This window comes from Coffea arabica, chromosome 2e, assembly GCF_036785885.1.
Source record: "Coffea arabica cultivar ET-39 chromosome 2e, Coffea Arabica ET-39 HiFi, whole genome shotgun sequence".
Classification (NCBI taxonomy): domain Eukaryota; kingdom Viridiplantae; phylum Streptophyta; class Magnoliopsida; order Gentianales; family Rubiaceae; genus Coffea; species Coffea arabica.
Window position 1 is genome coordinate 65,328,702 of NC_092313.1, and position 72,089 is coordinate 65,400,790.

The 72,089-nt window shown below is 36.0% G+C and overlaps 4 protein-coding genes and 1 long non-coding RNA gene across 5 annotated transcripts; 1 reads left to right on the forward strand and 4 right to left on the reverse strand.

Annotated features, from left to right (window-relative positions):
• Positions 1 to 18,170: 18,170 nt before the first annotated feature.
• LOC140036409 (probable (S)-N-methylcoclaurine 3'-hydroxylase isozyme 2) lies at positions 18,171 to 21,342 on the reverse strand. Its single transcript, XM_072077803.1, has 3 exons — positions 21,006 to 21,342; positions 20,759 to 20,763; positions 18,171 to 18,341 (listed from the first exon to the last, which is right to left on the reverse strand). The coding sequence occupies exons 1-3, from the start codon at positions 21,340 to 21,342 to the stop codon at positions 18,171 to 18,173; spliced, it is 513 nt and encodes a 170-aa protein (XP_071933904.1).
• A 5,375-nt stretch (positions 21,343 to 26,717) lies between these two features.
• LOC140037339 (uncharacterized) lies at positions 26,718 to 28,622 on the forward strand. Its single transcript, XR_011841265.1, has 3 exons — positions 26,718 to 26,967; positions 27,636 to 27,701; positions 28,366 to 28,622. It is a non-coding gene; the product is annotated as an uncharacterized lncRNA (long non-coding RNA).
• A 1,255-nt stretch (positions 28,623 to 29,877) lies between these two features.
• LOC113729304 (probable (S)-N-methylcoclaurine 3'-hydroxylase isozyme 2) lies at positions 29,878 to 32,200 on the reverse strand. Its single transcript, XM_027253615.1, has 2 exons — positions 31,544 to 32,200; positions 29,878 to 30,297 (listed from the first exon to the last, which is right to left on the reverse strand). The coding sequence occupies exons 1-2, from the start codon at positions 32,198 to 32,200 to the stop codon at positions 29,878 to 29,880; spliced, it is 1,077 nt and encodes a 358-aa protein (XP_027109416.1).
• Positions 32,201 to 35,707: 3,507 nt separating this feature from the next.
• Positions 35,708 to 38,456, reverse strand: LOC140036410 (uncharacterized). The gene is made up of 2 exons (XM_072077804.1): positions 38,391 to 38,456; positions 35,708 to 36,175 (listed from the first exon to the last, which is right to left on the reverse strand). Exons 1-2 carry the CDS (start codon positions 38,454 to 38,456, stop codon positions 35,708 to 35,710), a joined length of 534 nt encoding a protein of 177 aa, XP_071933905.1.
• Positions 38,457 to 47,990: 9,534 nt separating this feature from the next.
• On the reverse strand, positions 47,991 to 50,785 carry LOC113732667 (probable (S)-N-methylcoclaurine 3'-hydroxylase isozyme 2). The gene is made up of 2 exons (XM_027258589.2): positions 49,944 to 50,785; positions 47,991 to 48,915 (listed from the first exon to the last, which is right to left on the reverse strand). Exons 1-2 carry the CDS (start codon positions 50,763 to 50,765, stop codon positions 48,295 to 48,297), a joined length of 1,443 nt encoding a protein of 480 aa, XP_027114390.2. The 5' UTR covers positions 50,766 to 50,785; the 3' UTR covers positions 47,991 to 48,294.
• Positions 50,786 to 72,089: the final 21,304 nt, after the last annotated feature.

A 72,089-nucleotide genomic window follows, 5' to 3' on the forward strand; every position in this document is an offset into this window, starting at 1 on the left:
GGGTTTCTTGGTTTTATTTGGTTAAAGTACTTCATGCTTTTGGATTTGGGGAGAGGTGGATAGATATGTTTCGGAGGGTTGTTTCAAACTGCTGGTTCAGATTTGATAAATGGTTCGCTGAGGGGCTTCTTCAAGTCATCAAGGGGTCTTCATCAAGGAGACCCTTTGTCCCCTACTTTGTTTGTTGGCTTACTAGATCTTTGAAGTTGTTATTAGAAAGGCGAGGCTTCATACCATTCAAATTTTCAAGGGGATGTCCTGTGATTACGCATCTTGCTTACGCAAATGACATAGTCATTTTTTCTAGTGCATCCCGTCGATCTTTGGAATTAATAATGGACACTCTTTCGAATTACATGAATATTTTTGGCTAGTTGGTAAATGTCCAAAAGAGTTGCTTCCTTTGTCACACTCAAATGTCACCTGCTAGGAGGAATATTACATCACAAGTTATGGGTTTTACTTCCAAATCATTCCCTGTGCATTATTTGGGTAGCACTCTTTATGCTGGCAAGTGTAAAAAGTGTTATTATGCAGACCTTGTTAATTGCATCTCTATGCCAGTTCTGTCTTGGAAAAATCGATTACTATGGCTGGGGGGTTAGGAGGATATTACTTATTAAACATGTTTTGGCATCAATACCAAATCATATTTTAGCTGCTACAACTTTGCCTAAAGGAATCTCGGAGTTCATTGAGAAAATCTTTGCTCACTTCTTATGGGCCTCTTCGAATGAAGATTTTATGTATCATTGGATCAAATGAAAGGACTTGTGTGTGCCAGTAGAGGAAGGTAGGATTGGGATCCTTTCATTGCAAGATGTGTTTGCAACTTGTTCCAACAAACTATGGTCAAATTTTCAGTGTAAGAAGTCTCTCTGGGTTGATTTCCTTCATGGTAAATATTGTAAGGGATTTCATCCTTGCGTCGTTACGGCCTCTCCAATTTCTTCATTGACTTGGAAGCGCATGTTACATGCTTGGGATGTAGCAGAGGAAGAATGCATTGCTTGGCATCTTAGAAATGGAAGTGCAAAATTAGCTGCTGATTGGATCTCTATATAAGAAGGTTAAGGTGGTTGGTTCTCGTAAAGTCAATAATTTTGTTGCTAATGCAGTCTAGAATATAGATATGCTTCATTTATGGTTACCTGGGCATGTTGTGCATAAGATTTTCCAGGTTTCATGCCCCAATTTGCAAGATAACGACTCACTTTTCTGGACCTTAGAGTCTTCAGGATTTTTTCAGTTTCTTTAGCTTATCATTTGGTTTGACCATCTCGTGCTTCTTCATTTTTGTTTGACAGGCTTTGGGATGGATGGTTTCCTGTTAAGCGGTCATTCTTCACGTTACATCTCCTATACAGACGATTACAAATTGCCGATGATGTATTTTGTCGTTTTGGAGTTCATGGTCCTTTATGGTGTGGGTGCTGTAATTTTCCAACTGTGAAGTTATTAGATCATTTATTCTCGACTGGTGAACTTGTAGCTCAGATTGGAGTTTCTTTGGGTCTCCTTTGGGTATTTTTTCAAATGAGAGTGCGTTGACGATTACATTGATGTGTTGGTGGTTGTTTCCTGCAAAATTTGATTTAGCATTATGTCTTTTGAAAGTTACTCCAATTTGAATATGCTGGAATTTATGGAAAGCTAGGAACTCCTTTTGTTATGAGGGTAAAAGGTTACCTTGGGAGGTTGTTGCAAGCCTAACTTGGGATGATGTGAAGGATATACTTAATTGTAAGTTTGGTTCATTACTGCAGTCTACTCATTCTTGTCAGGAGTTTTCTTCTTCTATTCTGCATTTTCATAAGCCGATTAAAGTTAAGATGGTTCGTTGGATTCCACCTATAGCTTCCTTTAAATTTGAATATAGATAGGTGCTCTAAGGGTAATCCCGGGGCCTCTGCTGGAGGAGAGGTGCTACAAAATTAGCAATTTATTTTGGCTTTTTCCTATAACTTTGGGGTGTGCACGAGTTTACAGTCAGAAGCTAAGGTGCTTCTTTTTGGCATCCATCTTTGCATTACTAGAGGGTTCTCTGACTTTCATATAGAAGTAGATTCACAAGTGCTAGTGAACATACTTCAAGGAAAATTTGCATGTCCATGGCAGGTTCAGAAGGAAATAGCTACATTAAAAATTTTGATTGCTTCTTGTTCATCAATTCAGCAGTGCTATAGGGAAGCAAATAGGACTGCTGATATTTTGTCTAACTTTGGGTCTACTATTAACTCGGATAAGATTTTTATAAAGTATGCATCATTGCATAAAGCAGCATGGGGTGAGCTTAAGCTTGAAAGGGTTGGTCTTCTAGTCTTTAGATATTCATAATATTGTTGTGATGAAGGTTGGAACAGGACATATCTTCAGCTTTCGGTTCTTTCTCTCTTTGCTCAAAGGATTTTTAGATTAGACAAACTAGGCTCTTCATCGATTAGAAAATGTATGAGCATATCATGTAAAGGGAGTGGTACTCCTTGTTTCTTTTTCGGAGGTTGATTTTTGCTTTTGTACTATTTGAAGGTAAGGTTTATGTCCCACTCTTGTTTTTCTAATTTATTTAATAAAATTTAGGAGTGACATTCCTCCTCCATGTATGGGGTTTGTCATTAAAATAAAAAAAAACTACAAATCCAACAGATTCCAGCACCAGCAACATTTCTCACAGTTTAAACAAGTACTATGTGAAACAGCGCTTGATTCCTTGCCATCTGACTCTAATAAACATGGAGTATCAGAGAAGACCTCTCTGACCGTCGAAGCTCTGGACTCCTAATTCCCTTGTATGCAATACATATGTGGTGCTGAATTGAACATTCTGATCACTTGCCTTTTCAACAATGATGTGCACTTCTCTTTAAATATTATATGGATAAATAGGATTTTCATTCTTTTTCTAGCCATCTACTGAAATTTCAATTAAAACTACTCGGTTAAACTTGACATATAATTCTCATCTTCTTATGAAGATCTATATTCACAACTCTTTCTCGACTTAAATTGCAAATCAAATTAATTTAGATATTCAACTCGAATAAAAAATTGAAATAGTACGATTGTGGAACGTGAGCAAGAACATGCTCATCGTCTTTGTTTGACAGATCTTGGGTTTTTTTGTAGGTAGTAGTACTTCCTAACCAATGACGGAAAACTCAGAACAGAACAGCAAACTCAATTAGACTCCTTAAAAATTTCTTAAACTCATACAGATTATCCTTAAGCTCAATAATATCTTTGGAGATTATAGTATTTGTCATGATATTGGCAATTGTAGCATATACTATGCCCACAATTGCCACAGCCTCACCAGTACCACCAATTGAACCCAAAAAGTCTTATCATTTCTTGGACCTTCTCAGCTCTCAACTTCGAATGTGATTCTAATGCTCGACTTGAGAAAAGCTCCATATGAGAAAAATTCCATCTTTCATTACATTCATTTGATAGTGTGATTACTGAACTCTTTGTGCTTGGAATCAAATTGGAGAGATATAACGCAAGCCTCCTGGATAAATCCTGGTCGTGTGTCTTCAAAATTTCTCTGGTAGTTGCTGAGGAAGATGCGACTACTTTGAACATTTGGCCTAATCTTAGAGAAAGGAGGGGGCCGTAATCTTTGGAAAGGTTAACCTTAAATCAATGAATGAAAGTAAACATTAAATAATGAATGAAAGTAAAGACAAAACCAAGATTGTTCACTCATGGTTTCTAGCAATGTCATTGCCTTGTGAAACCGAAGCAACTCACTTTACATTTGTTGAAAAGCTACAAAATTTCTTCCATCCTAAACTATACTTAAAGGTATTACATTTCTCTACAATATATTATTCTGTGTTAGCTACAAACCACCAAAAAAATAGCATGTAACTCAAGACATCTGTTCGCACATGTGCAGAGGTCAATTTTTAGTCCAATTTGCAGATTTACTGGTACTAATAGAAAAATAATCAAAGCATGATTTTTATTCATATAAAAGGCCATTGGATATAGTTTCATACACAACAAATGGAAACATTTTGGACATTTTCACACCGATTTATGAACAAAATTATAAAGGGGTGCATAGCTGATTGTTAGCTAGTAGATTAGTTTATCTCTTGCAAGTGCCTAGTGAAATTGATGTTACTCACCATACATTCGTCAAAATACAATAAAATTTGTACCATCCTAAATTACACTCAGGGTACTGCCTTTTTATAAAATGCATCATTTGGTGATTTTAACTACAAGCCACCTTAAATTCGCATATAATTTAGGACATCTATGCTTCTCAGATGTGCCCAGTTTAATTTTCTGTCCAATTCACAGATTTATTGGTATAAATAGAAAAAGAATCAAAGCATGATTCTTATACCATTTGAAAGGTCATTGAATCAGCTTTCATGTGCAACAAATGGCATCCAATTTGGACATTTCTACACCAATTTATGACTAGAATAATAAAGGCATGCATCGTTGACTGTTGGCTAATAGATTATATAGCTCTTGCTAGTGCCCAGTGAAATTGATGTTAGTTGCCATACATTTGTTGAAAAAATATAAAATTTGTACCATCCTAAACCACACTTAGGATACTATTTTTTTATAAATGCATCATTTGGTGAATTTAACTACGAGCCACCTTAAATTCACTTGCAAGTTAGGACATCTACCGTCCTCAAATGTGAATAGTTCAATTAGCAGTCCAATTTACAGATTTACTAGTATTAATAGAAAAGGAATAAAGGCGTGACTCTTATATCATTTGAAAACTCATTAAATCTGGTTTCATGTGTAATAAAAAGCATGCAATTTGGAAATTTCTACATCAGTTTATGACTAGAATTATAAAAGCATGCAAGATTAACTGGTTTCATTTGCATAGCTGACTGTTATCTACAAGATTAGTTTAGTTCCTAATTCTCACAAGAAGCTCCCACATAGTTTATGTCTATCTGGTATTGCAAGTTTACCAACTAGATAACAACATCAACATACAAAGAATGAAAAACCATGATCCAAATAAAACTTTTGCAATTAACTTGTGCTCATTTTTTTCCCTTCCCATCATCACATAAACCGCCTTACTAGCGAACAATAATGGAATTAGATTTTTTGTTCTTTTTTAAAAGTGGCAAGACTTATCAACCAAAAGAAAAAGCAAAGTAACAAAGCAAAATCATACCTTTCAATTTGCAAGTGATTTGTGTCTGATTCTTCAAATCTCCCTCAAAGTCTTGTCCAAAAAATAGTAACTACCTCACTTATTGATTCGACCACAACAAAACTAGCCCAAATTGCATACCTTTGTACAGGTCTAGTTTAATACAAAAAAATACAAATCAATAAAAAAAACATACTCTTTACACTATCCCAAATTGCATACTCTTTACATGTCTAGATTAATACAAAAAAATACCAATTAATAAAAGAATGAAAACCAACCAAATTTTCATATAAAGTCCGGTAATTGACAGATGTTTCATACATAAAAGTGAATAAATGGAACTCAACTACCGCAACGTTAAATAGATTGATTAACCATAACTAGTTTTAACTTAGGGCCAATTTTGAAGCTTAATCATCTTAATTCAACACAATAGAGCAATTAAAAGTCCAGAAATAGGAACCATTGTTGATACAACTCATAAATGGCTTCAAAGATAGAAAAAATATCTATATAACCACAAAAAAAAAATCAATAGTGGTAGGTGTGTTCAGTGTGTAAGTAGTGAATAATTCATATAACTTTAACATGCAATTACTCAAAAAAAAAAAAAAGCTTTAACATGCAAATACATACCTGCAATGAACGAACAAAGAGAGCAATGGCTGCAATGTGATTCAACCAAAAAAAAACTCAAAAGAAAGGATCGATTGAGAGATATAAAGAGCTAGAGAAAGAGATAGAGAGGTTCTGATAAGAGATTTGAAGAGATATCAAACAAGGTTCTAATAAGAGAGAGAGAGAGAAGTTTTGGTGAGAGAGAGAAGAAGTTCTGATCGATAAGAGAGCAGAGGGAGAGATCGAGATAGTGAAACAAAACACACGAAAGAAATTTTGAGAATTGGCAAAGTTTTAGGCACCTAAAAATTGTGCTAATTGGGAACGACATCATTTTTTGTTTTCTTTTTTTATCCTTTGAGATATCTCACATAGAATCAATTGTCACAATAGGTATTCTAAAGGGACACACTATTTTTAAATTAAATTAAATAAAAAAATAGTTAAAGTATGTGTTATTAAATTGATACTGAGTATCATGATAGAAGTGCTATAAGAACATATATAAACAAGTTTCCTTATAGGTATGTCCGGAAAGGTCTTTTTTGTTGTAGTGGTTGGTCAGTCACATGTGCATTTTTCCTCCATCTATGTCGAGTAGGTTGCCTATGATTGGCCATGGATGAGGGCGAGGTGGTGGTTGTAAACTGTTTCTAGCTTTGATCCTGTCAAGAATGTAAAAAAGATGGACAGAATAGAGAAGATAATTGTTGCTATTCATGATTGTAATACTATTGTTTCCATATCTATTGTCAAATACTAAATGTTGATGGTGCTTTTGTACGTGGCTCTTCTTTCGGCAAGTTATATAGATGTTGCATTAGAAAAGATGAGAGGTACAAGAAGTAATTATACCCCTCGTACAACCTGCATGCTTTTATTTTTTTCTTAGGTCACAATTGTGAACTTCGAATTTTAATGAGGCATAAGATCACATAGGTACCTCACATAAAGTATATCATCTATAATTTCAAGAAGCTCCCTTCACATTACAAAAGTTATACTTACCTCCATTGGTGACCAAAATTATCATAGTTTTGATCAATTAAAAATCTTGAGTCGCTAAAAGCAAAGAGTGGGGAAAGGGGGGAGGGGCGGGGGAGGCATTGCTAGCAGTCACAAATCAAGAGAAAGAGAAAAAATTGAAAAACAAAATCAACCTAATGGATAGAGGGTTTGGGGTTGGAGGATGAAGAGGTGTTTTCCGATTAGGTAGCCGAGCTGACCCAACTCAGTTCCTTCTTGCGAGAAGTAAAAGTTGAAAATAGGTTCGATGGTCCGAAGCGAAAGGGGAGGCTTTGTCCCCTGGGATCACTCCGACGATCAAGTCAGTTTAGTAAGAGAAAATAAAGGGTAATGAACAGTACAAACGTAACAGTAACCTCTTTTGTGTGGAGAGAGTGAAGAAGTATTTATAGGGTGAGACTGGAGGGAAGGACAGCGGGTTTGAACCACTGGGTCTCACCTCCTGAGCATCACGGCTCTGTTCTGCACCTGCGGACTTTGTCCTTGACATGCGGCAGGGGCTCAAATCTTTTGCCAGGCGGCCCTGTGTGTTCCCGATAAAGGGTCCCCGTGGCCTCAGTTAAAGTAGTGGTTCTTAATGACATGTCAGGCTGGTTGACATCATCCGCGTGCAACCGAGATAGAACGCCTACTTGGGGGGTATAAGAGTCGAGGTCAACGGAATTGCCGTGATGAGATATTGCCGGGGTCAACGGAAGAACCATGGTCATGCGCCATCACTTTGGGTAGGTCGAGCCGGAGTGACCACCCTTAATAAGCTCCCCAAGCCTCGGGAATGCAGATCTTTGTCAGGTTCCGAGATTTCTCTATGCCGAGGCCATTGAGATCTTGGGACAATTATAACGAGTCATCATAGATCGTGCTAAGTAGTTATGACGTACCATGTAGCATGTTAATCTGAAAGGACGTGGGGTGTCCGAACGGGTACGGGTGAGTAAAGCGACGTGAGATAGTGGACGGACATGCGGGGAGTGTGTCAGTGAAGAGGCAGCCATTAATAAGGAGAGAGAGGCACATCTTTTTTGAAATTAAATGTTGGCGCCTTTTCGTATTCTTGTCGCCTTCTCGCATTCCCTCCAACCTCTATAAATAGGGGTCTTTTTCACCGCACTATTTTTTACCATTTCTTATTTTACAGTCAACTATTACAAATTTTCGAGCCGGTGCCGAGATCCATCCTCCCAATCGAGAGCAGCAGTTAGACAGCCGAGACCTCCTTCTTATCTGACCCCAACTCACATTAGCAAACAGTAAGTACCTTTTTTCTTCATCTCGTCTTTGTATACATGGCTAAAATAGATAGAACACATAAAAAAACGGTGAAACCGAGCTACCAACCTGAAGAGGGTCCCGACCCATTAGAAGAGGAAACTTCGTATAGCTCTGGGAGGGGTCTACGTCCAGTCTCGGGGAGGAATCCGCCGAGGCCTCCCAAACAGAGGGATCTTTCGAGATGAGCGAGGGGAATTCCGAGGTCCTATTCAATGATGATCTCGGAATAGAAATCTCCCGCGATGAGGGAGTGTTGGAGCCCGTCGCCCTAAGAGATCTCTCCACCATAGATTTCGGCCAAATGCCATCTTTCAGGAGTCGGGTCAGCATGGCCTAGGCAAGTAGGATAGTGCGAAAGTACCCGTTCAGAGTGGGGTATGGCATCGGTACACCTGGACCGAACCACTCAGCCGAGAAGCCCCCAATGAGCACCGTGGCTATCTATGTTTAACAATTAGAAGCTGGACTGAGGATGCCTACTACAAGATTTTTCGAAGATGTCCTTTAGTATTTTGGAGTCCAGATCACTCAGCTCGTCCCGAATGCGGTTCGAATCTTGGTGAGGTTCGAAATGTTGTGCCGAAACCAAGAGGTGATCCCAACAGTCAACCTCTTCCGCCTATACTACACTCTCAAGGCTCACGGGACAGACAAGGGGTGGTTCGACATTTGCAATCGGAACAACACCATTTCGAAACTCGTGGTTGATGCTTCCACTTCTATAAAGAATTGGAAGGAAAACTTCGTTTTCATCCCAACCGGGGACTTCCCATGGGGTTTCTGGTGGAGGCCCACTAAGGCGAAACCTGACCCCTCTCTAGGGGATCTGGGTGAGGAGGGCTTCTAGACGTTGATGGGATTGGGCCTCCGAATCAACAGTTGGAATTATCTCGAGGCGGTGTTGGTCAATGAGGGGATTAGCCGAGCTGTTGTCGACCCCGAGAAGCCCCATTCTTATCCACTAGACTTAAGAACCCTTGTAAATTTTCTTTCATAGCTCTAGTCTTTGCTTCGGCTTTTCTAAATAATAATGCTTGATTTTTGTGCAGTGATTAAAGTATCCGACATCATCACCTTGGGATCGGCCGTCGTGGCCAAGAGGCCGAAGAGGAAGGCTGGGGGGAAACTTGTGCACCAAAGAAGAAGGCCACTCAAGGTCCGGTTGTGAAGACTTCGGTGGCTAAGAGCACCTCGACGGCTACCGCGACGAAATCCACCTCGTCCGTGCCAGAAAGAGTGGCTACCCAAGGAGTCACCGTTGCTGCACTTCCACATGGCCGGGGCAAGCAACATTAGTCCTCGGTTGCGCCGGTCATAGGGTCATCCTTGTGGAACCGCTTCCACATAGCACCTTGATTTATTGAGGACGACAAAAAGCACCCTGGAGGTCATTGGTGTCCGGATTGGTAGCTCTCGGTCAACGATCGGTGCACAAGTCCACGCGCGGCCCACGAGCTGATAACGTACTCCACATTGCCGAGGGATGTGGAGTTCACAAAGAAGTTGACTCCTCCTGAACTGGTCCAGAGCTTGATGGTGTCTTCGGCTTCTTCTTCGGCCTTCATGGCCGAGATGTTGAAGAGGTACTCCGACCTGCTTAAACAGCAGGACTCCCGCAAGTTACAAAACAAGATCTTTAAGTTGGAAAAGAAATTGGCCGTGGCCGAGTCCGAGACGAGACAGCTTCAGGCGGAACGTGATCGGATGGCGATCGAGAAGGAGGAGGACCGAGCCACCATCAACTCGCTCCAGTCGGCCCTGTAGGAGGAGCAGAAGAGATTCGAGGAAGAGAAGAAGTCGAATCAGCAATCGCTTGAGGGTGCCGGGGCCTCGGCTGTGGAAGCATTCAGGAAATCCGAGACCTTCACCAAGGATCTCGGCGAGCTGACCTTGCTGAGTTTCATGTTCGGCTACACCTCGAAGGTGAATGAGATCGCCTCACTCTTGACCCTCGAAGACTTGGAGTCTTTCAAGAGCAAAGATAATTATAACGAAGATGTCAAGAAATTATGTGATCGGATAGTCGAATGCATCCAAACTGGTAAGAACTTATCCGAAATTCGGGATGAGTTCAACCAGTGGTTGTCTGAACTCGACCAGGAGCTTGAGCGAGAAGAGGGCGCCGATGAGGGTAAGGTCGGCAAAGGTGATGCTGCTGGTAAGGGTGGGGTCGGTGAAGGGGATGCTGCTGGTGGGGATGCTGCCGAGAAGGAAATAGGTGCCAGTGATGCCGAAGTGGGAAATGCTTAGGAGCATTCTTGGCTTCGGTTCATTTTATAAATCAGTTTCCTTGTAATGTTTACCTTTTAATGGGAATTGTCTTTTTACTTCATCCACTTCTGTCCTCCTTATTTTTTAATGGCAAGATTTTAAAAAATAACCAAGTGATCGAATAATTATTAAAATTCTCAAGAATGATACATTTTTAGGTTCTCGGCATGCCAGGTCCTTGGCACGAGAGAACCGTCTCGGTAGATTAACTTACAATACTCACTTAGACTAGATTCAACAACCTGGTAGGGACCTTCCCATTTTGGGGCTAATTTTCCTTGCGGTTCGGCTCGGCTGATCAAGTTTTTCCGGAGGACCAGGTCTCCTGGTTGGAATCGGTGATATTTAATACGGGCATTGTAGTAGTGGGTTAAGGTGTTCTTGTACGAAACTACCCAGGCCGAGGCGACGTCTCTTTTTTCTTCGACAAGGTATAGATCCGTCTGCCTTTCTTCTTCATTTACCTCGACCGCGTAGGCTGCCATTCGGGGACTAGGTGTAAGATCTCAGCTGGAATGATCACTTCGAATCCATAGGTCAGGGAGAAGGGAGTCTCTTGCATGGCCGACCTCGGCGTGGTTCGGTAAGACCACAAGACACTAGATAGTTTCCCCACCCATGATGATCCTGTTTGGTATAGCCGGGTCTTTAGGCCGTGCAAGAGAATTCGATTAAAATTCTCTGCTTGCCCATTGGTTTGAGAGTAACCTACTGAAGTGAAATGCTGTTTAATGCTAAGGTTCTCGCACCAACTTTTAAAAGGATTGTCAGCGAACTGCTTCCTGTTATCCGAGATGATCACCCGAGATATGCCGAAGCGGCACATTATGTATTTTTAGAAGAATTTTTGGACAGCTAGTCTAGTGATGGTCCTCAGAGGCTTGGCCTCGACCCATTTGAAAAAATAGTCCACAGCTGTCACGAGAAAAGTATAACCTCCAATTGCTTTGGGGAAGGGCCCGATGATATCCGTCCCCCATTGCTCGAACGGCCAGGACGAGGTGACAGGAACCACGAAATTTGTGGGTTGATGGTGTTCTGGGGCATGGAATTGACAGGAAGGGCAGCTAAGGACAAGATCCTGAGTATCCTGTTGGACAGTAGGCCAAAAATACCCGAGGAGTAAGGTCTTTTTATCCAACATCCTTTGGCCAATGTGGACTCCACACAAGCCCTCGTGTATTTCTTTGTAAATACAGTGCCCTTCATCGATGAAAATGCACCGCAGCTATGGACCTAGGTAGGATCGCTTATACAGCTCGCCTTCCCAAAGTGCATACCAAGCAGCCTTTCTCTGGACTCTTCTTGCTTCAGCTCGGTCATCGGGAAGGACTCCTTGGCTCAAATATAGGATAAGTGAGTTCATCCACGTGTCCCCTAAGTGCACATGGTAGGCCATCTTCTCCCTGTATCCTGACTCGGCTAGCACCTCTATTAGGACCGTCTTGTTGAGAGTTGAGAATGAAGTAGATGCCAATCGAGATAAAGCGTCAGCTCGTCTATTCTGCAACCGGGGTATTTTTTGAATTGCGAAAGAGTCGAAATATGCAGTGAGTTGGTGAACTTTAGAGAGATACCGTTGCATGGTCTCCTCATTGGCCTCATATTCACCAAGTATCTGACATACTACAAGTTGGGAGTCAGTACGGGTTTGGATCTGCCGAGCATCGAGTTTGCGGGTTAGTCGAAGACCCACAATTAAGGTCTCGTACTCGACTTCATTATTCGTTGCAGCAAAATTAAACCGGAAGGCGTATGACCACGCCTCTCCTTGGGGATTTTCAAGGAGTAGTTCTGCTCCACTGCTACCATTATTAGAAGACTCATCCCCATACAACGTCTATGGTTATTGTTCGTACAAGTCCGAAGTGGCATTTTGGCTCACTGAGAACTTGAGTTCGGCCAGAAAATCTGCTAGGGCTTGAGTTTTGATTGTTGTACGGGGTTCGTACGACAGGTCATACTCCCCCAGTTTGACAGGCCACTTAGTAAGGCGCCCGGAGGCCTCGGGACGTACCAATATCTGTCGAATTGGTTGATCTATCCTTATGGATACTGGATGGGCGAGAAAGTAGGGTTTCAATCGCCGAGCTGCGTGAACCAATCCCAGCACAAGTTTCTCCACTTGGGTGTACCGAGTCTCTGGTCCGCGAAGTACACAGTTGACATAATAGAAGGGTATTTGAGTGCCTACGTCTCGGATCAGCACGGCACTTGACGGCCTCGTTCGCTGCGGACAAATAAAGATACAACCTCTCCTCGAGACGAGGTGAAGCGAGGGTGGGAAAGTGGTGCAAATACTTCTTCAACTGGTCGAAGGTTTGTTGGCATTCCTCGATCCAGGCGAATTGGTCGGATTTCTTCAACATCTTGAAAAAAAGTAAAGCCTTTTTAGCAGATTTAGACAAAAAGCGGTTTAGGGCGGTTAGGCGGCCGTTAGTCTTTGAACTTCTCGGACGTTTCGAGGTGGGGACATGTCCTGGGTAGCTTTCACTTTATCAGGGTTGGCTTCAATACCTCGACGGAAAACTAGGTATCCCAAGAATTTTTTCGAAGTGATATCGAAGAAGCACTTTTTCGGATTTAACATCATCTTGAAATTTTGAAAAATGCTGAACACCTCCCTCATATCAGATAGAAAGGCCGAATTAGTTTGACTTTTCAAGAGGATGTCATCCACGTAAGCCTCTACATTGCGGCCGATCTGATCTTTAAAGATACGATTGACTAGCTTTTGGTAGGTTGCCTCAGTGTTCTTCAATTCGAAGGGCATTGTCGTGTAGCAATAAACACCTTAGTCAGTGTAGAACGCCGTTTTCTCCTGATTCTCCTCGCTCATTCCTATCTGGTGGTACCCTTTGAAGGCGTCGAGGAAGTAGAGCATCTCATGCCCCATAGCCGAATCGACAAGAATGTCTATTCTCGACAAGGGGTAACAATTCTTGGGGGCAAATCTTATTGAGGTCGGTGAAATTCATGCATATTTTCCACCCATCAGCGTCCTTTTTTATCATAACGGGATTGGATAATCAGATAGGGTATTGGACTTTCCGGGTCATCTTGGCTGATAAGAGCTTGTCAAACTCTCCGGAGATGGCTTCACTGCGCTCTGGGCCGAAGTGCCTCCATTTTTGCCTTACTGGGCGGGCATGTGGATCGACATTAAGTCGGTATATCATGAGCTCCGTAGGCACTCCCACCACCTCGTCTGCAGCCCAAGCAAAGACATCTTGGTGCTCCTTTATCAGGTCAATCATTTCTTTCTTGAGGGGTGATAGAAGGCTCGTCCCCATTCGGATCACTTGGTCAGGTCTCATCTCGTCCAAGATTACCTCTTTCATCTCATTTTCGGGGTCAAGCTTGCCAAGCTTCTTGGCCTCCTAAGGGTCTATGCAATCTACAGAGAGGACGCTTGGCCTCCTCCCCTCAGCCTTCGATTCAGTTTAAGGGGTGACTGCAGCTTGTATAGTGGCGAGGTAACACTCCCTGACTACGTTCATATCGCTACTCACATCGGCTACTCCCGCCGGTGTCGAGAACTTGAAACTCAAGTAGTAGGTGGAGTATACGGCTTTGAGGGCGTTGAGAGTGGGCCATCCTATCAACATATTGTACGGGGAATCTGCTTTGACAACCGCAAAGATAATGGGGACAGTCCGGCAGCGGAGATGATGGCCGACAGTCACCATCAAGGAGACCATTCCCTCCGGGTGAACCACGTGTCCTCAGAATCCGACAAGGGGGGTTCGGACAGGGTGAGCTGTTCTCTCATCAGTTTCAGGCTCTCAAAGGTTCGGTAGTACAGGACATCCACCGAACTGCCAAGATCTACATACACTTTCTTTATAATGTAATTGTTAGTGAGGATTTCAATCACCAAGGCTTTGTGATTACTGGAGGCGGCCGGTAAGGGGTCGTTGGGGCCGTATGTGATCACCTCGGATAACCGGAAGCTGGACTCGGCATGGTCGAGACTGGCTTGACGATAAGTCCTCTTCCAAGAGTCTGGCTATTTCCCCTTTCGGACCACCTTTGATCGTGTTAATGATTCCGGCGATGTTTGGACCCTAATCTTGGGATCCATCCCTGGGAGGCCTTCCAGACTCCCTTTGGACTTCAGGACCACGGCCCTGGCTTTTCGGCTCCCGCCTGTCGTCCCAATGTGGGTCATCGCGACTTTTTCGGTGGGAGTTGTTCCGTCCGAAACCCCCATCCTTGCGGATGAATTGCCTCAGGTACCCTTGTTTGATCAAGTTTTCAATTTTTTTCTTCCAATAATTGTAATCTTCTGTCTCATGCCCAATGTCCCTATGATAGGCACAGTAAAGGTTAGAGTTCTTTTATCCCTTCTCCTCGCTATCTTCGAGGGGGTTCGGCAGAGATGGTTTTGTTCCATGACGGCAAGAATATGGGACCTGTTTGTGTTGAGGGGGGTGAGATCGGCGTCCGAGATGGATGGTCTCCCCTTGACAATCCTATCAAAGACACTGCGGCGATCCCGAAATGGGCTCGACCAGCCGTTAGGGCCTTGCTCAACTCGGCTAGCTTCTTTCTTCTTTCGAGACTCCTATCCTGCGCGAGTTGCCTGGGCTTCTTTCTTCATGCGGTTTAAATCTTCACTTTGGATGCCTCGGTCTACCCGTTTCCAGAGCTCTAGAGTGTTCAGGGGTACTCTCGATTTATTTCCGTGTTGAAGGTGCCCGCAATCAATCCATCGGTAAAAACAGCTATGGTCACCTGCTCGTTCTGGTAGGGGATCTGCACGTTTTTCTCGTGGAATCTCTGAACGTACGAACACAGGGACTCCCCGGGAGCCTGTTATATGTTCAACAGATAGACCGAGGTTTTCGTCACTGGCCGAGATAACACAAAGCGGTGCATGAACATGTCCACCAATTCATCTAATGAGGAAATGCTCATAGGTTTTAAGTTCCAGAACCATTTTCAGGCAGTTCCTTGCAGGAAAATCGGGAAGGCTCGGCAGATTACGGCGTCGGGGATGCAGTATAGCCAAAATACCGAGATGAACGTCCGGAGGTGGTCCTCCCGGTCATCTCGTCCGTCGTATAGCGGTAATACCAGAAGTTTGAAATTAGAGGGGACCATTTCTCCATTTATATCATCAGTAAAGGGTGAAACCCTCATGTAATCAGCTGCCAACCCCTCGGGCTTCCGAGGGGCATCCTCAGTTTGCATCCTTAGTTCGCCTTCCCAACAAATCTCGGAAAAATGCCCTGGAAATGGACGCGATTCTAGAGATGACTTTGGAAGAAATGCATTTCGAGGTGCTCCTGGCGGGATGCCCGTCATCGGAGTCTTCTCCGGAAAACATCTCAGGGGATTTTGCAGATCTCCTTTTGGAAGATTCGGTGTTTTTCTTCCCCTGCCGTTTGAAGTACCTCCCGAGTTTCTCAAAAATGTTGGGATTTTCTGCTACAAACTCGGCCATCCGGGCGATGGCATCTTCGTTTGTGGGCGGGGCCCTCGGGGATCCTTGCTCTTCAGAGACGTGATCTTGCTGCGCAGCCGAGCTCGGCTCAACCCCAGTAGAGGGAATTCTTCTACTTCGGGATCGCGTAGGTCTCATCTTAGAGTATTCGTTCCCACAGACGGCGCCGATTGAAGAGGTGTTTTCTGATTAGGTAGCCGAACTGACCCAACTCAGTTCCTTCTTGCGAGAAGTGAAAGTTGAAAATAGGTTTGATGGTCCGAAGCGAGAGGCCGGGCTTTGTCCCTTGGGATCACTCCGACGATCAAGTCAGTTTGGTGAGAGAAAATAAAGGGTAATGAACAGTACGAATGTAACAGTAACCTCTTTTGCGTGGAGAGAGTGAAGAAGTATTTATAGGGTGAGGTTAGAAGGAAGGACAGTGGGTTTAAACCATTGGGTCCCACCTCCTGAGTATCACGGCTCTGTTCTGCACCTGCGGACTCTATCCCTAACATGCGGCAGGGGCTCAGACTTTTTGCCAGGCAGCCCTGTGTGTTGCCTCAGTTAAAGTAGTAGTTTTTAATGACATGTCAGACTGGCTAACATCACTCGCGTGCAGCCGAGATAGAACGCCTACTTGGGGGGTATAAGAGCCGAGGTCAATGGAATTGCCGTGACTTCGGGTAAGTCGAGCCGGAGTGACCACCCTTAGAGGACATAGAGAGCTTGGTGAGAGGGATAATTATCTGAAGAGATGGTTGGGGCAAGAGATTTGGATGAGATTTAGGGAAGTTATGGTTTGGAGAAAAATGCTTGAATAACACTATATCCCTCAGAATCAGAACCACGGTTCAGTTGCACTTTGTCCCTTGCTCGAACACGGTTTCCTGGTCAGTTTTCTCCTTTTTCCTCGAAATGCGACTGTTACCAATACAAAGTACAGTTAAGAAGAATGGAGCCCACAATAAAAGCATAAACCATGCGTCCATTAGCTGCCTAACTAAGAGTAGTTGTCGAATGGTAGACATTGACGTTATTGATGGAGTTACAAGTCTCCATATAGTGGGGCAAGAAAGGACGACTTTGGTGGGCTTTTATGTTCGGCAAAATCATAAGGTTACTTCAGTTCTCTGTCAACGCAACCAATCGAATAGGTTTAGGAATTGTGCAATTACTAGTTGTAATTGTACTACACAACAAATGAACACAATAACTAAAAACGATAATGTAATAAATGAGCAGATTAAGACAACAATGTATGAAAACGTAACAAATCCTTATACTATATAAGATTGAGTTTTGGTGAAAGAGGGGGTTGCATTTCAACCGCATAGGCAGGGACTTTTTGGGAATGTAAAATATTCTATAGTGTTTTACAAGCTATAGGTACAAGTGAGGGAAGCTTGTGGTTAGGTATATTAACCGAAATACCCTTATTTATAGACATTTAAAACCTTATGTTGTTGAAACATCTGGGTATTTATGGTATGTGCAATTAATCTGCAACCATTTGTTGCTTTTGGTACAACACATATAAGTCTGTGGGTTTGTGAAATTACTTAAATGGCCTTCACACATCATAAGTGCGGTCATTACGAAAAGAAAAAGTCATGACCATACATACGGCAATTGAATCACACGGTCATTACTGAAATGGCGTTCACACATCATAAGTGCACCGTTTGACTAATGATCACTGAACTTGGAAATCACTTGTATAGGGAGCCCACAAGTGAAAGGGAATAAGAAAGGCCAACCTTGCTCAACCGTCACCGTGGTTAGAGCTCAGGTGTGGAAGCACCTCCTTTTAGACCTCTTTCTCTATCATTTATACCTGAATTTAATGGCCAGAAACATGGGTCTACTAATGGCTCCTGAGCTTCGGGGATTGGGTTTTCTCTTGCAACCTTTGTCTGAAATAGAATGCCGCATCGTTTCCCCTCTCACCCGAGCTTATGGCCGAAACACTCCATTTCTTTCTCATTATAGCCTCAATTAAATAGCCAGACATTGGTAAGTTAATGCCCAACGTCTGCGTCGGTTATGATTGTTTCCATGCCTCCTCTTCACCTTCTTCAGTTTCAACCTTTTCATATTCTGGGATTGGGATATTTTTTTATGCCCTTATACTGCATAAATCCTAGGCATGGAAACAATCACCGCCCACTGAAGCAAAAAGTTTCGGAGGGCCCGACCGACAATCTTTACGAGGGTCATTAACTTAATTTGGGATTTGATGAGGCTTTCACTTGGCCTCTGCTTCATTTTGGTCCCATGGTGCCTTCATTCTGCTACAGCTTGTCGTTAATCACCTTCTATTGGTAAGTTAATGACTCACTCACTTGAAGACCGACCGAATGTGGACATTAGCAGCGCGTAGTCCTTCACCATAGAACTCCCTCAGCTTACTTGCTTCCTTAAGCCAAAAGCACCAAGAGTAGCTACTCCGACAAGAAAAGGCACCAACATCCCTGTGTTGCCTCCACTTTCAACTTCAGCAGTCAGAGTAGTTGAAGCAGGAAGTTGCGGAGGGCCCTCAATCATGTATGTTCTACACTCATCATGTAGATGCTGAAGTTGGGACCAAAATGAAGAAATCACTAAGAAGCAACGTATCTGACTGCTGTCTATTACATCATCTTCATGAGTTTACTCCTATTCATATCACTAAATAAGTAGACATACATGATGTCTTATTCAACTACTCTGCTATCTATCTCATAGTTTTTACCTGAAACAATTTCATAAATATTTGTCCGTACACCTTTGAGAACTTGCTGCATCTAATTATTTGTCTTCCGGAACTTCCTGATTCTAATATTGGAAGACTCTTATGTTGTTTGTCTTATAATCATACCTGCTTCTAATTATTTATCGCAACGTACTATTCTCGCAATGTATTATTATTTGTCCAACCAAAAAACCTTCTTCAACCATAGGCACCAAATACCCCGCAATGCGCTGGTACTCCTCCTCTAGTTTTGTCGTTCATTAAAGTTTGTATCACATATTCAATTCATTTGTCTAATTTTAGACCCACCCATTTTTCTCCAATAATCGTACTTTACAGCACTTTTGTAATTGCAAAATACCAGGATCAATTAATCGAATAGGAGGTGAGGATTATTTTATATCTTACGGAATCTTTTCTTGCTTGCAAGCCTTAAGGTTATGCGTTGCAATTAAAGCAATGAATCACTAAACTTGGATTGAAGCATGGTTTATAAAGTAGACAACAAGCACTTGCATATGGCTAGTATGCTATGGCTCTATGAAAAGGAAAATTGGGAAAAAAGAAACTCGGAGTAGATCATAAAACTAAATGGAGCTAGAAAATAAAATGAAAATAGAAAGTCTCCAACATCCAATTTAACTAGTAGGGGCATTAATTAGGTGACCGTGTGGTTTCTGGTTCAATGCTTAAATTCTTTACTCTGTTCCTTTCTTTTCCTTTTCTCTTATAAGTTTTGCAGTCTTCTTTTGAACTAAAACCACCAAAAAAGGATGAAGAAAAATTGAAGCACTAGAGTTATATATGGCAATGGTTGTAAGTCATCTAGCTGAAGTTTGAAATGTAATTGGCTGAATTCTAGAATGAATTTTATTAGATTGGAAATCATATACAGCTTAAAATACTTTCCTTATGAATAATTGTCTAAAATTCCATATGAGCAGTTGTCACTAGTCAAAGAGTATAAACTACTAAAAGGTAATATAATTAACATGAAAACTACGTGTATTTGACCTTTATCTGCATAAGCCTTTTTCTGCTAATCTATTTGGCCTAATTGTTTTGGAAAAGTTTTTAATTCATATGCATACCAGCCAACCATGCTCTGTTACTTGAAAATTTATATGATTTCCGCAAGTTTAGCTTGCCAATGTTCATTAACTGTTGTACGCTCACAATTAAAATTTTGGGGAGATTGTGAACCTAAATTTTATATTTAAGGCGGTTGGACCAATTTCAAGCCTTATCATAGGCCAGGACAGCATCTTCATGGACCAAAGCAGAACCTAATCAAATCTACCATGAGGCTAGAAGATGAGGTTTCTTCATAGCGGCATTTCGAGAAACGAGATTACGGCAGAATGTATATTTGCTTGGTCGCTATTGATATGTTGAAGTTGAACAAGTCATGCACACAATTTTATTTTTTTTTTACAAGAAATATGGGTAATAATTTGACAAACTATGCTAATGTTTATTTGGAAAATTCTCTTAATTTGTTCGCTCAATTAACTTTGCATGAATCTCCTAAAGCTGTTGCAGTACCAAAACGTATAGTTAGAAGTTATTAAAATGTACACAGATAAATAAGCAAACTCAAACTTTATCTTATTTAAAATTTCCCCCAGATATGCAAGAAGACTGATTTGGAAGCATTCCAAAGGAGTGGCTGCTACTTTTGTTTCTATTAAATAAGGATGGACAAGTTCTTAGCTTTCTTTTTAAGGCAAATATTAAATCTTTCATTGAATATAGAAAAGTACTGTATACAAATAACGAGATTCAGCCAAGTAATACTAACAAGGCACCGGATTGGAATCATTAACCTTCTTGTTTCCAAAACAAAAAATATATATGAACAAAAGAAAAGGGTGTTTGCAAAATTTGGAATATGTATAAATCTGTAAGTTTGCTATTAGCACTACCAACTAAGATTAGACATGTTTTGGACGAAATTGCTCCAATGCACAGCCGGCTAGCAGTTCCTAGGCCATCTTGAACTCTGCTTTCCTTATTGGAATGTTCCAGCAGAAGAAAGCAGGTAGAGAAAAAGGCAAATACAAAAGAAAATAAAATAAAACATGTAGGGCACTATTCTAGGTTGGCATTAGCAATTTAAATAAAAAAAATAACTAAAAGACTTTCATTAGTATCTAGTACAGAAGATTGACTACTTTTGCATTGTGTTGTTTCTTGCCGATTCTTAACCCTTCTTTTTTATTTTGGTTCTTTCTGAATGAAAATGAGAGGGTTTTACCTTCTCTGGTGAAACATAAAATGAAATTAGAGGAGTGCATCAGTACGTACGAAAAGTAACTTAGCAATCAGAAAGCTAATAAAGCTTTGCATTAAATTTTTTAACGTAATCTTATATAGAAACCTCCAAAATGGGCAAACATGATTTTAACAGTGGGATGGAGAATTATCTGACAGAGATTGACTATTTAATTTTTCAAATTTTTCTTTTTTTTAAGAATCAAAAGGAGAGGGTTTGCCCCTCCAACTGGCGAACTTATCACTCATGTCCAGTTCTATTGGATCCATCCCAAGAGGAAGAGACCACTCAAATGCATAGACCAATGAAGCAAGAATCAACTGAATTTGCTTCAGGGCTAAAGGAATTCCAATGCAAATCCTCCTACCTCCACCGAATGGCAAAAGTTCATAGTGAGTTCCCTTAACATCAAGATTCTTGCCTAGAAAACGTTCTGGTTTGAAGCCTAAAGGGTCTTCCCAAGTCTTCGGATCTCGACCAATAGCATGTACATTCACCAGCACCAAGCTGCTCCTTGGAACATCATAGTCCCTCACCTTGCAAGATTGCACAGCACAATGAGGCATGAGAAAAGGGCTGGGAGGGTGCAATCTTAATGTTTCTTTTATACAAGCTTATAAATATGGTATCTCGGCTAGCTGATTCTCACTTAACAAGGCTGTTCCTTCAATGGCATTTGTAATTTCACCACGAAGTTTTGAAAGGGCTTCTTGGTTTCTTGTTAGCTCTGCTATCGCCCATCCTAGTGTAGTGCCTACAGAATCAGAAGTAACAAAAAATTCCTGCATATGGGTAAAATATGAGAATGAGGTTTTGATCAAATGTAACTTAGATTAAAGTTTGTCCTGAAGAAACTGAAATTGATTGTAAAGCAAACGATTACCTATGGTCGGCTGGTAGATTTTTTTTTTCAATGCATCAAGATTTACGTGCATGTGAAAGAATCAGATCAACAAAGATAAATGTCAAATCTAAATGTCATGAGAATTAATAGACGTCATACGTTGAATAAGTTGAAGATCTGACAATCATCAAATGAATACTGTTTGAGAACATCAAGAAAATCTGCTCCGGATGTACCACAATCCTGTCTCCTCCTTCTCTCGCTAACAAAATTCCCCCATAGAGCTTTACTTCTTTCTCATAATCCTTTGCTTTTTGCTTAGTCCGAAAATCCAATGCTCCAAATATGGAATATATGTCTCCTACCCCAGGCACAGCAAATTCAATTAATCTTCTATCCTTGATCATCCACACTATCCTTGAGGCTAATGATATCTTTTGACATCAAACTATTTGTCAAAGTATTGACAATTGTTGCGTATATTATGTCCACAATAGCCACTACCTCACCATCATTTTCACCCAAAAAATCGAGCATTTTTTTAACCTTCTCGGCTCTCAACTTCGAATATGACTCTAGTGCTCGACTTGAGAAGAGCCCGGTATGTGCAATGCTACGTAAAAACCTCCATCTTTTATTACATTCAGTTGATAGTACGATGTTTGAACTATCAATGCCTGGGATCAAGACGCATATACGTAAATTATACCTACCGGATAAATCGCGGTCGTGAGTCTTCAAAATTTCCCTAGCCGTTGCTGGTGAAGAAGCAACTACTAGTAATTTGGTGCCTAATCGTACAGAGATGGCAAGGTTGGCTAGACATGTATGAGGCTTTTCTCCGTCTAAGTCAAGTATGTTGCCTATGATAGGCCATGCATGAGGGCCTGGTGGCAGTTGTAAGCTGTTATTTCCTTTGCCCCTCCCAAAAATACAGAGGAGGATGGGCAGCAAAAGGAAAGTAGAATAGAGAAGGTAATTGTTGCTATGGACTTCTGATATAATTCTATCCATGTATCTTATCAAATTCTAGGTTTTGAATGTGGTTTGTGTATGTGATTTTTCTTTTGGAGTGGTTTATGTATTTTGAATTACTCAGGAATGATGAGAGGTACCACTACTAATTATAGCCCGTGTGCCACAATTTTTAATTGCAATTATTTTTTGCCACAAATTTTTAATTGCTGTTTTCTTTTCTGCAAGTCAAAACATTCTCCAGCTTGTTTTAGGGCCGCATACTTTTGCTTGTCCTTAGGCCGCAATTCTTGGTATCCAATTTGAACTATGCCCATATGTTCACATATACAATCCCCCAGAAGTTTATGATAATTGCAAGAAGCTCCCTTTACATTTTTAAAATTACACCCTACCTTCCTTGTGGTCTCTGATTACTATTGTATCCCTCAGAAGTAAGAGTCATAAATTTCAAGAGATAGTGGGCAAAAAAATCCCCTACCAAAGTCATAATAAAACCCCAACCCTCAAGTTCGTCTTTTGTGAACTCCCTTTTGATCCGAGTTATGGTTGATGTAGAAAGAATTCGGAGTTGGGCTTAAAGAGAGAGGGGGGGGGGGAAGAGTTCGGAGTTGGAGGGTAAGGACTAATAGAGCTTGTAGAGTGGGAAAATTAGGAAAAGAGATGGTTTACCATCCAAGAATATGACAAAAAGTCTTTCATACAAATCCTTGTATAGTAAGTGCATCTACTCATTTGTTCTTCCTTTCGTTTTTTTTTTTTTGTTGGGTTTCATTCTTTATATCAACATGTACCTAATTGATTCCCGTTTACTATGATTTTTTGTATAAATATGTTTGTTTCTTTTTTTAACCCTATTTCTGTGTTATTAAAAATTTCAATTCATTATTTTCATCTTAAAGATTGAATAATCACTTTGATTTGCATAATTTTTTCATTTGGCTAAATATTCTTCAGATTAAGTTTTTGTGTTTCATAGGATATGTATATATGTATGTATATGTGTGTGTAGAGAGAGAGAAAGATTTAACATCTTTTAGGATTAATTTTTCTAGCTATACCATTTGCAAATTTGAATTATTACATAATTACTAAATCATATAAAATTCAATTATAAGAAATGAAAAACAAACTCCTAAAATGAATAAATGTGAAAAATAAAACGAGAAGTTAAAGAGATTTGAAAAAAGCAAGTATTTCGAAAACCTGTTTGATAATCTAATTCAATACTTAAACTTAATGGGTTTAGATCTTATCATGTTTAGGCGTGTTTGATAACTGAAAATAGAGCGTCTGAATTAATTTAGTGGCACTCAATTTTCTAAATAAAACTTGTTTCAAATTTAAATGATAAACTATTCAATTATCACTTAATATAATATACACTAAAATGTATCAAATTTAATATTTAACAATCCAATAACTCAATGAATTCAGATTTCAAATTTTACATTTTGGATTTCAATTTTCAAATTTTACTTTTATCAAATGCACTCTAAGTATGATAAATCATAGAATGGGTGAGACAGTATTGGCATTACAAAATTGAGATGAAACACAAGTTATAAAAGAAAGCCAATTAGTCCTTGCAATGAATACTGAAGTCATATAAGAGTTTTTCTACATTTTGAAATGGAAACTTTAACCAGTAATGATTGACCATAATTTTGAGCAAAATAATGCTAAAATATTCTTAGGGAGCAAAGTGTAACTCCGTAAGATATTTAATCAACCCAAAAAGATATTTAGAATAAAATGCAAGGGTACTATAGGAAGTTCAATAGTATATTTCGTTCGCATCAACATAATGGGTTGGTTCCTTCTTAAAGTTTTCTACAAATGGTGAATATAGGGGAAGTAAGTGTAACTTTGAAGATGTGAGGGAGTTTCTGCTGATTGTAATAAGCCTTAGGGCCATAAGTGAAATTATCCCTTTTAACTGTGTATTGAACTTTTTGTGTACTAAAACGGCAAGTCTCCCATATCTAGAATATAACTCCCCATATTTAGAGGAAGTTCATTTTTTATAAGAAGCTAGTATTAGTTAATGAATTTACAAGTCATCGATAATCATTAAGGTAATCAACGGTCCTATGGGTGCAACTGTAATGAGTGATTCATTTGAACTAGACGATAAATAAATGCAGCAATACTCGTACTCTGAAAACTATATTTCGTTAGTTTAATTAGCAAGTCATGAATGAATGACATAATAAGGACAGAAGCATATGGAGGACTTCATGTTTACAAATTGTGCCATATGAAGCATCGGTTTATGGGATTAAAAAGTCAGTGTCCATCTTTATTGTGCCGTGAATATGATAATGCAACAATTTGTCATCAGTTTAGCAAGTCCTGAATGATATTGAAGCATAGAAGCATATTTGGAGGAGTCGATGACTCCAACTCTCCAAGTTTACAAGTTGGCTAGTATTGCTTAAAGGATTTAAATGTCTTATACCTTTAAGCTGTGTTTAAAATGATTTGCAATATTGAACGAAATATTGTACAGTCCATTGAAACAGGTTTATTCATCCCCAGAACAGTTGCACCCTTCTCCCATCCTTTCATTTTCGGGTGGCGGTGGGATGCAGTGGCCTGTATGTAACAATAACATTAGTCGTTGAGTTTGTAGTAACTCTTTTCTAATTTGTAGCAAGTTTGATCCGTAAAGTTTTGTAGAAGCTTTTTTCTTCCATCAATCCGTGAGAAGATAATCTGGTCAACAATGGTATGTTGTCATAACTCTTGCAAAACTCCAAAATATATAGCATAAGGGTCCATCAAGAAACGATGTCACCTTCGGATACAAAGACTTTGGCCAGGTCATAACAGAAATATGCTTTACGCACACCATTCACCAAAGATTGAACAGCATATTTTGTTGTATATAAATTTAGTGGGAAAGGCTGAGAAGAATCTTGGAATAGGATAAAGAACAATGGTGCATCAATTCTTGTCAGTAAAGAGAAGTTGATACTTGGTCAATAATCCTTATTTACTAATTGGAGAAAGTTATTGCATAACGTGGCAAAAATCATACTTAGCGGAGAATGCCACTCTTAGTACCTAAACTTTTTGGAGAGTGACATTTTGGTACCCGAAATTGTAATTTCGTCAATTGAGTATCTGAACTTATAGAATCATGTCTAATTGGTTTACCAGCCCAATTCCAGTGATATTTACCAACCCAAGTGGGTCACCTGCATGGCCACATGTAGCCAAACCAAGGGTAATTTTGGAATAAAGAATCAACAGTCAGCAAAAAAGAAGAAAAAGAAATGCATGTTTAATCTCTAAATGCGATTTTTTCATACAAACTGTCATTGAAAAGATAAATGTATAGATATATTTTTATTTATCATTAATATTCTTAGACGCAATACAAAATTTTAAAGAAACCCATTAATGAAGCAAATCAAGAGGAAGGAAGATAATTAATAAGTTGACCAATTATGAATTTTTTTTTATTTTTGGTTTACTGTTGACTTTTTATTCCAAAATGACCCTTAATTTGACCACGTGTGCTGTGCATGTGACCAACTCGGCTGATAAATTTCTCCGGAAGTAAACCAATTAGACACAATTTTTCTAGATGTGGTACTCAATTGACGTAACTATAAGTTAAGGTACTAAAGTGTCACTCTGCAAAAAAGTTCACGTATTAACGGTGTCATTTACTTGGGGAAGTATAATTTTGTATGTAGTTGCTACTGTTATCAAGGTTTTCTGCCTTTGTAGCCCTATCAAGATTACCTTGACATCTACACGAATGGGTGATGATCCCTGGGTCATTCCTATTTTAAAGAGTCATCAAAATGGTAAGGAAAGTAGAAACAAAGTAAATCAACCACGGAATTTTCTGGGGAATATACAAATGAAAGAGAAACTGTGTGCCTGGTCCTGAATCATCAAAGGGTAGTTTAATAATTTGGAGTGGTGGCAACATACTATTTTTTAGTTGGTACAATAGTTGGCTGCATGCTTGCTTGTTCATTTACTTTTTTGGCCTTTAGCTATTGTTTGGAAAATTCCAATTGTAACCTCCATGTTGCTTACTTCAAGAGTGGTTTAAATTGTAATTGTGGACGCTCACCCTGACTTCCTCGGTTTGATGCATCACCGAGGTGATTCAACCCAACATACTTTTGGTCGAGGTGACCACCTTGGCTATCTTGGTGTTTATCCTCGACTTTGCCCTCTCGAGGTGAGCCCACCTCGATCAGTTGGACCCATTTGGTTACTCGACGTCTGGCATCTATAGGCAAAAGCTGACTCATGCCAGATAGGTTGATGTGACTATCGCCGCTGTCATGCTCAGACCTACCTTTGTCACCGCTGCCCTAGGCTGATCCCTTGCAGGTAACGAGAAGTAAGTTCCATCATTCCTCTTATCAGTCTCCTTACTATAAATACTTCCCTCCTTCTAAGAGGAAGGGGGGATTTTTAGCTTGATTTCTCTCTGGCTTATAACTTGCCCAACTGATGTTGTTTTTACTCCTGATTCCTTACTTACTGATGCTGTTTTTACTCCTGATTCGTTACTTAACTGACTTTAGCATCGGAACTAGATTGGGAGACAAAGCCCCGATTGTGTTTCTATCTTGACAAATGTGCGTGTGCCGTAGACTACTCAGTTCATCATCCCGAAAATCACCTGGTCAATTAATTACAAATTGATGTGCATCAGTCCTCTAAGTTGCCCGAATAGTCGTATGGTTGTAACCGGCCATTTGTTCCTTCTTCATCTTAGTTTATAATTTTATCTATCTTCTTTTATTTGTATAGTTTTTCCTCTTCTTACTCAATGTTTCTTCTGATCAAAGGTATGCAATTCTTTGTTGTTCTCTTTCTCATTTGTATACTTCATGTTCTTGATTCATAATGTTCGCTATAGTGATTTGACATTGTAAGTAGTAATTTGCAGAGATATAATTTTATCTTTTAGTTCAGTTAATCTTTTTGTTAAATTAGCTTACTATATGCTTTGATTCAGAATAAAATGTTTGATGTTTATTTTTCTTGTACTGTTGTCAATAGGAGTTTTCTACCAACAAGTTGAAGGCCCCCCTCATTGACAGTTGCACTTAAAAATCAATGATTAGGGTATGTGATTTACTATCTGTTAGAAATCTAGATTCTTTGAATTGCTTTTATATATTGTGCTTTTATATATTGTATAACTTAAAGGCTCAAGTTTCATATTCTTTTAATAGAAGATAGGTAGTGTTTGATAGTTTGTTATTGGTTTTGATCGAATACATTTGATGTACACTTTGTTCTTCCAATTTTATTGTTTTTTTTTTTTGAGTTGATGGCAATTGGCAATGGTCTAAGACCTTTTCGATAACCCAATTCAATACTTAAACTTAATAAATTCTAATTTTAATATATTCAGATGTGGATAACAAAAAATTAAATATTTGAATTAATTAAATGGCACTGAATTTCTTAGATAAAATTTGCTCTCAAAGTTAAGTGATAAGTTATTCAATTATCACTGAATATGATATACTCTCAAATATATTTGATTAATACTTAACAATTTAATAATTTAATGAATTCAAATTTTAAATTTTAGATTTTGGTTTTAGACTTCAGTCTTATCCAACACATTACCTTATTTACTGGACCCGCATGTATTAGTAGCTTTTTATTTGATAGATCATACTTTTACATCTTTAGTTCCTTCGTTAAGATCTTATATTGCTTTAATTTCTATTATTTTAATATAAGTGGATTGATTATGTCTTTCCACTTTTATTGATAGGGTTGGGAGAAATTACTACAAAAGAATATTATTTACAAGATCAATTTGCCTCATATTCGATTGGAATTTCATGATAGCAAATGGAAGTTGTCTCGAATTGTTTGTGGAGGATCAATCTCTTTGTAGAATGCTGAATTTATTATTGTACTGAAATTTCAAATCCTTTAGTAACAAAGGAAAATACTGCAAAATTTGGTTTTATTTTCTTTCTAGTCATTACAATTGCAATGACGAAACCGATTCAATTTTTTTGTCAACGTTTGCTTGTTAAATTTTGTGAAAATTCCTACTAACTTAAGATTATGTGATTAAGTGGCCATTTGGTTACTTTTACATTTCTCCACTTAAACAAATTAATGTATTTGATTCTATTTGTACATTCAAAAATCACTGTACTTCCTCGTTTTCTTATCGATATTGATTGTATTTTTTACTTTTTTAATCTTATGATGCTTAACAAATTCTAACACAAGCACTCATTCTTGCGCATTGTGCAGGCTTCTCCCCTATTGATAGAAATAAAATTCCAAAGAAGAAAATCATTCATGTCATAAAGCTAAAATTTTCAAAAAAACAAAACTTCTTTGGCCTTGTTTGGATTGCATTCTGTGGAATTTTTTTTTGAATTTTCACGTGAATATTTCTTATGATATTTTTTAATTAATTTTTTATCTCACATACGTCACATATTAAAAAGTGTTAAGTGTATATTTTTACAAAAACTCCCAAAAAATAAAGATCCAAATGGGAGCTCTTTCTAATGATCTGATTATGCATTTGTATATTCTGCCATTAGTTGACTGTTTGTAAACCACCCAAATGATGTATATTCATTCAATATTAAAATAATATTTAGGATACTAAATTGCTCGCCAAGATAAAATACTAAATACTAACGGTGTCCTTTGCTTTTTTATTGTGTTAGATATTGTTCCTTCTCCTCTTTCATTGAAGTCAAAACCTACAGGCTAGAAGGTCCGAAGCCACTTTGAACCCAGCTTTCCATTAAACGGCAAATACAAAAGATAATAGAATAAAACGGGCGGGGCACAGGTCATGTCTACCCATTTGAAGAAAAACAAAAACAACATTCCTAAAAAGGTTTCATTAGTATCTACTAGAAATTGACTACCCGATCTTTAGGTCGTTTCTTGCTTTTCTTTTTCTCTTTTTCTTTCTTTCCTTTTTAGAACACAAAAGGAGATGGTTTTGCCTTCCCGGAGTAACATAAACTTGACTCTTATTTAGAAACCTGCAAATTGTCAATACATGATTTTGATCACATGGAGGGAATATTTAAAAGAGATTGACTACTCAATACTTATGTTGTTTTTTTTTTCCAGAATCAAATGGAGTGGCTTTGCCATTCCCATCGGTATACTAAACTCCTCGCTAATGTCAAGTGTTTTCGGATCCATCCCTGAAGGAAGAAACCAGACAAATGCATAGATCAATGAAGCAAGAATTAACTGAATTTGCTTTAGAGCTAATGAAACTCCGACACAAATCCTCCTACCCGCACCAAATGGCAAAAGTTCGTAGTGAGTTCCCTTGAGATCCAGATTCTTGCCAAGAAAACGTTCCGGTTTGAATGCTTAAAGGGTCTTCCCAAGTCTTGGGATCTCGTCCGATAGCATATGCATTTACAACCACCAAGCTGTTCGTTGGAACATCATAGTTTATCACTTTGCAGGATTGCAATGCGCAATGAGGCTCGAGAAGTGGGCTTGGAGGGTGCAATCTCAGAGTTTCTTTTATACAAGATTGTAAGTATGGAAGCTTGGCCAGTTGACTCTCACTTAATAAGTCTGTTCCTCCAATGGTAATTGTGATTTCATCACGAAGTTTCGAGAACGCATTTTGGTTTTTGGTGAGCTCTGCTACTGCCCATCCAAGTGCTGTGCTAACCGAATCAGACGTGACAAACAACTCCTGCATATGACGAGACAATGAGGATGAGTAATTTTTTCTTATATGATTAAATTTAACTTACAATGGGGGGATCAATATAACAGCTTATTAATCAAGAGCACAACTAGCAGTAATATAATGATTGATCAATATTACAACAAAATAAGCATAAAAGGTGGGAAAAACAGTATCATAAAGTTAGACAAACTTACAAGTTATTGAGATTTGTATTACGACTTGTAAGTCTTTGAACATCAATATTTAATTAACGTAATGTTGCATTTGGGCTACAGGAAATGAAATTTCTTCATTCAAATTATTGTTCCTCTGATCCTAATTATATTAGACTACTCTGAGTAGGTATCAAAAAGAAAAAAATAAAAAACAAGGTCACTTTGACTCAAAATATACCAAGGTATGAATGAGAGATTATGGGAAAAAAAAAGGAGTTTCCACTTGTATTCGGTGATACTAATCTTCCAAAATATATGAACTTAGTATATTCTTTGTCCATTAGTGAAAAGCGATATCCTGGATAGGTGCAATTTCACAAAAAAAAAAAAAAAAAAAAAAATATATATATATATATATATATAATAAAAGTAGATGCAAAAGTAGATAAGAATAAGTCATCAGAAGTTATTTAGTTGGAAAACGGGTAGCTTTCATGAGATCTTGGGTTACTCGTCATACCCACGAGAGCTTTCATGTTGAATGAAGATGCGAAAAGAACAAATAGGCCAAAAAATTTTTTGCTTCATTAAAGTTGTAACATAGCTCTTCTTAGGAAAATACTGCTTTTGGTTTAAATTTTACTCAAAAAATAAAAAATTTTAGAATGGTTGTTAAGCAAAACATTACATTGTAAGATGGAAATTTCGAGTTTTCATTTCATTAGTATTTGTGAGCATGGGAAAGAATTAAATCAACGTGCATCAGTATCAAAACAAAATATACTAATTGGAAGATTGAGATGTCATACGTTGAAGACGTTGAAGATTTCACAATCATCAAATGAATGTCGAGAAGCAAAGTAACACGAGAAGTAAAGTAAAAGTAAAAAATAAGTCACTAGGTGATGGCAAAAAGAAGGGGTCTCCGCTCCTTCATGTGGGATTGAGAATTAGGTCATGAAAAAGTGTTTTTTAGGTACTTTTTAAGTGCTCTTGAGGTCAGGTTTGGCCCCCTTCAAAATCTTTGTATTTTTATTTTATTTAATTAATAAAAATTGCAATTCGAAAAAAAAAAAAGACTGTCGAATGAGAACATCTAGAAAATCTGCTTCTGATGTACCAGAATCATGTCTCCTTCTTCTCTCGCTAACAATATCCGCCCACAGAGCTCTAGTTCTTTCCTTATAATCCTTTGCCTTTTGCTTAGCTCGAAAATCCAAAGCACCAAGCAAAGGAAATATGTCAGCCACACTAGGCACAGCAAACTCAATTAGACTCCTGGAAAATTTCCTCAACTCACCCACATTATCCTTGAGGTTGACTATATCTTTGGGCATCATGGTATATGTCAAAATATTGACAATTGTGGCGTATAATATGTCCACAATAGCCACTACTTCACCTCCATTTGAGCCCAAAAAATCTAGCATTTCTTGGACCTTCTCAGCTGTCAACTTCTCAGCTGTCAACTTCAAATGTGACTCTAAAGCTCGACTTGAGAAAAGCTCAGTATGTGTAGCACTACGTAAAAATCTCCATCTTTGGTTACATTCATTCAATAGTACAATTATTGAACTTTTAATGCCTGGAATCACATTGGATAAACGCAAATTAAATCTACCGGATAAATCCCGATCATTTGTCTTCAAAATTTCTCTAGGAGTTGCTGGGGAAGATGCAACTATTAGGAATTTTGAGCCTAATCTTAGGGAGATGGGTGGCCGTAAACTTGGGCAAGGTTGACTAGACATCTATGTCGATTATGTTCCCTATAATAGGCCATGCATGAGGGCCGGGAGGCAGTTGCAAGCTATTGTTAGCTTTGCACCTGCCAAAGATACAAAGAAGGATAGGCAGAATAAAGAGAGTAGAGTAGAGAAGATAATGGTTGCTATTCATGGCTTCTAGTGCTATTGTATCCATATCTCTTGTCAAATTCTGAATTTTGAAGGTGGATTTTGTATGTTGTTTTTCGTTTGGATTATATATGTATTTGGAATCAGAAATGATGAAAGGTACCACTATAAATTATAGCCACGGCCATTTGCCGGGGATATTTTACTATTGGAATTATTAATTGCAAGTCAAAATGTTCTCCAGCTTGTTTCAAGGCCTGCATTCTTTTACGTGGCGGGCTTCAAATTTAGACTAAAATTCACATAAACATCCCTGTAAAGTTTATCCTATACAATTTACAAGAAGCTCCTCTTACGTTTTAGAGATTACACTTAATTCCCCAATTCATGGCCTGAAACTAGTATCATGTCCCCCACTTAACACTCAGCTAGAATCATAAATGACAAGAGAAGGAACAGGCAAAAACTCAACTCTACCTAAGTCATAAAAAACAAGAGAGAGAGCAGGAGGGGTGCCTCTCTTTAGGGGGGAGGTGGGGAAAATTTGCGAAATAGATGGTTTACGACTTTACGAGGTGTAGCAACAGATTTAGGAGAGAGTTAAAGAGGTTTTGGTGAGAAAAAGAAAAATGAATACAAGGCTTGATTACCACTACATCCTCCACAAGTCAAGTGCCAGGCTGCCAGCCCTGAAATAGATTTATCAACAATTTACCATCAAATATCATGGTTAGCTTTACAGTTCATGAACATGACAAAAGGTCTTTTATGATATCATGTACATCGACTACTTTTTTTTTTTATCTTTTATGGATAAATAATTACTTACTGCCTTTTTATTATGAATATTTGTACAAATATCATCTTTTCCATTTTACCCAATTTTTTTCTTACTATGAAATTTAATTTATTATTTTCATTTTAATAAATTGATTCATCTCCTTGTCTTTAAATGGTTTTGCTCTTTGATTATATGCGCTTTAAATTTAAAAAAGTTGTGAGATGACAAATTTGAGAAGAAGAAAAAAATGCCAATTAGTCCCTACAGTAAATATTGAAGGACATATAAAACTTCTTATTGCATTTTGAAATGGAAAATTTAACCAATAATTGTGAACACAAGTCTAGGCAAAGTAATGATAAAATAATCTCAGGGAACAAAGTGTAACTTACCCCTAATTAGAGGGGAAATTTTTCTAGATAATCCAAAAAGAAAAGTAGTTTTTCATTGTTTTACAAGGGTATTTTTAGGAGGTTCAATAGGATTTTTCATTCATATCAATATATTTCATCCAAAAGGTGAATGTAGGGGAGGTAAGTGCAACTTTGAACATATGAGGGGAGCATCTTGCAATTACAACAATTCTTAGGGGGGAAATGTTAAAATAAGCCAGCAATCATCTTTATGGTGCTCTATATACAAATATTAGAAGCGTTTCACGCCGGCTAGACTCTAAACGAATAAAGCAACAATCGTAATATGAAAGCTATTTTGCATTAGTTAGTTCAATTAGCAACTCATGCCTGAATGACACATTAACGATATTATAAACATATGGAAGAGCTCAAGTTTACAAGTTGCTAGTATTGGTTAATGGAATTAAAAGTCAATGGTCATCTTTATTGTACCATATATATGATAACTGATTCATTTCGACGAGGAACAAAAATAAGTGAAGCAAGACATTTTTGTACTTTAAAATCTATTCTTGATCAGTTTAATTAATTAGCAATTCATACACGAATGACACATTAAGGATGGAAGCGTATTTGGTGGAGGTCCGTGTTTATAAGTTGCTAGCCGGCATTGGTCAGTGGATTTAAATGTCAATGATCATATTTAAGTGACTAATTTCAGCTAAAATAAATGGCTAAATAATGCAACAATTAAACCTGGAAAGATATTTTTCATCAGTTTAGCAACTCAAACATGAATAGAAGATTAAGGATAGAAGCTGAAAGCCTGAAACTCAAGCTTTGGTACCATGATAGCATATATATTCTGGTTTTTTATTTGGATAACTTTTTATACGCTGTCAATGTAAACAGTTTTTTATACAAGTAGGTTTAGATCATACTACATAACATAAGTTTAAATTTAAAATTTAAATCATGCACATGTGATATATATTCAAGTTTCCCAGTGTAAAAAAATCATTTTATTATCAGTGTATAAAATGTTAATCCTTTTTATTTTCGACTTCTCCCAATTCTTCTCCATTAATTGACTTTCATATTTGCCTATAGTGTAGTCATAAGAAGTTATATCAAATCAACTTTCATCTTGTTGTTTTCACAGATAGAGAGAATACGTTGGCATATTAAATCAAGGTTCAAACTTAGAAATTTTCATATTAGTATTTAATAGTGTTTTAGTCAAATTAGGGTTTTAGTAATTTCATTGGAGTCAAGTTATGGTAGTTTTATTGTTTAGGATTCAGTATCTTATTAGGAAATTTCTTATTATTGTACGATTTGTTTATCAAGTCATCTAGTCTATAAATGGGAAGTCATATTATTGTATTTAGTTGAGAAGAGTGAAGGACCGAGAGCCTTGTTCTTGTGATGTGATTAATAGATTATTATTATTGGTATTATTCCTTTTCTTCCATACATATTTTTATGTACATAAATTGCCTCCCCATATACACTAATTTTATGAAATTTATCTCCTGCACTGCCACTTTTAATCCCACCATTTCCCTACTAAGCAAAAATTTGAAAAAAAAAAAAAAACACATCTAAAGCACTACCAAGGAATATGCCAGTAAATGTAATTGCAAAACAAACCATGTTTGCAAATATGTAGAAAAGAAAATTAGTTTGCACTTTGAAAATTGAGAAGCCATGGAGCCAACAACTATTGTAATTAACCAAAAAAAAAAAGAAATGCAAAACTAACAACTCTTAAATCTAGAAATTTGAAAAGTAAAAAAGATATGGGATTTGTGCTTTGCAAATTGGAGGATAAGAATTAAGAAGGGAGAAAGGAGAGGTAGAGGTAGAGAAATGAGAATGATATTAGGAGGGAAAAAAAATGGATGACGACTACTAGTTTGAGCAAATTTCAGGGATTAATGTTTTTAGATTTTTTGTTTTTTGTTGGAGTTGCAGTTAGTGTAGACAAACTTAAAAATCGATGGTTAACAGTTTGAACAGGTTCACGAGTTCGATAGTTTTGATCAATTTTGACCGGTTATTTATTAATTTCGACCCAAGTAGTCCATCTTGAGTCAATTTAAGTAATAAACTCACTTTAAACCAAATGGACCGTGCATTTCCATTTTGAGGCCCACGTGGTATTGGCCCAATTTCAGTCCAAACACAACTAGACTTGCCACAAACTTAATTTAATTAAATTTAATCAAGAGTAATTTAATTTATTTTTTTATCTTTTTTTGGTCAAAATGGCAACATTTCATTCATCAAAACCAAGTTACACATCCTGGAGCAACTGCTCCTCAACGTTTGCTTGAGCACTATCAAGCAACCAAACTGGAAAACAAGATCAACAACAGACCCTAAATTTAGAGCAAATTTTGCTGACTTATGGCTAACAGAGTTGAACTTCCTTCGAACAAAGGAGAAACAACATTCCTCAAAGTTATGTTTTAGCAGCTTAATATCCTGCAAAGCTGTGGATATAACCACATTATCCATATCCTTCAGTATTCTATCTATTACAGCCTTACAATCTGATTCTATAATGATCCTTCCCCAGCCTTCCAAAGCAGCTTTAACCATTGCAGTTCTGATTGCCAATGCCTCCTCGAGTATTGGTGCTGAACATGTAAAGGAAGGACAAGCCCATGTAGCAACCAGCTTCCCCTTCCAATCTCTAGCAACAATGCCCCAGCCGACTTTATTTGTCTGCTGATTCAAAGTAGCATCAGTATTCAGCTTGATCCACCCTTTATCAGGAGCAAACCATCTTTCTTGCTTCCCTACCCTTTGCCTTAACTCTCTCTCTTCCTCCCTTATTTTTTTTTTATCTTGACTAAATAAATTAAATTAAATTTTCAACTGCTTACAGTGTCGAAAGAATCATTTGAAAAAATAATGTTTTCAAGTCTTTAATATGGCTTTAAGCTCACGCCTATGGAGGTATTATCTGCCTTGTAGTCGATCTGTTTTCTGTAAAGGCCAGCTTTAATTTTAACTTTGCTCTTAATCCAAATTTGTGCTTTATTACCAGCCAAGTAATATTTCTGTTTATTCTTTAAGTTTTATTGCACTGTAATTTTCTTTATTTCAAGCGTGTGCAATAGGATATATTCCAGACGATAAGGAATTTCTTATTTTGCAAGTTTCCTAATCTTAAATGGGCGACTATGTGAATTTGCAACTTTCCTGCGTCAAAATGATTTAAGCAAGTGAACTATTTTTTTTTGTTTTTCTTCTTCTGCTTGTGGTGGGGCCTCGGGGCAAGAGGAAGGAGAAAGGTCAAAAATTATTGCTATTTGTGAAAATGGATCTTGAAGAAGTTGTTAAATGTATGCTCTAAAGTCTAGGGCTTTATCATGTACTTTACTATTTACATTTAATGAATGGCATTTTATTTTATTAATTATATTTTTATCAATTAAACAGATAGAGTCAGTAAAATAAATGTATGCATAAATAAATGTAATTATGATATTATGATTATGAAATACATTTAACTAGGGTTTATTTTTAAATAGATCTAGTCATACCTTTAATATACGAGACACTATTAATACGGATTTCGCATAGATTATGTTTTCTCCTTTTAAAAGAATTAGTAGATCTCATTTACTATAATATATCAATATCAAAACTAATTATGAAGGTACTTAATAAAATGATCATGTTCACTAAATTGATCCACATGAAAAATATCACATGGATAATTATTTAAATGACAATGGTATATTTTTTACATGCCATGTGGTAGTAGTATTTGAAATTATCATAGTATCTTGAGCGCAAATTATTATACTTTGGCTCTTAAAGGGAAAGTGGATTTTTGGCAATCATTTGTTTATGCATGGATGAATTTAATGGTCACTGAAAACTAGATAATAAAATTAATCCTTGTGTTAATGAGCTTGATGTGCTGGCACCATATTCTTATGAATTTCGACACCTTAGCATGATCCCGAGTCAAAATGATGTCAAACTAATAGAAACTTTGGCACAGTCTGTACTGGGTAAAATACAAAAAAGCCTTTTTTGTGGTTAAATTAACTTATGGAAAAGCCTTTTATGATTTCAAATCATACATTCTAGTTCCTCGTGATTTAAACTAATTTGAAACTGCAACGAAAATCATCAAAACTAATGGAGACGGATGAAATGACACAGGCCCCGTTTGGAAGGTGAGTTTTTTGAGTGTTTGTATAAAACTTTACTGTAGATCACTGTAAAAGTTGTAGAAAAACTTTTTTTCCTTTTCATTTTCTTTCTTTCATTTTCTTTTTTTTTCTTTCTTTTTTCTTTTCCTTCCTCCCTTCCCCTTCCCCCTCCCCCTTCCCTCCCCTGTTCCCTCTCCCAAAACTGCCAATGAAGCAGCAACTTTCTTCCTTTTTTTTTTTTTTACTTTTTTTCTCTCCCCTTCTCCTGCTCGCCACCCCTCTTCTCCCTCTCCCTCACCCCCTCTCGTCCCCTCTCCCCTTCCCCTTCCTTTCCCCGCCACCCCTCTTCTTCCTCTCCCTCTCCCCCTCTTCTCCCCTCTGCCCTTCCCTCGTCCGCCGCTGCTTCACCTGCCAGCAGATGAAGTAACAAGCGAAACTTTTTTTGTTCCAATTTTCCTTCTCCCTCTCCTCCCTTCTCTCCTCCTACTCTTGCCAGAAAAAGCAGCAATAGACACTTATTATTATTAATTTTTTTTTGCAATTTTCCCTCTCCCCTCTCCTGGGAAAGAGAGGTGGTGGCCGGCAACGGAGGTAATATTTAGGAGGAGTAAGATGATATATCTACGAAGGAAAGAGATCGTGTTGTCGGAGGGATCAGTTAAGGCTATGGTACAAAATTCTCAGGAGCAGCGGGACTGCAACTCCTGTTCCCGACTTAGGACGCAACACAAACTTCACGGGCCTGCTAGGCAAAATATGGCTTCCTTCACTTTTAGTGATCCATGAAGCGCTTCTGGATTTAGAGCTTTGGACTTTGCTCCCAACAGCATGTTCATTTGTGCTGGCTCGTACGAAAAGATGTTGATTCTGTCTTTAGCAGCTTGCTGGGATATGGAAATTGCAGGGGTGGGAGAGGAAGAAGAAGAAAATGGGAAGGGAATTTTTTTTTTTTTTTGTGTTTTAGGTATTTTGAAGTGTGTAGATAAAAAACTTTGAGAAGTTTTTTAGGTTATTGTAGCTAAAGTTGGTAAAAAAACTAGTATAATACAAACTTGAGCAAAAACTCAGGTTCCAAACAAGCCCACAATTACCCTAATATATATAAGTAAAAAAATCTTCTGACAGCCATTCTGGTTAAGCGACCTATGAAAAGACCCCTATAATTAAACTAACCTATGAAAAGACACAACCTTGCTGCCACCACCATTCTCCACCTTCTACCGCCACCCTTTCCTTTTTCATCCTCTCTCTCTTCCCCTTCCTCTTTGTACTCCTTTCCCTCCACTGCACCCTCGTCAACAGGACCCTGTTTCCACACCTCTCCACCTCATTTCCGTGACTAGATCTATCGCAGGAGGGAGGGGAAGGGGTGCAAGAGGCAATCTGGTTGCAACCCCTTCCCTACACCCGCTTCCCTCTCTCCTGTGACTAGCTATGGTCACTGATAAGTGACTAATTTACGTAATAATTGTATGACATTTTATATTATTTTTAGTCACTTTGGTTATATTATTGGAAGAATATGAATCATTTTGGCTATAATTGGTGAAAAATGCTTTTAAGTGATTAAATGAGGTTTTTATCACTTTTTACTTGGATTTTGTGTATTTTGACAGTTTTGACACATTTTCGTATTTCGGCTATAACTTGAGTTACAATGATCGGATTGGGATGATTCTTGAACCCATTTGAAGATAAGAGATAGATCTACAACTTTGGTGAAGACATCTAAATCCAGTTTGAAGGTTTTCCAGGTCAAAATGCCGAATTACAATAGCAAATTTCTACTGGTCGAAGCTGGAACAGGGCAATGAGCAGGCAAGGGTATTTCAGTCATATCTCAGCCTACACAGATCCAAATGAGGTGATTCTTGATGCATTAGAAAGATAACTCAAAAGGCTACAACTTTTGTGTTTTAGACATGAGCTGGTTCAGCCTCTAACATCAAGAAAAGATTGGTTGAAATTGGGCCAAAAACAGAGCAAGTGATCCACACTCGGATCCACTATTCATCCGAACCCTCGGTTGTTTCTGGGTTAGTGGATCCGAGGTACTGTAGCAGCTCGGATCACTGGTCAGAAAAGGCTGCTCTGTACGCGTAAAACTCAATTTCACCTCCACCAACTCACATTGGATGCTAGACATGTGAGAAACATTCCCAGCTGTAAAAGGGAGATGTAATCCTCATTTCTTGACCACCTTTCATCATTAAATAGCCAAATGCATTGCAAAAAAAAAAGAAGATTGGGGAGATAGGGAGTTCATAGCAGAAAAGAGAGTGAGCTACGGGAGAAGCTTGAAGTTGCAGAAATGTAGCTCTTTCATCTCCTTAGTGTTAGTTTAGCTTAGTATAGAGTAGTGTAGCTTTTCCATTCTTGTTTATTATCTAGATTAGGATGAAGATGGAGGATGAAGAAGGCAAGGAAGAAAGCTCATGTGACAAGGGTTGTATTCCTTCCAAACTCTTTATCTTTTGTATTTGATTCCAAGTTTAGTTAATATACAAGTTCTGGATTTTGTGTTCATTATGTGTTTCTAAAGTTTATACCTTGGGTTTGGTTGAACTTTCTATAATTGTTAGTGTTTATTATTTGGTTATTTAACTGCTATGATTTGAGCAAGTTATTTAGCACTTTAGCTCTTGAAATCATGATTAATCTGGTACCATTAATTGTGATTATCTAAGGTGTTGTTTCTGCAATGAAAATTGAGATTTAACACTAGTTCAAGAAGTGCTAAACATAGGGAGTACACTCACGAAAGTAGAGGTGCACTTATGTGATTTTTAGTGATTCATTTCATGTAATTTCATTGAAGAAATGAACTTGTAGCTAATTTCATAACCATGAAAATAGGTATGGATTAGTTATGAGTATAATTGATTCACTACGAAAGTAGGATTCAAATGCATAAGGAAATTACACCATAATTAGCCTAGATGTAGTATTCAATGATCCAAATATAGCACTTGCATGAGTAGTTAGGGATACCACAACCCAAGGAGCTTTCATTTGTTATTTTGTATAATTTCAGTAGGTTTAATTTGTTATAATTCATTGATAGTCTAAATAATAGAGAAGCTTTAGTAGTACCGGTAATTGCAATCTTCCTTGTGGGATCGACCCTTAATACCCTATACTCGCTCACGATTCGTATACTTGCGATAAATCGCGTGTGGGGTATTTAGGAGTTTATAAATGTAAAACTTGATTAGGATGAGCTTAATTGTATATGTTAGGTGGCAATGGCAAGAGTTCATGCAAATGATCTCAATTGCAAAGGTGTTTATATTAAGGCAAAAAGGGAGTTTTCATGTTCAATTGCTGCATTTTATGCATTTAAAGTGTTTCATGTTTAAGTTATATTCATGCATGATCATGTTAAATTTGAATTTTATTCAAAGAACATGAAGTAGGTTGAATGTGGAAGGTTGGCCAAGCAAATTTGGAGGAAAAACTGCAGAAAACAGCTTTTTCTGCAGCAAATCCGGCCATAAATCCGGCCAAATGTTGGCCGGATAGTCAGGGGAGAAAAGAAAATTTTTTCGGAGCTACTGCCTAATATCCGGCCATAAATCCGGCCTGAAATCCGGCCAAAAACTGGCCGGATTGTAAAAAAAAAAAAAAAAAAAATCACTGTAGCAAATCCGGCCAACAATCCGGCCGGAAATCCGGCCAGCAAGTGGCCGGATATGCAACAGTAAAAAAAAAAAAAAAAAAAAATTTCTGCCCAGAATCCCTCCAACAATCCCTCCAGCAATCCCTCCAATTTCTGGCCGGATTGTGAATAGTAACCAGCGTAAGATGAATCCGTTTCACGGATTCCTCACAATTTTTCTCTCTTCTTCTTCAACCTACACACACACTCACACCTCAAACACACACCACTCACTAAAACACCACTTTTCACCATTTAATCTTCAAATAACCTTCACCAAATCACTTTCTCTCATCCTCTAGAGTGAATTTCATAGTTCATATTTTTTCAAAAACAACTCTAAAGTGGTTTCAAGCTTACCATTAGTTAGGGTTCTACCTTCTTGAAATCACTCAATTGAGGTCATATTGGAGTAAGTTTCTTGGGGGTTTTCACATCATATTCATCTCTAAACATCACCAAACCACCTTGAGGTAACAATTCTTCACCTAACTTTGTTATTTGAATTTTGCCATGAATGAATATTTTCTATTTTTAGGCAATTTTTAATATGTGAAGTTAGGTGTATTTATTTGAGCTTATTGATGCTATTGGTGATTGTTAGTGATAACTATATTTTGTGATTTGCATTTATTGTACTTATTTGGTGAATTCTTGCTAGTTTTATGCTTAATTTGGCTTGATAACGAAGTTGCATATTAAGTAGCCAAATGTAGCATTTTAATTAGCTTAGTGGGAGTTTTTGATATTCATGTGAGTAATTTAGATTATCTAATGAATGAAAAGGTGCTTGATTGAATGATTTTGTGAATTCTTAGGTAATTCTAAAAGAAGAGGTGAATTGAAGATGACCTTAATTGATGAAATTCATAAATGCACTTATAATCCTTGTGGTTCAATGGTTTTTAGTATTTCATGAATTCTCAAGAAGGTCATTTATATTTTGGCTTGGTGTGTTTGCCTCAATTTTGAAATTACTTTTGTACTTGCGGGGATTTGATCATTGATGACAAAATGTATAAATGGAACTTATTTTGTTCATGATTGTAGATTTTTTGTGTGAAATTAGCTTCCCTTTGCTTTGGATACTAATGCATATATTTGATTAGCAAAGATTAGCTCATTTTATGTTTTTATCCCTTGAACATTGTATGGTTCCACATGCTTGATCATTTTTCCTTTTTCCTTGAATTGCATGATTTTGTTGATTGCAACCTTTTATTTTTAAGAAATTTATTTGTTTTGATTTTGTCTTTTTCAGGGTGCAATAAGTGAACTTCCATTCTTTCTCAAATACGGTTGAAAATTCATCACTTGGACATGGATTCGGATTGCGCAAGTCATAAGGGGAGTATTTTCTTTTACTTTTTCTTTATTTTCCTTTTCTCACATTGAGGACAATGTGAAGTTTAAGTGTGGGGGAGGAAATATGTGAACTTGCATTCTAATGCTATGTGATGATATTTTGCATTCTAATGCTATGTGATGATATTTTGTGGATTTAAATGCTTAGAAATATTGGAATTGTGTTTGAATTATTTGCCATGTGGATAATTTGCTTGAAATTGGGTTTGTTGGCAGGGAGTTTTCTTCCATTTATAAGGAGAAACTCTGTAAAAATTTTTCTAAAATCTTTTCCAATATTTCACTATAGCCCAAAATTTCTTCAAATTTTTGCATTTTCATTCAAAAAGGGCCAATTTGTTCCAACCTCAAGTGTTTAATTCTTCCAATTGTTGAAATGTTATATGTATTTTGGAAGGTTTAGTCCTCATTTAACTTGGAAATGTTTATTACGCAATTAGAATTTTTACATTTTAGAAAGTATATTTGGTAAAATGAGGAAAATTATGCCTATAATTTTACATGTTTAATGAGATTTCTTTTCTTTACTTAATTTTGTAAGTAAGTGATTGACATAGTTGATAAAAGGTTATACTCCTCCTTTGATTAGTCTTATATATTTTCTAAGAGGGAATATCTATTTATTGTCCTTCATTTCTAAAAAAAAAATAAAAAAATAAAAAAATAAAAATTATTCTACTCCAATGATTCTCGTACCGAGTAACCGGGGGTTGGCATCTACAAATGTCGACATTCGCGTAAAAAGGTATTTGAATTAAGAGTATGCATAGCAACTTGAATAAGTGAAATGTTGAGTAACCGGGGATCTTCACCTAAAAGTGTCGATTTTCGCGTAAAAAGGCATTCTCACTATTTAAGTAAAATTTGTGTGAATAAATCCCTCTTAGTTATAGAAGTTTGAGAAAAAGATGATTATAGGAGGAGGAAAGCTATAAATTGACTATGTGATTTGCTTATTTGTAAAATTAAGTTAGGGTAAGAGATTAAGTTTAACTTGTTGAATTTAGGGTATAATTATCTTTCCTTTACTTGATATTATAAGTATTTAGTGTAAATTGAATAATTGTATAATGATTATTTTCCAAGTCTTGAGGAATTAAATTGGACAAAGTGCATATATTGTTTCACCTCTTGAATCATTGAATTTGATTATGTGTGAATTGCTTGAGGACAAGCAATGATTTAAGTGTGGGGGAGTTTGATAAGTGACTAATTTACGTAATAATTGTATGACATTTTATATTATTTTTAGTCACTTTGGTTATATTATTGGAAGAATATGAATCATTTTGGCTATAATTGGTGAAAAATGCTTTTAAGTGATTAAATGAGGTTTTTATCACTTTTTACTTGGATTTTGTGTATTTTGACAGTTTTGACACATTTTCGTATTTCGGCTATAACTTGAGTTACAATGATCGGATTGGGATGATTCTTGAACCCATTTGAAGATAAGAGATAGATCTACAACTTTGGTGAAGACATCTAAATCCAGTTTGAAGGTTTTCCAGGTCAAAATGCCGAATTACAATAGCAAATTTCTACTGGTCGAAGCTGGAACAGGGCAATGAGCAGGCAAGGGTATTTCAGTCATATCTCAGCCTACACAGATCCAAATGAGGTGATTCTTGATGCATTAGAAAGATAACTCAAAAGGCTACAACTTTTGTGTTTTAGACATGAGCTGGTTCAGCCTCTAACATCAAGAAAAGATTGGTTGAAGTTGGGCCAAAAACAGAGCAAGTGATCCACACTCGGATCCACTATTCATCCGAACCCTCGGTTGTTTCTGGGTTAGTGGATCCGAGGTACTGTAGCAGCTCGGATCACTGGTCAGAAAAGGCTGCTCTGTACGCGTAAAACTCAATTTCACCTCCACCAACTCACATTGGATGCTAGACATGTGAGAAACATTCCCAGCTGTAAAAGGGAGATGTAATCCTCATTTCTTGACCACCTTTCATCATTAAATAGCCAAATGCATTGCAAAAAAAAAGAAGATTGGGGAGATAGGGAGTTCATAGCAGAAAAGAGAGTGAGCTACGGGAGAAGCTTGAAGTTGCAGAAATGTAGCTCTTTCATCTCCTTAGTGTTAGTTTAGCTTAGTATAGAGTAGTGTAGCTTTTCCATTCTTGTTTATTATCTAGATTAGGATGAAGATGGAGGATGAAGAAGGCAAGGAAGAAAGCTCATGTGACAAGGGTTGTATTCCTTCCAAACTCTTTATCTTTTGTATTTGATTCCAAGTTTAGTTAATATACAAGTTCTGGATTTTGTGTTCATTATGTGTTTCTAAAGTTTATACCTTGGGTTTGGTTGAACTTTCTATAATTGTTAGTGTTTATTATTTGGTTATTTGACTGCTATGATTTGAGCAAGTTATTTAGCACTTTAGCTCTTGAAATCATGATTAATCTGGTACCATTAATTGTGATTATCTAAGGTGTTGTTTCTGCAATGAAAATTGAGATTTAACACTAGTTCAAGAAGTGCTAAACATAGGGAGTACACTCACGAAAGTAGAGGTGCACTTATGTGATTTTTAGTGATTCATTTCATGTAATTTCATTGAAGAAATGAACTTGTAGCTAATTTCATAACCATGAAAATAGGTATGGATTAGTTATGAGTATAATTGATTCACTACGAAAGTAGGATTCAAATGCATAAGGAAATTACACCATAATTAGCCTAGATGTAGTATTCAATGATCCAAATATAGCACTTGCATGAGTAGTTAGGGATACCACAACCCAAGGAGCTTTCATTTGTTATTTTGTATAATTTCAGTAGGTTTAATTTGTTATAATTCATTGATAGTCTAAATAATAGAGAAGCTTTAGTAGTACCGGTAATTGCAATCTTCCTTGTGGGATCGACCCTTAATACCCTATACTCGCTCACGATTCGTATACTTGCGATAAATCGCGTGTGGGGTATTTAGGAGTTTATAAATGTAAAACTTGATTAGGATGAGCTTAATTGTATATGTATACTCCGCGCACGTCAGTCACTAAGCAGGGAAGTGGCTGTGAGAAGAGAAGAGGGAGCGGAATGCAGAGAAGAGAGGAGGAAGAAGGAGAGAGAGGTGGTAATGGAGGGGAGGGTAGCAGTGAAAGGTGGAGAGTGATGGTGGCAAGTGGTGGGGGGTAGTGATAGAGGAAGAGATAAGGGTGATATTTTATTTTTATTTATTTATTTTGTATATAGAAATAAGATGAGTTTAGTTAGGAGTTTTTATTTAGGGTAAAATACACTTTACCCCCTTGTGGTTTAGCATTTTTTTACATAACTCCTTTGTGGTTTGAAAAACTATATATAACCCCCTTATAATTTGAAATAAAGTATCAAAGTTATGGAATTTTCATTCCATGATGAAGTCAACTAAAATGTCAAAAGTATTTCTTTGTCACGGAATTATATATATATTTTGAAAATCTTAAAGAGGTTATGTGATAAAGTACTAAATCATAAGGGGGTTATGTAGTAAAACATAAAACCATAAGGGATTAAAGTGTCATGCATATTTATTTATATATTTTGGTCATTTCAGCCATTTTAGTTTTTATATAAGGATATTCTCGACATTTCTTTGAGTTATGTTGCAAAGAATCATTTCCGTCACATTGATTTTTTAGTCCAAATTATGAAGAGATTATGTATAAATTTTGAAACTACAGAGAGGTTATATGAAAAATCGCTAAACTATAGGGGGTAAAGTGCATTTTACCCTTTTATTTATTTATTTTGTTTGTAGAAGACTGAAGAGTAGTAGTCTATTTGGCACGGGAACACAAGTCAAATTTGGGATATTAACGCCATTTATATCAAAAGTCTATATTCATACTTGAAAGCTACAACAAAGACTGATACTTACACTTCATTAGCTTTAACGGCCAAAAATCCCAGCCAAAGAAAACTACTGGAGTACTAAGCAAGCCAAAATGCATATGGAGTTCTTCGCGGCAGTGGCCGCCCGGCCCGACATTATAACGACAGACACCATACTCTTGAACCATTTATTTATGGTCCAATCCAAATGTAGAAGCCAACAAAGCAAACCAAAAAATGCAAGACCATCGGGAAAATATAATGCCCCTTTTTTTGAGTGTGCATGGGTGGCTGAGAGCTCTGCTCTTCTCTCTCTCTCTCTCTCTCCCTCTCTTTTTTAATTTATTCCCTTCACTTTTTTGTCCTTTTTCTTTTTTCATCCTTAATAGTTGGTTTTGTTTATATTCTTTTCTTCTCTCTATCTATTGGTCTTTTTTTTCCCCTTTTGTTAAAAGAAATGTTCATTTACTGTGTTTCAAATTTTATATTTTAAATCAGTTACTGTTAACAGAGTTGGGCAAAAGTTACTGACAACGATAGGCGTTGCGTTATTTGGCCAAACTACGGGATCCTTTTTGTAATATGGACAAACCTTAAGGGAGATAAATGTAATTAACACTTGCTAAAAGACTAAAGGTTTTGGGGTTATATTTCATTGAGGAAAATAATACAAGTTAATAGTGGGCTGCCTTATCAGCCAATTAGAAAAAAGATTGCCCTGTGTAAGAATCATTAATACAATGAGAAAATATTCAAAAGAAAGAGATTTTCCTTAAACATGGAAATAAGAGAGGATGCTTATTGAAGATATAAAGAAAGTAAAAGATGATATTGTGAGTGTCCCTTCAAATTGTAAAGAACTTTTTAATTTATAAAAAGAGAAATTAGCTCTTAGTTCTATAAAAGGGGGAAACAAATATTGTGAGAGGCTCTTCAAATTTAAAGAATATTTAAATTTATAAAGAGTGAAATTACCCTTTTATTCTATTGAAGGGGGAGATTTGCCTCTTGAGCTACTTGCAAGGTCAAACATGGTCTCCAACATCTTCAATAAAAAAGTGGAATTGCAAATGCTAAGGCAAGTTAGGGCTACGTCTCAACTTTCTACCATTGAATCCTTTTCACCTTCGTATTTCATTTTGACAAATTCATTTTTGGTGCCAACAATTTCTTAAGTTTTTGGTGCTCCTTTTTCTTGCTCGATAACAACTATATGCAACAAATCAGTTAGTTGAGAAAGATGATGCAACGAGTTTTAACAGAGTTACAAAGAAACTCTTTGATGAAGTAGGCACAAATGAGTCTAACTCAGAATACCGTGGGATAGCATTCCACACATTTATTCTCATTCACTCACAAAACACGCCACAATTGTACAATTGCTTGAGATTTCGTACAATTGTGCGATTGTTGTATTTTTTATAGTATATGGTGTAAACCTATATAACTTTTTTGTGCTAATAAATTTTACTCATACATACCATATTAATGCATAAAACACATCTGTCCCTATAAGCGTATATCCACATTGTACAGGTAGTGCACCAATCGCACCTAACACCAACCGGACCTACCCCATTCTGCTCCCACGTACACTGGCAATACACTGATTCAATCGTGCTCCAATGGTATCCCATGGTATTCTAACAGTTTCTTGCCTTTCCTTTTTTTACCTTCTACTTTCCTTTTCAACAAACAAAAGGAGAGAGATTTGCCTTCCCATGGGAAACATACATAAGTGTAACTGTTATTTAGAAACCTGCAGAATATCAAAACATGATTTTGAACATAGGATGCGGGAAATATTTAATGGAGATTGACTATACAATCCTTAGGTCGTTTCTTTTTTCCAAAATCAAAAGGAGAGGGCTTGCCCTTCCCATCGGTACTCTAAACTCGTCGCTCATGTCAAGTGTTTCTGGATCCATCCCTGAAGGGAGAAACCAATGAAATGCATGGACCAATGAAGCAAGGACTAATTGAATTTGCTTCAGAGCTAATGGATATCCGATGCAATTCCTCCTACCTGCACCAAACGGTAAAAGTTCGTAGTGAGTTCCCTTGAGATCCAGATTCTTGCCGAGAAAACGTTCTGGTTTGAAGCTTAAAGGGTCTTCCCAAGTCTTTTGATCTCGTCCAATAGCATATGCATTTACAACCACCAAGCTGTTCTTTGGAATATCATAGTCCGTCACTTTGCAAGATTGCACTGCACAATGAGGCACTAGAAATGGGCTTGGAGGGTGCAATCTCAGTGTTTCTTTTATACAAGCTTGCAAATATGGTAGCTTGGCCAGTTGACTCTCACTTAACAAGCCTGTTCCTCCAATGGCATTTGTGATTTCATCACGAAGTTTTAACATGGCATCCTGATTTTTTGTTAGCTCGGACATCGCCCATCCAAGCGTGGTGCTGACTGAATCAGAAGTAACAAATAGCTCCTGCATATGGATTATACCAAGAGAATGAGCATTTCTGTTTTCTTATATGATTACAAATATAACTCGCAATTTGGGGTTTCATATAACAACTAACATATCAAGATTAAAACGAGCATCAATACAATAACTAATCAAGATTACAACTAACTCAGCATACACGGCGGGATATATAGTGACATAAAATTAGACTAAACTTACAAGTTATTGAGATTTGATTCCATGACTTCTAACTCTTTGAACCTCAATGTTTAACTAACATAATGTAACGTTTGGAACCGAAATGAAATTTCATCATCGGAATTATTTTGTCTCTGATCCTAATTATAATAGATTACTGTAACTAGGTTTTGAAAAAAAAAATCACTTTTACTAGTCCTGCCGACACAAATTATATCACAGTATAAGTGGGAGATAAAAACACAAGTTCTCCCTAACCACACGCTCTGATATCACGTGTTGGGAAGGCCAAGGGGTGATCAAGAGACACAAAGATTTACCCAGTATATTCTTTGTCCATTAGTGAAATTTATCCTAATAGGGGCAATTAAAAAAATAGTAGCTGCAAAAAAAATGAAAATAAGAAGGATATACAGAAAAAAAAAAAAAAGAAAGAAGTTATCAGAAGTTATTTTGTTAGGAAATAGGTAGCTTTAATGAGTCCTCGGGTTGTTTGTCATGCCTATGAGAGCTTTCATGTTGAATGAAGATGCTAAATGAACAAATAGAAAAAATTAGATATGGTATGTGTGTCTTATACATACATACATGCATATATATATATATATATATATATATATGTATTTATGTATTTTATTATAGTAACCAAGTAATTCTTAGCGAAATGCTTCCTGTGGTTTAAGTTTTACTCAAAAAATTCAAAAAGTTTAGATTTGTTGTTAAGCCAAACATTGCCTATTGTAAGGTGGAAATCTCGAGTTTTGATTTCGTTAGTATTTGTGAGCATGGGAAAGAATCAAATTAACAGTATTTAAACAAAATGAACCAATTGGAAGATTGAGATGTCATACGTTGAAGAGGTTGAAGATTTCACAATCATCAAATGAGTGTCGAATGAGAACATCTAGAAAATCTGCTCCGGATGTACCACAATCCTGCTTCCCTCTTCTCTCATTAACAGTATCAGCCCATAGAGCTTCATTTTTTTCCTTATAATCCCTTGCTTTTCGCTTAGCTCGAAAATCCAAAGCACCAACCAAAGGAAATATGTCAGCCATACTAGGCACAGCAAGCTCAACTAGAGACCTCGAAAATTTCCTCAACTCACCCACGTTATCCTTGAGGTTGATTATATCTTTGGAGATCATGGTATTTGTCAAAATATTGACAATTGTAGCGTATAATACGTCCACAATAGCCACCACCACACCTCCTTTTAAACCCAAAAAATCTAGCATATTTTGGACCTTCTCAGCTCTCAAATTCGAATGTGACTCTAAAGCTCGACAGGAGAAAAGCTCGGTACGTGCAGTGCTACGTAAAAACCTCCATCTTTGGTTACATTCCGCGGATAGTACGATCATAGAACTTTTAACGCCTGGAATCACGTTCGATATACGCAAAGGAAGCCTACCAGATAAAGCCTGGTCGTGTGTCTTGAAAATTTCTCTAGCAGTTGCTGGGGAAGATGCAACTACTATCAATTTTGAGCCTAATCTTAGGGAGATCAGGGGACCGTAAATTTCGGCAAGGTTCGCTAGACATGTATGTGTTTTTTCTCCATCTAGGTCGAGTATGTTGCCTATGATGGGCCATGCACGAGGGCCGGGGGGCAGATGTAAGCTGTTATTAGCTTTGCACCTGCTAAAGGCATGAAGAAGGATGGGCATCATAAAGAGAGTAGCATAGAGAAGATACTGGTTGCTATTCGTGACTTCTAATGCTATTGTATCCATATCTCTTGTCAAATTCTGAATTTTGAGTGTGGTTTTTGTATGTTGTTCTCCTTTTGGATTATATATATAATTGGAATCAGAAATGATGAGGTACCACTACTATTAAATATACCCCACGTGCCAGGGATATTTTACTTGTAGAATTATTTTATTTTATTCCAAGTCAAAATGTTCTCCGGCTTGCTTCTTAGCTGCATCCTTATATATATATATATATATATATATATATATATATATATATAAGAGCAAGGCTGCATCCTTTTACTTGCTGGGTTTCAAATTTTGACTAAATTTCATGTAATCACCTCCCCAAAAATTTATCACATACTAGTGGTTGAGACACACCCGATGTGTTTACAACTATTAAAAAGACATTATAAATGATTAGTATTATTTTTTATTAGAAAGTAGTAGTATAAAATAGTTGATCTGTTTTAGTATTTCAAAGAAGTGGCAGTTTTTTTATAGGAAAGTGGTAGTTATTCAAGAGATGTGGAGTTGTTGTAAAGAGATGGGTAGTTAGATTGATGTAATTATCTTTAGAAATAACGGTAGACTAACCAATACATTAAATAACATAATTTATTTACATCAAACCCCTCCCTCACACTTTAAATATAGGATAATAATTAAGAGAATTTCCTTTTACATTTCAAAATTATGCTTACCTCCGATAGTGACGTACAATTGCTATAATAGTGATGGCCATGGACCCGGAGGCTGGAACGGTTGCTTCTGCAACCGTTCGTGAAGGTTATGTGCATTTTGCACATGGCATAACTCTGTTTGCATACGGTGTAATTTACTTTCAATAACACGTAACTCTGGAACAAAATTTTGTGGGTCCACGCATGTTGTTAAAAACAAGATATAAGATGAAATCTGGACCTTACAATTTTTTTTGACAAGATTGCCAGGAACAGTAACCATCCCTGCCCCTCCTCCGATAGCCATGAGGACAGTGCCACAAGTGCCCGTCCCAGCTCCCGCTTATAGATTAAATAAATATATAATTATAAACAACAATATATATACATATTATACTTATAAACATGTGTGCAAGAATTAAATCAAGATTGTTATTATTATTATTATTATTAGTTTCCATATTGTTTGGTCCTGGTCTCCTAGTTTTGTCGGTAGAGGTTTTTAAGTCAAGTCCAATTGTGTAATTGATTCCTTTGCGGTTCGGAAACTATGCTTTAGGAATCTCAGCTATCTATATATACGTGTTGGTCCACGCTCTACGTATATATTGACAGTTAAGAAATTGAGCAATAAAGTCAGTGAATTGCCTCCCTGTGGCTGTGCGTATTTCTTGTTCTTGGCCTGTGCCGCTGTCTTTTGTTGTTTCTGCTGCCTACTCAATTTGAGTTTGTGAGATTTATTTGTTGTTTTTCTGTAGGTAAATTTCCTATAAAGTGGTACAAGAGCTTTGCATGAGATCCTCAAAAATTGAAATATGGATCCACATTATTTACAATATTATCATGTTTTTATCTTTGATGGTGAAAACAATTTGGAGATTTGGAGGTCGATGATGGAGAAGTTTTTAGGGTAATTGAAATTTGGAATATTGTGGAAATATGATACACGGAACCAACAAGAAGTACAGAATTATCAAGTAATGCAGTTACAAAATTAGAGAAAAGTAGACACATAGATGACCTGGCATTTCACTATCTCAATACCAAAGTCGAGTTGCGTGTAGCCAATAAATTCATACATGCAAAGTCGACAAAAGAGGCTTGGACAATTTTAGTGAACTCAAATCAAGGTACTGCTAATGTGAGAAAATTGAGATTTGAGTTGGCCCAAATGAAATCCATGGAGCTAGTTAAAAATTTTATTGGTAGAATTAAAGAAATTGTCAATGATATGGAGTCCAATGGTGAGAATTTGGCAAAAGTTAAAATTATTGAAAAAGTCCTAGATCTCTAACTACCAAATTTCATACCAAGAAGACGGTCCTTGAAGCGACAAAGGACCTTGATACATTGTCACTAGCTGAATTGGAAGATGAATTGCATGCGGATGTATGAGATGCCTTTGAATCAGTAGCCATCAGATATAGAGGAGATGAATTGTGCATCTACAAATCAAAAGGGCCAGAATTTTAGAGTCAGAGGACATAGAGGCAGAGTTAACTTTCATGTCGTGGTAGAGGTAATTATTTGTACCAACCTAGAAATAATTCTAATAGAGGCCAACAAAATAATCAGTAGCAGAATCAATGAAATAATTTTTAGAGACGTAATAGATCCAATATTCAATGTTATAATGTGAAAAAACTGGTCATTATTAGAATAAATGTTAGTCTAATAAAGAAGTGCATGCTACAGTGGCTGAAAATAGTGGTGATAGACAGAAGACTTTGTTGCTTTCTAGTTCTGCAACTGAAGAATCTAAGGACAATGACTAGTTTATTGATTCTGGCTGTAATAGTTATATGTGTGGTAAAAAGGAGATGTTTTCTGATATGGACAAATCTTTTCATACATATGTGAAATTTGAAAATAATGAAAGGGTATCTATTCTTGAAAAAGGGAAAATTAGAATATCTTGCAAGATGGGCTTTCGAATTATATATCTGATATTTTTTATGTGTTTGTATCATAATTTGTTGCATGTGGGACAATTGTTTGAAAAAAGTTATGATCTACATTTTAAATATGGTGATGGCACAATAAGTGATGAAAAATTGGGATTAATTGTCAAGGTAAAAATAAACCGTAGTCATTTGTGACTTCTTTTTCTTAACTATGGTGATTTACCTTACTTTAATTTCATGACTTGTGATGATTCTTAGCTATGGCATATGTGTTTTGGGCATTTGAATTTTGAGAGTTTGAAATTTCTTGCAAGAAAGAAATTAGTTGTTGGGCTGATTCATTGAGGTCCTTTTTCCTTGCATTAGCCCTCGTGAGCCGATTCATTCAGATTTATGCACAGTTGAAATTCCTTCCAATGATGGTAGCAAGTATTTTATTATTTTCATTGATGATTTCAATAGAAATACTTGAGTGTATTTTTTTAGAAATAAATCTGATGCATGTGATGTGTTTAAAAATTTCAAGTTTGCCATGATTATTTGGTAAAAAGTGGTATAAAGCACCAATTGACGGTTAGATACACACCTCATTAGAATGGCGTGGTAGAAAGGAAGAATGAGATTACGATAGACATGGTGAGATCTATGATGCACTCCAAAGATATTTATAAATCCTTTTGGGCAGAAGTAGTGTCTTGTGTTATTTATGTTTTGAATAGATGTGCTACCAGATGCAATTTTAGGAAGACTCCATAGGAGATTTGGACTGGCATGAAATCGGATATTTCTCACTTTAAAGTATTTGGTTGTCTTGCATATGCACATGTTCCAAATCATTTAAGAAAGAAATTGGATGACAATATAGATAAGTGTATTTTTATTGGTTATAGTCATGAGACTAAGGAGCATAAGTTGTTTCATCCAAACACAAGAAAAGTGATTGTTAGCAGGGATGTAACTTTTGATGAACATGGAACTTGGGATTACTCTAAGAAAGGTCCTGAAACATCGTCAAAGTATCCATCTATTTCTCCAGTTATAGGAGTGAGTTCCAATAAGTAATCAATGGAACAAATTGTGCAGTCTCATGGTGATCCCTCGACTTCAACTATGCAGGTTGAGACATCTAGTCGATCACAGAGAGAACGCTGCATGCCAGCCCGATTCGATGATTATGTTGTTGGTAGAGATGATGATTTATCTGATAAAGATATTATGAATTTTGCTCTTTTGTAGATTATGATCTTGTCTCATTTGAGAAAGTTGTCAAAGATGATCATTGGGTTCATGCAATAGATGAAGAAATTCATGTCATTGACAAAAATGACACATGAAATTTGGCCACTATCCCATCTGAGAAGAAGTGAATTGGGTGTATAAAATCAAATATAAGCCAACAAGAGAGGTGAATCGTTTCAAAGCGAGATTGGTTGTCAAAGGCTATAAGTAGAAGGCAGGTATTGATTATTTTGAATTTTTTGCACTAGTTACCAGACATGATACTCTTCATATGATTGTCTCACTTACTGCCAATGATTATTGAAAAATTTATCAAATGAATGCGAAATCTGCTTTCTTAAATGACTTTCTTGAAGAAGAAGTATATGTTGAGCAGCCTACAAATTATATTAGAAAGGGTTAAGAAGATAAAGTTTATATATTGAAGAAGGCGCTGTATGGGCTGAAACAAACTCCTAGATGTTGGTATACTCGTATTGATAATTATTTTTGTTAAGCATGATTTTTTGAGATGTCCATATGAGCATACTTTATATATCAAATTCAACCTTGGAGAAGATGTTCTTATTGTATGGTTATATGTAGATGACTTAATATTTACAGGCAACAATTCCAAACTAATTTCTGAATTCAGGAAAGCTGTGATCAATCAGTTTGAAATGACAGATTTGGAGTGATGCCTTATTTTTTTAGTATTGAGATTTGTCAACTGCATGGTGAAATTTTTATTTCTCAAAGAAAGTTTGCAGGTTATATTTTGAAGAAATTTAAGATGAATGTGGTTAAACCAATGATGACCCCAGTTAAAGAAAAACTAAAATTGACCAAAGATGGCACTGGTGATTTTGTTGATGCTACTTATTTCAAGAGATTGATAGGGAGCCTTAGGTACTTAACTTTTACAAGACTTGAGATCACTTATGAAGTTAGTTTGATTAGTAGATTCATGTAATCTCATGCCAACCCCACTTGCAAATTGTCAAGAGAATTTTGAGATATGTTCAAAGTACGCAGTCTGACAGTATATTTTACTCATTTTCACATAGTAACAGTCTTGTTGGATATACAAATAGTGATTGGGCTAGTGACGCAATACAAAGGAGGAGCATTTCTGGTTATCATTTTATTTGGGTTCTAGTGTATTTTCGTGGTTTGAAAAAAAAACAGATGGTTGCTTTGTCTATAGGTAAAGCAAAATACATGGCTACTGTGAGTAGTGCTACTCAAGCACTTTGATTGAGAAGAATGCTTGGGCTTTTACAACACAAGATGGTTCTACTAAAATATTTTGTGATAGTATGTCTGCTATTGAGTTGACAAAAAATTCTGTTTTTCATGGGCGCAGTAAATATATTGACATTAAGTATCATTTTATTCATGAGTTGGTTCAAAATCAAGATATTGTCATTGATTATTGTAGGAGTGAAGATCAAATAGTTGACATTTTGACAAAGCTGCTCAAGTTGGAGATGTTCGTGAAGTTGAAGAACATGCTTGACATGGTAAAGTTTGAAGATCTTGATTTAAAGGAGGCAATGTAAGAATTAAACCAAGATTGTTATTATTATTATTATTATTAGTTTCCATAGTGTTTGGTCCTAGTCTCCTAGTTATGTCGGTAGAGATTTTTAAGTCCAAGTCCAATTGTGTAATTGGTTCCTTTGCGGTTCGGAAACTTCTAGGAATCTTAGCTATCTACATATACACGTGTTGGTCCACGCTCTACGTATGTATTAAGATTTAAGAGTTAAGAAATTGAGCAATAAAGTTAGTGAATTGCCTCCCCATGGCTGTGCCTGTGCGTATTTCTTGTTCTTGGCCCGTGCCGCTGTTTTTTGTTGCTTCCGCTGCCTACTCAATTTGAGTTCGTGAGATTTTTTTGTTGTTTTCCTATGAATAAATTTCATACTGTGTTTATATGTGTGTGTATGTGTGTATGTACATACATACATATATGTGTATGTGTGTGTATAAATTATCAAAAAATGAAAATGTTGAATTTTGGGATTAGCTATTGGTGGCTCGTGGGATTTTTTGATAAAAAAAAATAAGTCATCAAACACGTCAAGCACATTAAAGGTCATAGTTTCTACAGTTTCGTAGTTATATCAACCACAAAATTGTATCTTCATACGACGATAAGATTGTCAACATTTGTAATAGATGGTGGACAACTGATTACTTCTTTTTTGGTAAGTTAAAATTTATTTTCAAGCACTAAACTTATAAGTTACAATCAGTATAATAAAATTGATCCACAAAGTAAAATCAATCAAACAAATAAAGAGACGTGAACAAACAAAATCCAACCAATAGTTATAATCAACAACAGTTAAGATCGAAACACGGATTAAAACATATTTCACTCACTTTGTAGCCACACATTGGGTCAAGAGTTAGTGACCCCTGTCAAGCACATCAGCCTCCTTCTCACTAAGGAGCACACGTGTTTCTCTAGACTTATAGTATCAATGTAAGCGTTTGTTAATATCTTTTGATTTCTTTCATTCCAAACACAGAAAACTACAACAGCTAACACCAACTTAAGCACCATATTCTGGAAATTTTTGACTTTGGTAGCCCAAGTAATAGTCTTCTACCACCCACCTTCAAATCACATGATATTGCGTTTCTGCAATAATTACCGACAGAATCTGTAAGTGAATGGACAAGAGAAAATAAATGATCATGACTTTCAAATTTAGCCCGACAAAACACATGAAGCTGATGCGATAGCACCACAAGTGAGAAGCTTATCCTGAGTTGGTAAGGGATAACAGATTACTTGCTCATATCTCCAATGGAAACTTGCAAGATGCTTTAATTTCTATAGATTGATCGACACATGTTGATGTGCAAGATAGCCTTCTTCTCCTGTCCCTTCAAAGCATTAATTTATGTCCATCGAAACAAGAAAACGATTGACAAAGTTAATTATTTAGCTGAGGATTAAAAAAAAAATTATTTATAAAATGTGATAATTTCAGAAACCGTTCTTAAGATTTCTGACAATTTCACAGTTCTTCTTATGATTTAAAAAATTACATTGACCTCCCTTGGTGCAGCGAATCCTTCACTTAATAGATAAAATGAAACGAAAAAATGAAAGCCAAAATTTCAAAACCCTATCATGACGAATTGATAGCTCGTCTTCCCAGTTCCCACTGATTCTCAACCAACAGCCCAACAGCCGGCAACTTTCTCTTTCGGCTTAAATGCAAAAAACACCCATGAATTATATACATTATTGTAGTTTACCCCCAAAACTATGTTCATAGTCAGTTTGCCCCCTCTCATGGTATTGTTGGATAAATCTGCCCCTTTTATCTTAAGCATTGTTATTTTTCTTTTTTTCCCCATTATTTTCATTTTAGATTCTTCCTTTTTTTTCTTTAAGCATTGTTTAAATCAGTATATTAGATTAGTCAAAACTTGTTTATTTCTTAATTTCATATGTCACTATCTTATAAAAGAATTCTATGGAATGCAAAATTTTTTTTCCAAATGTTAAAGTCAATGTCATTTAAGAAATTGAACTATTCAAATATATAATAACAAAATAGAGATATTGATTAATCAATTATTAGTAGTATCAATAACAAATAAAAATGAACTATGGTTGTTTTTTATTCTTATCTTTTTATTTCACTACAAATAACAATTGTTAACTTTTTTTTATGTGATATATAATATGTTACTTTTGTTATGAGTAATTGAGTAATTGAGAACTTTTAATTGGTTTATAGGTACTTAAATTGTTGAATTACTAAATTAATACACTTTACAATATAAAGCTATATATATTTTGTAATAACAAAGAGTTTATGATAAATTATTAAGAATGAATTTAACAAATAAACAAATTAAAAAAGTAATTTAAAAAATATTAAAAATTTTGATGTAAGTCTTTTCGCACCGGAGGGAAACATTGGCTAGTTCCATGAGAGACGGGGAAAAAGAAGAAAATAAAAGGAAAAAGAAAAGGGAGAAAATGAAAAAAGCGAATAGAGAAAAAAGAAAAAAATTTAAGATAGTAGGGGTAGTGTTGTTCAAACAAATCATTCAAAGGGACAAAATATCTATCATTACAGTTTAGAGTAAACTACAATTGGGTATATTGTTCGTGAGGGTTTTTTGCATTTAACCCTTCTTTTTCTCTCCCTTTGCCCTCAAGTCCTATCTCTTCTCTCCTTCCCATAACCCTTTCCTACCAACAATAAAAACCCACAATAAAGCAATGTCCTCATCTCATTTACAGCTATTCGATCCTCTCATTTTTCCAACTCTTTTAATGCTTTGGTTTACTGGTGGCTTGAAATTGCCAAATCACAAGTTGAGGGGGCAGATTTCACCGTTAAAATGGATAGATAGAGACGAAAGGATAGTAGTGATAGATTAAAACAATATATAAAATTGATGGCTAGAAGAGGAAGAGGTCCAGATAAGGGGTACGAGTGGATTACGTTCTTGGGTATGTTGAGGGGTTGCTCTTTGGTAGTGGTGTTGGTCTTGGTGGTGGTAGGTTAGGATATTAGTTTGTGTTTGGCAAGATGATAGGCACTAAGATCACACTTTGGACTGTAAGATTGGTTAGTCTTAGGCAAAAAATGAAAGTGAGATGAATTGAGGAAATCTTTGGGTTGACGGCTATACTTGATTTGTACTGAAAGTGTTTGGGGAAAGGTTGGAGATTTTGTGACCACAAAATTTGTGGGGATTGAATTAGGGATTCTGCCAGATTTATGGGGATTGAGTTGGAGTATTTGATTAGATGCAGAAGTATGGGTTTGAAGGTGATCAAATAAATCCATTTTTGCTTTTTTTTTTTCTAATTTTATTAGTAGGTTACTTTAAAAATTTTTGAGAGAAACTCTAGCTTATTGGAATTATATTGTTATCTAAACAATAAAATAAGGGTACTTGCTATAACTTTGAAGACCTGAAGAGAGCTGTCGGCAATTGTTAAAAACCTCAAGAAAAGTTTCGGAAATTATCCGTCATAAAATTGGTATTGATATTATATATGAAAAAAGGATATAATTTCAAAAACCTCCTTTGAGGTTCTGACAATTTCATTTAGCATCCCATAACATTAAAAACTATCACTTGCCTCTACTACTTTTAACTTTTTATAGCATTATTAACCCATCTCAAAATATATTATTGAAAAACTTATTTTTAGATAGAAAAGTTGTTTTCATTTCAAAAATGCCCTTTGTTGTTTTAATCTTTTTTCAAAATTGAAAATATGTAATAGAAAGTTGAAAATAAAGACAAATTGTATAAATATGTAATTTTGATAGACACAATACAACAATAGGTATTTTGACATTAAAAAAACGGTTTTAAGAATGTATATTCAAAGTTTTTTCAAGACAAAAAAATTATTTCTTTTTTTGAAGTTTTTTTGATCAATTTGAGGAGTTTTTCAAAGTTTGACAATTTTTAAATTTTCTAAATTTATTGTTTAAAACTAGAACAAAAGGTGAAATGTTTACTTTTACAAACTCATTTGAGGTTTTTCAATGACAACAAATTTTTTTATTCAAAAGGTGCTTATGAATGAATTTAAGGATTTATGAATTATGTACAAGTTTTTTGAATTTTCTATTTTTTGTCTAGACCCATGGCTTGAAAACTTGAAAAATATAAATTCTTAACAACATATTTAGAAAAATTATTTAAGGTGGATTTAAAGTGTAAAATGTTATTTTCTTCATTGTAAAATTCTCATATAACTTTATAAATTTTCTAAATTATTTAGAATCTCAAAGTTTTACTATATTTCTTGTGTAGACTAATAACATGACAATTATGAATAGGTCTTTCAACCTTGTTAATACCTTGTAATTCCTAAATAAAAAATTATACCAGCCGAGTTTTCAAAAGTTAAGGGATTAATTAGATTGGTTGTGAAAATAAAATAGTTTACAAGAAAAGGGGAATGAAAATATATTCTCTATCCACTCATGGTTTTTTTAGTAATATATTTTGAAATGGGTTGATGATGTTACAAAAAGTTAAAAATAAGGAAGGTGATACGAACCCAACCAAGATTGGAAGAACTCGTATCTCACAAGTCCAGATCTAGACAGTGAATCAACATTTGATGATTGTTGCGGAAACTTGAACACTATAAACCCCTGTCCTATGAACTAAGAAGAAATTTTAACCCACAACAAGCGATAGATAGAACTTTGATTGTTTGGTAGAAGGCGTCACAAAAAAGTGCCGTTCTTGTTTGATAAACTAAGCGAATACCTAGAACAAATTCTAAGATATTCAAAGGTTGCTTCAAAGAAGTTTAGAGAAACTCTTTCAATTGCTAGAAAATTCTTCGTGTTATTGATGCATGACAAAAGGTCCTTATATAGATGTTTACAAGACCAAAACCGATTGGAACTCGGAAACCCTAATCAGCCCTTTGTTTCCTTATTGCTGGCCGATTCAACAAATCCTACTAACACTAGGATTTTTGACAAATTAATGCTTAGTAATGTACTAGAACAACTAGAAACTAACTAATACTACTCGGACACACTTGCTCAACATGAGCTAATCATATGAAGTATAAAACTAACTAACTAAACAATTTCCAGCAAAACCCTAAGTTCACGTTAAGCTCATGGATCCCATTAAGAAACATGTGATCATGGATCTACATTGACTTGTAAGAGATTCACGAGCCTCGTGTTGTTTTAATCAAACCCCTCGAATGCCTTACATGCTCCAACTTGATCTTTTATGGCTCGAACAAACACTTGAAGTGCATTTGCATCTTTCTTGCATGAGCTCTTGTAATTGGCCCCATTGGAACTAGGGCTGTTCACGAATCGAACCGTTCGCGCTCGAATACGAGCTCGACTCGAGTTCAGTCAATATCGATCTCGAGTTCGAACTTAAAAATATTAAGTTCGTTGGCTCGCGAGCGGCTTGTGAGCTCGATTATATATTTTTTTATTTTTTATTTTAATAGTAAAATTACATATATATCCCTAATATTTTATTATTTGTTAAAAAATTATTATTTTATTCATTTTTAAAAAAAAAATAATTATTTTTAATCTTTTAAAAATAAAATAATTATTATTTTTTATTTTTTAAGCTCGAGCTCGAGCTTGACATTTTGAGCTCGTCAAGCTCGAGTTCGAGTTTGAACTTCATAAAATTAACTGGAGGCTCGGTTCGATTAGGCCAAAGTTCGACTCATTTGCACTCCTAGTTAGAACTCGAACCGCGTCACCATTTGAGTCATGTGATGTTTGGACAGCTTGGATGACCTCATCAGAAGGTAAGTGATTTTTCTAAAGTTTAAGGGTGCTAAGTGGTATTGTTACAAATCTCAGGAGAGGTTTTTAAAATTATGTTTAAAAAATAAGGTGATCAAATAAAAAAGAAAAAATTATAATAATTATATGCGTGTGTATGCATGCATGCATCATGTATGTATATAAATTAGTAGAAAATATGAAAAAGTTGAATTTCGGAATTGGTTGTTGAGGCAAATTTCTAGAAATAATGCTAAATTCAGAAAATATCCCATTCCAAATGCGACAACCACGAAATAGTATTTTTGTTTTGAATTATTGTTTAGTGTCAGAACGACTAAAGATTTTTATTTCTTTTTTGATGCATGCGGCGACTGTGAAAATGACCATTAGCCGCATCCAAAAGTGGCTGCGACACCAAGGAATTTTTTCTTCGTGTCAAACCAATGTCAGTCAATACAAACGAGAAAATGAATTGAGCCTTTGATCAACGTTGATGTATCATCTTGAACTTTCGAGACCATCAACCCGATATTATTCAATTTTTAATGGTAGTTATTCTGTTTGTGTGCAGTTGTTATGATGCTTTTGCATTTTGAAGTATCGTCCATGCACTTCTTGTTTCCAGATGTTTATGTCTTGCTCAACGTCTTTTTATTGTTTCACGATTTGGAGATGATACATCTCCTTACATGCGGCGACCTATAAATTAAAAAAAAAAATTACCAATCCAAATAAATTTTAATTGCATCTAAGCATGTATATTAAAAGAACAACTTTGGAAACTTTAAACTTCAATCAACCATGCTGCTCTCGCTCTCTTTTTAATATTACAAACAAAAAAATTGTATATTTCCATATAAAAAAATCTAGCTACTAAAAGAAAAACTTAGCATTATGAACATTTTCAAAGAGAAACTGACAATATCCAGTCATTTTTAGACTTTTAAAAATATTTTCACATTTTAATTTTTTAATAACAAATTTTGTCTTTTTTTCCATTATTAAGTCAAATTAGCAAGATATTCTTCTGAATCTAAAAAAATGTAATTATAGAATGAAATTTAACTAGGACCGTATATATAAAAATATCAGTTTTTATTATTATGTTAGGAATAAAAATTTTTAGATATTAATTGTCCTGAGTGTTATCAAATATTAGTATTGGAGTTCACTCATGATTTGAGTAACAAACAAATAAATTGATATCAAAATGACATACTATACTTTAAGGTGATTACCGTAATTAAATCTTAGGGATATAAATATCTTTTTGATATTATCATTATAAAATTTTAGAGTTAACTAACAATTTAGAGAACACGGTGAGCAAAAAAAATATTGGGGGATAAAGTGCAAAAGTGACTATACCTTACGAGGAGTTTTTGTGATTAACCCCTAGCATGATCACTAGCTGCCAAAGCACCTACATTTGCGTACCACCGCAATCTTTGTCTTCCCTGCCAAAGTACTCATGTGGACATGCTTATATTATACAACTCATGAAAAAAAAAAAAAAAAAAACAGAAGGTTTGATCTTATGTGGCATGGTTGAATATTTTGGGATATTCCTGGTATCCCATTCTATTGTTGGTTACCATGTAGGTAAAATTTGGTGAGAACTTAGATATCCAAAAACAAGAGAACTTAAGCTCCATTTGGATTGGTTTATTTTTCAAAAATACATTTTTTAAATATAATACCACAGTAATATATAAATAAAAATAATTCCAAAAACGTATTATCCATATAATATATCAAAAATAACTCACATATATACAAAAAATATATAAATATAAATATATATTTTACAACATCTTCCACCTATTACCATCACATCTTCCCTCATCCTTTCTCCTCCCCTTCCTTTTCCTCCCTCTTCCTTCTCCTCTCTTCCCCTTCCCTCTTCCTCTCCTTTCTTCCTCGCCACCCCCCCTCCCCTCCCCTCTTCCCTGTTGTGATCTAGTCCAGACTAGTGATCTAGGGGGAGGGGAGAGGCAAGGGGTGGCGAGGAAGGATAGGGGAGAAGGAAGAGGGGAGGAGGAAGAGAGAGAAGGAAGAGGAGGAAGATGGAGGGGAGGAGGAAGAGAGAGAAGGAAGAGGAGGAAGATGGAGGGGGAGGAGGAAGAGAGAGAAGAGGAGGAGGAGGGAGGTGATGATTGTGGTGGGTAGGAGTGGTTGTGAGTGATAGTGTTAATTTTTAAAAGATACCCTTAAATATATTCCAAAAATATCACAAAAAAATTTACAATAAAAGTTTTTCATATACATTATTACAGTAAAATATTTCAAAAATACCTTAAAAAACAGCTAATCCAAATAAAGCATTAGATAACTTGGACACAACCAATTTTGGACACGTCTGTCATTGCATCCACCAATGATCAATGCATTTAAAAAAATTTTCTTTTTAGTCCTTTTCAGAACTTCTAGCACGATAAAATTCTATTTCATGGTCATCACAAATGCGACGACCTTAGGTGGTGAAACGATTCTGAAGGACATCATAATCGAGATATTTTGTGACTTTAACAATATTCGTAGAAATTGCCCGGCTGTTGGTGCCTTGTGAGATTTTTTGATGAACAATAAGTCATCAAACATGTCAGGCAGAAGACAGGTCAAAGTTTTCACATAGTCATATCAACCACAAAAGTGTATATGCTCGCACGATAATATCGTCAACCTTTGTAATAGTTGATAGACAAATGATTACTTGCTCGTTGCCAAATGGAATCTTTGAAGATTTTTTAATTTCTATAGATTGATAGACACATGTCAATGTGCAAGATAACCTTCTTCTCCTGCCCCTTCAAAGCATTATGTCCATCCAAACAATAAAACGATTTGACAAAGTTAGATATTTAGTCGAGGATAGGAAAAAAAATAAGATTTATAGAATTGATATTGATATTATACATGAAAAAAATAAGGTGATCAAACAAAAAAGCATAAATTATAATAGTCACCGGTGAGGGTAGCGGGCAGGGCGGAGCAAGTGGCACGGGGAACAGGGAGTGGGTGGGGTAGGTTTTAAAACACAGGCCAGTCCCTCTTCCCCATCTGATTGTCATCCCTACTACAATCATGTCCTCCTTATTAAAGCTCAACTAGAACTCTCGATAGCAAGAGAAAAATGGGAGAAAAAAATAAAAACCCAACTCAACCAGATTCAAAAAAAAAACAAGAGAAAGAAGGGGAGTAAACAGAAGGCAACCGAAACCTCGTGTTCATCTTTTGCAACGCTCCCTTATTCGAGTTAGGGTGGTATTGGGATTGGAGGATGAGAACTGATACGGCTTCTAGTGAGGGAAATTTACGGAAATAGATGGTTAATAAGGTGCGGTAACAAATTTAGGGAAAAGTTTGAGAGGTTTTCGTGTTTAAACAACCAAACAAAAAACAAAAAAAAGGGCGTTCATTACTACTATGTCCCTGCAATCAAGTGCCAGCCCCCAAAATCTCTACTTTATTCTGTGAGCAAAGTTTTATCTTCTCAAAATTCGACTCAAAAGGCCCGATTGACGCTCCTAAATTTATCAACGAGTATCATGGTTAGTTTTACAATTCAAGAACATGAGAAAAGTTCTTTTTCACCTTGATTTGTATATCGTGCGCATCAACTAATCTTTTTTATTTGGGTTAAATACATCAAAACTCGTTGTGGTATATAGAAAGTTCACATAAACTCCTTGCGATTTAAAAACCTACGGCTCCGTTTGAATTAGTTGTTTTTGGGAGGTGTTTTTGAAAAATTTTACTGTAACAAAGTTTTTAGAGTATATCTTGGAATATTTTTAGAAAATATTTTGAAATATTTAAAAGTAGTAGAGTTTTTAAAATATATTTTGAAATATTAAAAAAAATTAGACTACTTTTTAGAGTAATTTTTAAAAATTTTATACTATTTGAAAAACTAGTGGATCCATTTTACCTCCTTGTAGTTTGAAAGAATATGGGACGTTTTTTTTTCTGTTAAAGTCCACAATCAAACATGAATAACTTTTGACTTACAAGGATATCTTAGTAATTTGGCTTAACCCTAAATCTCATCTCCCACATATCCTCACCTTTGTCGTACGTTCCTCCGATCAAAGAAAATAGACATCAACTCTGCTCCACCTCCTATGCCCCATATTTGCAAGTCTTCGTCCGTGCCTTGAGCTTCCTCGCACTCTCCTCCGGCTCCACTTTTCTTCTACTGTTGCCAACCACTCTTCCCCACCCATGAGCCTTTGTTCTTTTTTCCTATTCATGGTTTTGTTTACCGCCTCCATTATGTGTAAATGGTCATGTTAACTCGATAATAGTTGTGATTTCAGATGATTCATGGGCTATCTTGCCAATAATATTTGGAAAATAATAATTGTTGAAAATGTTTGGGACATTTGCCTGTGGATTATGAGGAATGAGATCTACTCAATCTTTTCTCAGTTCTTCGATCCATTGCAATTGTACATTTTGATAAAACTGAAGCTAGATAAATTCGTATGTTGGAGGGGAAGTAGTGGGAAATAGGGGCACATGGTAGCTAGCTTGTGAGACAAATCGTGGGAGGAGGAAGAAAAATGAATTTTAAGGCCTACCCACATAATCCTTGTATTATTTCAATTTCATCCCAAAACTAGAGTGTTGGTCAATTCCAATTTCCAAGTCATTTGTAGAAAAAAATTCAAAACGACAATTTGATAATTCCAAATTAATACATTTAGAAAGGTTGACCTTTTTATGTTGACCGTTAAAACTAACAAAAAAGATGACAGTTTCACCATTTCCCAAAGCACAAGGAGGTTGTTTGAGGTTTCCAAATCATGAGGAGGCTTTGTGTAAATTCATCATACCACAAGGGGTTTATTCTATATTTAACCCCTTTTTTATGGATGTGTAATTACTCACTGGCTTTTTATTACGATTATTTGTAGAAATATCTTTTTTCCATTTTACTCAATTTTTTATCTTAGTGTACATTTGATAAACTTAAAATTTGAAATCTATAAGTCTAAAATCTGAATTCGAAAATTTGAATATATTAAGTTACTAAATTTTTGAGTGTTGAAATCTTAACAATTGAGCATATTTTGCATTAAGTGATAAATGAACATATTATCAATTATTTTTTTGAGTAAGTTTTGGGTGAATAATTCAAAGCCACTTAACTAATTGAAATGTTTTATTTTTCGTTATCAAACACGTCTGAACATTTTAAGATTTAAATTCATTAAATTTAAGTGCTGAATTGGATATCAAACAAGGCCTCACTATAAAATTAAAGCTATTCTTCTCATTTAATGAATCGATTAATCACCTTGTCTTCAAATATTTTGTTGTTTGATTAAATCCACTTTAAATTGAAATTTTTGTATCTTCATTGTGTATACATCTCCTATTTCACCATGAAAAAAAAAGATCGAGAGAACATCACATTTAGAGAAAGAATTTTATCTTTTAAGATCAACTTTGTTAGCCACATTGTTAGTATAAAATCTTTTATACACTAGTAGGTTTGGATGCACAACATAAAATCAATATTCAATTTTCAAATTCTCTTTTTGCACATATATCATGCATCCAAATTTGCTTGTTAGAAAAATTTTACACTTAAGTTGCAACAAAGATTATCCTTCTATTAAGTTTTTAAAGAAGAATCTTAGTGAGTGATATTAGCAATATCACTAAAAAAAAGAAATTAAGTCACCATTGTTAATTAGCAGTGTCTTTTATTTCCATGCGAGTATGTTTATTAACTTGAACATTGCAAGTTTGATTTATTGTGCAATTATTAAATGATATATGGAATAATCTATAAGAAATCAAAAATAAAAACCAATAAAATAGATAATTGTGAAATTCACACAATTAGTTAAAGTAATGAAAAAATTGTAAGTTACATGCATATAACTATCATCTGGATTTTGGATTATATTAAATATGTCATATAGAGTTATCTTAAGCATGAAACTTCTATCAGTTGCTAATTTCTTTCTTATGGTGAAAATTTATGTTGATAATTATGCAGTATTTTGTGTTAAGAATTAAGATGTCGAAAAGACAATACGTACTAGCGTGAATATATTTCTGACTCTTCAAGTTGGCACCATTTTGGATGAATTAATGATTTTAGAAATATAATATATGATATCATCATGTTTATCGCAAACAAGTTCCAAGGATATGACATTTTAAATAAAAAAAAAATGTCCTAAGGTAGTCATTTGATCAATCAGATCAAGCTACCGCAATTCTTCAACAGTAAAATGATTATAGTGGTCAGCTTTCTGCGTATATTTTCTGTGTATATTAGTGCTCCATCCAGAGCAGTATAGCAATTACTGGAGATATAATTTATCACGCTATATATGTAGTCGGGAAAAATTTACACTTGACTTGTGTCTGAACTGCCTTAATTTGGGCTTTGTGCTTGAAGCACTTAAGCTTAAATATTAGCTTGAAGCTTCAAAGATTTGGGCTTGGTCATGCAGACATCGCCACATCATTAGTCCTTGGATGCTATGCTTTTCTCGGTCCTGGTTTTTTACATGAAATACATGCTAAAATTTCAAAAAATTTCTTGAAAATTCTGGTTGGTTTTTGTGCATTTCTTTGCAGGTGACTACCTGCAAAGATATTAGACAAAATAGCTAATTATCCAATAATCTAATCAATTATAAATTGTGACTCTTCTCAACAGTGGCGGGCTTTCATCGGAATTGCACCTGGATCTCATGAGGTTTGCTTCGTTCTTGGATTGGGAAACTTTTGTCCACGTCTGTGCTGGACATCCTCCCGATTTATCTGTTGTTTGTAAAGCAACTTGTGTTTGGATTTTTAGCAATTCTCTTTTGTTCATTGGTTTGAAAGGTTGTGATGGATACCTTAATTGGCATTTCCAATACATTGATATGTTATTAACTTCTTCTTTCTGGATTTGTTTTTTGTTGCATTTGGAACAAATAACATTGTGCATGCGTGGATCATTTGGCCTTTTCTATTTGTTGTTCCTTTGTTGGAACTGATAGAGATTCTACAATGAAGTGTATTATTGTACTAGATTTTATGCTTCAACTATTTTACACGGCATATTGACAGATTCAAGAAATTCCTGCCTTTTTTTTTCTTGAATTGCTTATCTTAGGTGTCATTTTAATGTTGATTGAATTGGTCAGTATTGCCTTGAAGGATCTTCTTTGGCCATTTTACACGGGGATGAAGCTTGTTGCTTACGCAATTTAGCTTTCCTAGCCAATCTCTTGGCTCTTTTCTCGATCTCCGGATCAAATTCACAGTTTCAGGATATATGATGCATAATGGCTGCTGGTTAACATTTGGAGTTGCGAGTTTTCTCAAAATCCTTTGAGCTGCCATCAATTTCTCTAATTCACTTGCGTCATTTTCCAAATCACGAAATGATCTGTTTAAGTCAACAACCAAGTTAAGTTTGGGAGAAGATGGCGATAAATCTTGTTGCTTATGCAATTTAGCTACCTTAGCCAATCTCTTGGCTCTTTTCTCGATCTCCGTATCAAATTCAAGCTTTTTTATACAGAAAGATTGAGACATAAAGCAAAGAATAATCGAAATGTAAAGTAACAAATCACTTCAAGCACCAGTGTTCCCTGACAATGGCGCCAAAATTTGATAGGTGTCAAACCATCAAAATATATTAAATATCAATTACCTACTCCCCCAAAGTTAATGAGTATAGTGATGAGTAGGGTTATCTGCTCAGGGAACTGGTAGACTTATTACTCACAAAAAAATGCAATGAATATTGGGGGGAGAAAGTTGTAGAATTTTTTAAAATTATAATTAAATTATAATTTAAAATGCAACAATATAAATTAAAGAATAAATTAATTATCAAAATTGAGTTAAGGAAATAATCTGGGCAATGGTTCACTCAATTGATCACTGATACCAGAAATAACTCATATGTTCACAAATAAATTGGTTATAGCAATTCAACAACCCCCGAACCACCAATCTTTTCTTAATTTCTCGATAGTCAAGAAACGCTCATTAACTACTTCCTTTGTAAAGTAGATAATCCTAGTAGGGTTAAATCTATTTACAGTCTTAAATATTAGAAAGACCCAATTATAGCTAACAAACACACATGTAGGTTCATTTAAACTAGATTAATTATTCCCATAGCATAGATTAGACTACTTGTGAAGTAATGAAATTGTGTCATCTGCCACTAACATTAAACTATCAAGTATTGAGAACTTGTTGTCTTAATTGGCATTAAATCATTCAGACAATTGAATAGCTGGCCAAATTATTCAATTAAACCCAAATAATAGTAACCAGTGAAATACAGGAAATAATTAAATACTCATGAACATATAAAATTAAGCACCTAAAAAATTAAAAAATCTCACAATTGATCATGAAACTATGCCTTGATTACTCCTCAAGTAGACATAAATTTAGCTCCGCTCCATGAATAAAACACAGCCAAAAATCTCCATAAAATTCTTCCTACAAGTCTTGTTTTATAAAGCTTGTAAACTAGAAAGATACCCTAACTAATTATTATTTGAAAGTGCGAAAGAAAAATGCAACTACTGGTCACATTCCTCTTGGCTCTCTTCAGTCAAGTCACGAAAAAGAATATAAAGAAAACGTCATCCACGTCTTTTCGTCCCCAGTTATTGATCACATCTTGTCTTCCTTTTTTTTCTCCAACCATAAATTGAATTTTCCTTTATTTTCTATCCTAATCAACTTCCAAAAACTTATCCCAAAATAAAATGCTAATTAAACAAGTTCCCTACTCTAATAAAAACTCCTAACAAAATATCCAAAAGATAATTCCAAACTTCAAAGATAATTTTCGGCGTTCCATCTCCAATTTTTAACTTCTCAATCTCTGGCGTGGGCACGTTTTGGAGCAAATAGTCTTTCGAAAATTTTAACTTGAAGTGCCATTTTCTACTCCAAAATCCTATAAACAACACAAAATATCAAATATAAGCAAAATCCATCAATTAACATACGGCCAAAATCAAGATAAAATATTAACAAATAACATGCACAAGTATCTCATTATCAAATTTTCTCCACACCTAACCAATGCTTGTCCTCAAGCATACAACATCCTAGACACCATTCATTACAAAATCAAGCCAAAAATCAATTAAAACAACAAGCATTTCATACTAAGAATTATCAAAGACTAACACCAATATCCAATCTCATTTACAATTTTTTAAAAATCAAAATGCACAAGCTTTAACTACCTTCACTAGAATATCACTTTATGCACTCAAAATATTTAGGGGTTCATTGAACACTCAAATTAACATCATGGAATAAAATTACTATAAGCTTGCAAATATATCACATCTCTACCACTAAATATGAATTCAATGCAAAAATCCAAGGGACTTTAACAAAAATTGAAATTTAGGTGAAAATACTGTAGACAGTGATATTTTAATTAATTCTTAAAATTACCATTAATCTATAAATTATATCTATGACTTATTTTTAGCCAATTGGATATTACCATATGCCGTGCACGCTTGGAAGTTGTGCTATTCGGCAGCCAACCATGTCTTTCCACATGTCAAGATGAGATGTTGCGATCAATTAAAATTGTCGAGATATCTCTGCCAATCAAATTGTGTCATATCATATGTCTCTCTGACTTGGCAAAATTATGGATAAATATCTAAGTAATTATTTCTTTAGTAAAGAAATAATATTTAGAGTTATTTAATCCATGTAGATATCTTATATACTGCAATAACTTGTTCAATCAAATGGCACCATGTCACGTGTCCTTACAAGTCTAGCCAATCAAAAAACTAGTCATTGGTATTATCTCTTTATTAATAAGTACAAAATGAGGAGATAATATTTAAACTGGCACAGTCATGATACAACTACATGTCTTGCAAGACAAGTAGAGTGGTATATATGTTTTGAACATTTACCTCATACTACGACTATAAAAAGGGGGTCTCTCTACCAAATGGAGATCAAGACACATCTCATATGCTCAAGTCTTTTGAAACTCCAAGTTACAAAGGTTTGCATCTTTAAGTTCTTCAAGTCTTTCATATATTAAAACTTGAATTTTTAAATATCTTCTAAGTTCTTCAAATCTTCCAAATCAAGATTTGAAGGAATCAGTGGTTGATCCAACAACAAGCTGCGAAACCCTTGGATTAGCATTTGAAGAGAAGAATCGAAGGA

What these genes read in the sequence shown, in the direction of transcription:
- LOC140036409 (XM_072077803.1), bottom strand. Translation starts at nt 21,342, where the DNA reads ATGCCTCATTGTGCTGTGCAATCTTGCAAGGTGAGGGACTATGATGTT.
- LOC113729304 (XM_027253615.1), bottom strand. Translation starts at nt 32,200, where the DNA reads ATGTCTAGTCAACCTTGCCCAAGTTTACGGCCACCCATCTCCCTAAGA. An exon ending in CAGAAGCAGATTTTCTAGAT is followed by an intron (nt 30,298 to 31,543) that starts GTTCTCATTCGA and finishes CGTCATATGCAG; the next exon opens with GAGTTGTTTGTCACGTCTGA.
- LOC140036410 (XM_072077804.1), bottom strand. Translation starts at nt 38,456, where the DNA reads ATGAACATGCTGTTGGGAGCAAAGTCCAAAGCTCTAAATCCAGAAGCG. An exon ending in CGCTTCATGGATCACTAAAA is followed by an intron (nt 36,176 to 38,390) that starts GTGAAGGAAGCC and finishes TTGAATCAGCAG; the next exon opens with ACAAATAAAGTCGGCTGGGG.
- LOC113732667 (XM_027258589.2), bottom strand. Translation starts at nt 50,765, where the DNA reads ATGATGCCCATCCTTCTTCATGCCTTTAGCAGGTGCAAAGCTAATAAC. An exon ending in AAATCTTCAACCTCTTCAAC is followed by an intron (nt 48,916 to 49,943) that starts GTATGACATCTC and finishes ATCCATATGCAG; the next exon opens with GAGCTATTTGTTACTTCTGA.